This window comes from Mirounga leonina, unplaced genomic scaffold (assembly GCF_011800145.1).
Source record: "Mirounga leonina isolate KUSES-001 unplaced genomic scaffold, KU_Mleo_1.0 Mir_93, whole genome shotgun sequence".
NCBI lineage: Eukaryota > Metazoa > Chordata > Mammalia > Carnivora > Phocidae > Mirounga > Mirounga leonina.
The window spans coordinates 48081632-48153312 of NW_023270854.1; the positions used below are offsets into that span (position 1 = coordinate 48081632).

The following is a 71681-nucleotide window of genomic DNA, read 5'->3' on the forward strand; positions in this document are numbered from 1 at the left end:
CTTGGTGGCACTTTGCAAAGAAGGAACTAGAAAGGAAAACTGTTCTGTTTCTGGGCGTATACCTCATTCAGAGGGAAAGAAACTCTGGACTCTTAATTTAAATGTTTTCAAGGATTAGCCCTACACAGAATGCTTATAATCTCAGATACTGTCACAGAACACTGGGTCCTTTTCACTTATAAAAAGTGTCCCCAATGCAAACTGAAGGTGATAACTCCATGTGTCAACTTCAAATAAACCAAGGTATAAAGCAGCTCCAAAAGAACAATTCATTGAAAGGAAAGCCAAAAGGCAATTTACAAACATCACATGCATTTGTTTTATATGAACATCTCCAGCCACATACAGTATCCAAATGAAACTAAAAGGGAAGGAACTCACTGTACAGAAGACGAAACAATACCCTTTTTATTTTTAAAACTTTGGTGAAAATAGGTTTCCATACGACATCCCATTTAAAAAAAAAAATTAATGTAAACCAACCTGCCTGTGGGTTAGTCACACTATAGACTTCATCGTAGTGTGTGCAGATGCCTACAGTATTTACAAATGTTATCTGTTAGGTAGTAAAGTTTTGTTGCAATTTTTCCAGCACGCATTCCACAGTAAAATAAAGAGGGGATACTGGTGTTCTTGTATAAAAATTCTTTAACAGATGGATAAAGGCAATTTTCCTGAGAGAAGATTTGTTCTTGAAATATTTTTCTTTCACAATTGGAAATATAGAAATGGGATGCGGTTGTAAAAGAAGTATAAGAATGTCTAAGTTAACATTTTCTTCTTTTAAATTATTTAAGTACCATTAAGTTAAAATGTTTACATTCATTATAAAAAATGTTGTTAAATCTTATGCAAATGATTTAACACTGATTGCTGCAACGCAAATTGCACTTTTAAAAAAAAATTATTGTTTACATGGAAGAAAAACATCTTGTTTGCTACCCTGTTTACAAAACCCGACTGACTTCAGATCAGTCACACAATATGCACTTTGAGAAACGTCAGTCACAGTGTACGTTACAGTCATAATGCAGTCTTGCCAACTGAGTCACAGTCCTGACTCAGCCTCCAGAGGTGTGTACCAAATGGTCTTCTCCATGAAAGCAGGTGAAATTCAGGTGTGGAAAAGGTACAAAGAAATTCTGGAACAACCAAAACCGATCAGAAGAAGCACATGATTTGGGGCAATACACATAAAACCTTTAAAAAAAAAAAAAAAAAAATCTCTCTCAATATTCCTTAGCAGGCAAGGCCCTGGTCCTAGTCCCGCTTTCTGGAAGTGGCACGGCGGACATGAGCTCCCCTGGCGGGCCCAGAGGCAGGTTGGCTGGCTGGAAAGGACCGTGGCCGGGGAGGAGGCGACATGCTGTGGGCTGCACTGGCCCTTCCCTGGAAGTTCTCCATCTCCTCTCTGGCTCTTCAGAGATAGGGGCAGGGTGAAGGCAGAGCAGGCCTCTCAGGAAATACATCTCTTTCAAAATAAAGGCACGGAAATCACGCATCAGAGGAATGTTCCATCAGCATACTCGCCCTGTGTGGCCGGCTTGACCAAAATCCCCGCAGGCCGCGCGCCCTCCTGCTCCCTGGCAGCAGGCTCAGGCCAGGGCAAGGGCGCACCAGGAATCCTGTCTCACCGAGGATGTGACTTCGGCCGGCGAGGCCAGGCTGACGCCTATGTACAACCCATCTTGACCTGAGTACTTGAGCTCGCTGTTCTCGGGGTTAGTGCTCTCTCCCGCACCAGACATCACTGAGGCGCCCGCCTGGCGGAAGAGAGGGACAGAGAGGGAAGAGAGAAGGGGAGAGACAGTTACCGATAAATTTGTCAGGCGGCACTCTCCTGCAAGGAAAACACCTGGGGACAAAGGCGGTGGGCAGCGGGGCCAGTGGCCTCACCCTTGAGAGCTCACGGCAGCAACCACCCAGCAAGCTGCTCGGCTGGACAAAGGTAGGAAAGGGCAACTGCCGGAGGCCGTTCGTAAGACCGGCCGAACTCCCAGCTCTGACAGCGAAACCAACCACACCACCCAGGTAAACGGGTCTCAGGATGCCCACACAATCTCATCATTTCCAGAGAAAGCACAGAGCGCCACCACGCCCACCCCCCCCCACACACACACAGCAGAGCCACAACCTGAGCACTTATGCCGAAGTCTAGGATGGAAAGCTACACAGCTCAGCAAGACCTAAGAAATGAAATTTTTGAGCACCGACTTCGGGGAAAATGAACTCATGCGTACACAGGTTTCAATACACCGCGTTTATCTTTATTCTTTGCAAGGAGAACGGGCCATTTTGAGAGCAGGCCACATTATAAAGAAAAGGCTAACATCCAGTATCTGTCATGGTTGTGGCAACATTTGTGGAAGCAGAAGATCACTGTTCTCTTATTTCATTCCTTCCTTCCATCCAAATGAGAAAGGCCAAATAGAAAACACGATATAACTTAGTAGAATCAAACCAAAATAACTAAAATCATGTTTAGACTACAGTTTGAGGAAACAGTTGCCTTTGACTTAAAAAAAATTTAAAAAAAAAAAATCTAGCCATGACCAGTATGATGCCCAGGCTGCTCGGTGTGGCTCTGAGGACGGGTCAGTGACGTGCACGACACCCAGAGACACAGTGGCCGTCCACACACAGTGCCCCCAGAGGTTAAAGAAGCTCCAACATGTCAAAAATAACACGTCTTCCTGGAGCATCTTTTACCAATCTGAGTTCGGGCACACGCCACCTCTGGTATCAGAACTCCACTCGTACATGTGCATCGGCCACAACTCCAACCTGCAGAACATTCCACCGTTCTCTCCAGCAACACGCGGTGCTGACTGCCAGGTACAGGAAACGCAGGGGTGTTTCCCTCAGGATTTATATGTATGTTGTGCTTGGTTAAGAAGTTACAGGATCTAGGGGTGCCTGGGTGGCTCAGCCGGTGAAGCGTCTGCCTTTGGCTCAGGTCATGATCTTGGGGTCCTGGGACTGGGCCCCGCATCAGGCTCCCTGCTCAGCGGGGTGTCTGCTTCTCCCTCTGCCTGCAGCTCCCCCTGCTTGTGCTCTCTGTCTCCCTCTCTGACAACAAAAGCTTTTTAAAAATAATTAAAAGTTTAAAAAAAAAAATCTAGCCATAATTCCATACTTAAATCATGGGTTTTTTCCTTCTAAAAAGCTCAGAGTCTCTTATTTCTTCCTGGGTTTCAGGGTTTCATCCCATAAATTACTGGCTCTTTGCTTTTTGACACGAGTAGAATGTTTTGCGCTTTTCAAAAACATCCCTTTGTCTGTCTAAGTTGATGTGACATCTACTTCAGAGAAACATGGGGCACCAGACACAGGCTGAACTGAACGGAAGGCACGCTGAGCCCCCCTTGGCTCCACACAGGGGCCTGGAATCAATGTGGTCCTGCTCTCTCTGGAACAAAACATCTGCTTTTCTCTCTCATCCTCAAGATAATTGCATGAGGCTGGAAGGAGGGCTCTAGGAGGTCTGACTGTGGGAATTCCTATCTGCCCATCCCAACTTCCCAATCCAGCCCCTCATCACAGGTAACCAATCCTTCTGTTTCCGGGTGAAAATGAGGGTATGTAAAAATCCAGCCACAACAGTACCACCACACTCCAACTTCTTTTTAAATTAACACGAGACTTAAACTGAGGGCTCTGGGTGCATAAAAAAGCAAATTTCATGAAGTCACTGAGATGCCTAAAACTTAAAAACAGATTTTGAAATGGCTGAAATAATCCTGTCAAACACACCAAAGTGATGATTTGGTTACCCATAAATATGGTAATTAACAATAGCCATTAATTCCAGAAACTCCACCGTGAGCAAACTCAACATAGACCCAGATTTATCCCCCAAAGAAATAAACAAAAGGGTGATATTCAATTACAAAAGGACTCATTTGAGAAAGGAGCTACCATACTACTAATAAAAAGAGTGAGTGCAGGGCACCTGGGTGGCTCAGATGGTTAAGTGTCTGCCTTCGGCTCAGGTCATGATCCCGGGGTCCTGGGATTGAGTCCTGCATCGGGCTCCCTGCTAGGTGGGGAGCCTCCCTCTGCCTCTGCCTCTGCCTCTCTCTCTCTCTCTCTCTCTCTCTGACTCTCATGAATAAATAAATAAAACATTTAAAAAAAAAAAAAGAGTGAGTGCAATTATAAATGACGTATGTCACATCCAATCTCATATTGATCTACCTAGTCCCAGAAAAAGCACATGTGCATTTATCAAACTAAATCTGACTTCACCACAGCAAGTGTTAATTTTCTGAAACAAAAAGGGTACCTGAATTGGCCCAGGAAGCAGCCCACCTCACCTGGCCAGACATGCTCAGATAGCAGAGGGGTTGGTCACCACCTCAAGTCAGCAACAGGAAACATTAGCAAAGTGCTTATGAGAGCCAGGCACTGGGACCATGAGCCCCAAAGAGACAGTCACTCCCTGGATGAGCTCCTAGGCCACATACACACGTGGAAGTAACAATGATCAACTGTCTATCATGAATGATAAATGAGTGGCTGAGATATGGAGTGGAGCAATAGGTCAAAAAAGGAATCAAGACGGAAAGGATTCCTGGGGGGATGGGCCGCAAGCAGACTTCCAAGCACTACTCTGGTTCAGCCACCTACTGAGTAAGGTCACCTCTCCAAGCCTCCTCCTGGGTAAACTCGCCTTCACGTCACCCATCAGGTAGGGTTTGATGATTCAGTGCTCGTAAAGGATCAGCACGATGCTTCGCCACGGTAAAGATACTGGTGAGGAAAGGGTTTGCAGCATGGGAGGCATGTAGGACATACCAGAGGCCTTCTGAAACAGAAGGATAAGCAAAGGAGGCAAGGAGACAATGTGGGAGAGGCAAACTAGAAGGCCAGACTGAAAACTCTCTATGCCTCAGGTTCCTCACCTAGAAAAATGCAAATTTTTTAAAAAGATTTTATTTATTTTAGGGAAAGAGAGAAAGAGAACAAACAGGGGGACGGGCAGAGGGAGAAGGACAAGTTGACTCTGCGCTGAGCACAGAGCCCAAAGCAAGGCTTGATCCCAGGACCCCCCCCAAGATCATGACCTGAGCCGAAATCCGGAGCCGACGCTTAACCGACTGAGCCACCCAGGCACCCCTAAAATTCATTAACATACATAAAGGATTTCCAACAGTATCTGACAACAGGAAGGATGATACCAGTATACACCACTATTAGTTATTTTATTATTCTTGTTAAGGAGCATAAACCTAATTTGATCTCCCCAAGTCTGCCCTTCACCAGATGGGTTACAACCCATCACTTAGTGGGAGAAGTGGAACTAAATTCAGAGCTAAGTGAAAACCGTCTACCTCAGCAATGACCTTCTAATTGTTTCTGACAACTCTTCAGAACAAAAACAAAAAAGCAAAACTAAACAAAAAAACCAAGGTGCTTCCTTAGCCCTTCAATAGGTTCATGGGCCTTCTTCAAATAAACTACACTGAAGAAATGCTAGTACCTTGAACATTATTCTTAACCCTTGAGCAGTAACTCCAAAAGCTACCAACTCAACTACCTATTGTCTTCTTTGTTCAGTCAAGAATGTTGTTAAGCTATACGGCCGACCAAGACTCCTGCGCCAAAGGGCAGGCAAACCCCAAGTTACATGAATGACTCACCTCGGCTCATTTGAAATCAAAAGCAACATCTGACTTTCTGAGGAAAAGATGGAATAAGTGCTTATGCCAACGCTGTTAAGAACCTTGTTTGTAATTGGGGATACACTATTTAAACATGAAATACTGCAATGTACAGCTTTTTTGTGTATCAGTCATACCGGAATAAAAAATAAAAATGTTTATGTAATGATACATAATGAGATCATAGTGATGATATCTGATGAGACCGTGATAACCCCAGTCCCCTCATCCACGGGCGGCAGGGCTATATTCTGGTACACTCCGTAGAAGGCAATTAGCAAAGCCCATCAAGAACTTTATACACTACTTAGTTCTGTAATCTCACTTCTGGAAATGTATTTATAAGGAAAGAATTCAAAGGAAGGGAAAGGCTCCACAAGGGAAGACATCCATTTCAGGGTAACTTATAATAGGGGAAACCATGGAAATAATCTAATGCCTAATAATATGGGATGGTTTGGAAAAGCAAGGTACATCCGCTCAATGAAATATTATGCAATTATTAAAAATAGTAAGATCATGTAGCAAAGTGGAAAAAATCCTGTAACGCAACGTTAACTGAAAAACAGCAGGATACAAATTGTCATCATTACAATTTACACACGCAAAAGTATTTTAAGGGAACCCAGTAAGTAGTGTGTGGGGACTATTAGTCATCAGTACCTTCCTTCGAATATTTTAATTGAATGGTGTAGTGCAGTCTAATTTTGGGGAAGGCAGAAAACATTAGCACCAGAAATATCACGCACAAGCACTTGAGGGGTAAGCCAGCCTGGAAAGAGTCATAAAGTAGCATGAAAAAATAGGGAGGAATCCGAGTGGAGGTACTAAGCTAGAGAAGGGAGGACCAGAATGGGCACCCATGCCCCCCGGAAGTCACCTCCATCCATGCTATCTGCCACCGTCTGGAAGCTGGCTGATGTGAAACATGGTTCCACATACGTTAAAACAGCAAACACGCTACAATCGGGTGCATCCGTGTCATCTGAGCTCTTGAAACCGGTATTCTAACTGTGTACGAAATCTAGAACTGGCACAACTCTCCTTAAGAAACCTGGCTTGTCACATCATTGTTTGTCTAAAGTGCCTTTCCCTCTTTGATGATGTTCAAGAGCTACCCTATCAAGAATCAGTACAGTCCAACTTGGGGGGAAAAAAATGAGAGAAAACTTACGACCCTGGACCCAGTACACACACAGAAAATTATAAGCATAAATTTCGATTGACGAATATGTTTTCCCACATCTAGTTAAACCCTTGAAAGGACGTTAGTTCATATGGAAGACATCTAAACACAGCAAAAGCAGGCATTTCACTAACGTAAACCAACCTAACCCCACCAGTGTTCCTGAACAGGCGCTCCGAAGGGAGCGTTTCAGAATGCCCACAGCTGAACCATCCTTCCTCCTCTTGGTGGGCAGCTCACGCAGGCGGAGGTCCTAACTCTTTCTCTGATCAAAGTGCATTATCAGGGTGGGGCAGAAATCTGTTCTGGGTTTCCATTCACAGCTTATCTGCCCTCCACCCTCCCACAGACAACTGAAAATGGAGGCACTTCCTGTTGAAAGAATGTGTTATCAGCTCCAGACTCGGCCGGGGCTTAGCACTGAACTCAGGCCAGGTTAGGTGGGAGACCCAGCTGAGTGACTGGCTGGAAATCTCCCTCTTAAAGGAATAAATGATTTCAGGGACAACCCGGGCTTCTGCGAGGCTGGGACATGGAAAATGTCCACTAGCCTGTGAAGTAGGCACAGTTCATCTTTAGATCACATGAATTTTTTTTTCCCTGTGGAAACAACTTTTGGACATATCTGAAAAGTCAAGGATTCCTTTTTTTTTTTTTTTTTTTTAAAGATTTTACTTATGTATTTGAGAAGCGGAGAGAAAGAGAGAGCACACAAGCAGGCAGAGCGGCAGATAGAGGGAGAGGGAGAAGCAGGCTCCGCTCTGAGCAGGGAGCCAGACGTGGGGCTCGATCCCAGGACCCCGGGATCATGATCTGAGCCAAAGGCAGACGCTTAACTGACTGAGCCACCCAGGCGCCCCCTGAAAAGTGAAGGATTTCTAATTTGATAAACTCCTGGAGTCAGTGCCCAGCAGTGTCTGGCTCACAGTGGGCTCACCAACCCTGTCAGCTCTCTCTCTTTTCCACTGCCTCACAGGCAGGCCCAGAGACAGCTCCTAAGGCACCTCTGGATAGGCAACTCTTCCAAGTGAAAAGAAACCCTTAAGGGACACAGCCATTCCAGAACAGCATAGGTTCTCTAGCTTGTGAACATCAATTTCATCTTTGAGGAAGGAAACCAAAAAGGAGTCAACTGGGATATGTTCAGTCCTCTGTGCTGTAATCTCTCTTAACGGAGCCCTGAGCTGAAGAAACAAAACACAGCAACCCCAGGGTGAGTGTGTGATCATTCCCAGAGCTTAAGACTTTGATGATGGTCACACTGCCTCCTTAGCTCGAATTCAGCCTGCCGGCTTCCATGGCCTCTGATCCGTCCTCCCTACATCTAAGTAAGTTTGTGGTTACGGCTTTTTCTTGTGTGAGGGGAAGCCAATCATCCCTCACTGCCAACGCTCTCTTCTCTGCTTTTGTAACCTCTAGGTTAGGCTCTCGCAGTGCTTTAGAGCGGCCTGCCTAAAAAAAAAAAAAAAAAAAAAGTAACAACTATGTGTAAATTCCAACGAAGGAGGAACACTTTTAGATAAGTGAACGTTCACTCTGAAAAACTATACTCATTTCAGTTTGGAGGAAGACACGAAAGTGCCTCACTAAGAGTTTAGGAAGTGGCACAAGAAGATTCACAAACACACAAGGGTTCTGTCTCCATCAGGACCCGTGAAAGTCGTCAATCACAACAAAATCCTTTATGTCTCCCCTCTAACAGCCCAAATAACGCAAAAGAACATAAGCACCTTTTCTCACAAGAAGGAAGAGTACGATCACTGTAGCCAATGACCTAATTCAGTGTTTAGCAGAATATTTTCGTTATTTTTTTGTAATTTAACAAGCAAATTTAATGCAGAGCTCCCTCGCTATCCCCTTGGGCCCTTCCGCCCCGCCCCTCCTGGGCTTGAGTAGGCCAGGTTCTACCCATAACCCAGGATGCTGCCCTTTTTAAGGAGGGAAGAACAATTCTGCACACACAATCTACCCTGGGCAAAGGAGCAGATTGTTTTATACATCTGCACACATTCAAATAGCAGGTTTGTAACGGTGAAGAAAGGCATAGCCCGAAGTTTAAGTGCCCTTGGACTAATAGTAAAATGCTGATTACAGGGGCTCCTGGGGGGACTCAGTTGGTTAAGTGCCTGTCTTTAGTTCAGATCGTGGTCTCAGGGTCCTGGGATTGAGCTCCACATTGGGCTCCCTGCTCAGTGAGGAGCTTGCTTCTCCCTCTCCCTCTGCTCCTTCCCCCTCCCTCCTGCTCTCGAGCTCTCTCTGCACTCTCTCAAATAAAGAAATAAAATTTTTTTAAAATGCTGATTACAAACATAAATGGTAGCGGGGAGGGTTTGTCCCAAAACTTGAAGTCACTGGCATTCTAAAGAAAAAGTTTATCTTCTAAAATGCATCAAAATGGATGACCCTATTCTAGTCAAAGTCATAAAAGATCCTGGGGAAAGATTTAAAACCTGGTGAATTATCTTTTGTAACAAAACTGGCTTTTCAAATTGGGTGGGTATCTTAATCTCACCATCTCAATCAGAGAAAGCAGACCATGGTCCTAGAACCAAGCAGTATTTACAAGAAAGCATTATGGAAGTACTAAGTGTCACAAGGAATGAAAAACTGTGGCTATCAGAAAAATAAAAATATTTGTAACCTGGTTACTTTGGGGGCGCCTGGGTGGCTCAGTCGGTTAAGCGTCTGCCTTCAGCTCAGGTCACGATCTCGTGATCTCGGGGTCCTGGGATTGAGTCCCGTGTCAGGCTCCCTGCTCAACAGGGCATTTGCTTCTCCCTCTGCCCCTCCCCACCCCACACATGCTCACGCACTCGCTCTCACTCATTCTCTCTCTCTCAAATAAATAAATAAAATCTTAAAAAACAAAAAACAAAAACCCATGGTTACTTTGTTAACACAACAGCTCTACATCTCTTAATTTCCCCCATCAGGAAAGTAAGGATTTATTTCTAATGTCTTGGGATGGAAAAAAAACAATGCCATATAAATAAAGCACATCACTATTAGCTTCCAAGATTATATTTAAATAGTGCTGTTCTCCTTGAGCTTCAAAGAGGTCTGCAGGCATCTCCCACTTACGCTACACAATGCTCTGAAGGACCAGATGGTAGGAATTACTTTCCCCTTTTAGGAGGAGGAGAACAGAGGCTTTATAAAACCTTGGCAGCTGACTGTAGTCACACACAGAGCAGGATCTAGCCCCTGGCTGCCTGAATTTGTTTCCTCCCAGCTGCTAATCTGTGAACCCCCAGAATGAACTTCAGACCATGCCGAGGCTTCACCATGAATCAAACAAACAAGCTTAATCAGAGCTTTAAATTAAAAAGTATGTGTCCTTAGTAAGATAAAAGTAGGATTCCGGAGTGTGTGCCCCAGCTCTGGTGAAACCATGCCACGTTAACAACGAAACCAGCAGCAGCATACGGACCTGGGACTATTTATTCCCAAGACTCCTACAGGACACCGAGATCAATACCTGTTGTCTATTTGTTCAAGTCTTTCTTAAAATCTGAGGTCAACAGAATAATCTGTGCTCAGTCCCACAAATTCCAAGTGCTGGGTCCGGGGCCACAGGTAGCTGAATTACGAATTATCGCATATACCAACACCTATCTTTGGAGATGCTTTTTAAAATTATTATAATTTCAGGAAAAATTAACAGGTAGATCCCAACATGAACAAAGCTAACAGATTGTATTTAATTCATATCCATTAGATCTTCATATTGCTAGTAACTCTTTTGGCAGACACCCATGAAATGCATAATAAATTACTTTTGTTCCAGTAAAGGAATTCATTTTCTTCAAAGATTAATTTAGCAATAACATTCTAAGCCAGCATTTCTTAAATTTGGCCATGGTTTCCCGTAACATTATTTCATGTTTTGTGACAATTTGTATATTCTTACAGAGGCAGGGTGGAAAAAAAAAAAAACTGCAAGGGATCTGTAATCTACAGAGAAACTTTGTGTTCTAAGATGAAGCCTTCTAACCTGAGGCCATGAGAAGGCGCAGGACACCCTGCCCACACTCCTTTACCTAGCATTCTGGCTTTCAGATTGTGATAATGAGTCACTTATTAAATAGACCACAGTCCTGTGATAAATTGGATGGACATATATATTATAAACCATTTAAAGGATGATACAGTTGTGCTGACTCCTAACATATATATAAAGGCATTGGATATTAATGTAGTGCAATGCATCTCTAACTCTTCCTCCTCACTATCCTCCCCGTAACACACAGGTGTGCACATACACACACATATGCACACGCGTTCTGGTGCACACAAGACAAACGGGGGAAGTCTAGAAAAGGCCTTGAGATCAAAATGAAAGTATGCAAACTCCACATGCTTCCATGTTCCCTGCCAGGTTGGCGTGTGACTTTCTCAGCAAAGGCCAATGTGGTCAGACAGGAACGTGAGTTATTAGAAGGAACTGAAAGAAGAAAGGGAGCCTGGCACGTAGGGAGGGTGAAGATAAAATGCCAACAAAATATTTACGTTCATGGCTTGTAGCGAGTGGCAAGTGGGATATTAATAACTGTGATGACTGGTCAACTCCCTGGGAGTGGTAACAGCCCTGGGACGGGGAGGCAGGAGACATCGGTTCCAGTCCCGGCTTCAACACCGGCTGGTTTTGTGACCTTATGGAGTCATTCTGGATCCTGGCTTATAAATGAGGCAATAATAAAACCTAACTGCAGCACTCTAACAGACCCTGGTGGGAGATTAATGACTTTTTAACTCTCTTTTTATTCATTTAGAAAACAGTGTCGTGGACCATAAACTCTGCAGGGAAATGGACACTTGCCTATTAAATGCTTTTTCAATGATTTCATAAAAACTAACTGTATGGCAATTTGAACATTCTGAACAATTCCAACTAACCTGGCACTCACGGTGTATTAAGATTGAAATCACACCATTAGAAGGATGTTAGTACTGCAACCTTGTATTTGCTGTTGTAAGAGAGCCTTTTAATAATCACGTTAGGTACCTCAACCACAGTAAATTTCACTACCTGTTACCTTTTTATTATCCAATTAACATATAGTCTTAGTACTATAACACAGTTTATTTAGAAATACACGAAAATTTGTACAATGTTCCTTATATATTTGGTTACAAGCAAATCACTTCTCTGGCATCATTTTCCCACCTGTTTCCCACCTGCAGGATGATTTTTGATGCTCAAATTACTAATGAAAATTAGTCAGATTTAAGAAAATATTATTTCTCTGAAGATTTCAGTATCATTTATCATGTCTTAATCTAGGATGACATACTAATACTAGTAATATACTATATGTTAGTTAATTGCATTTAAATAAAAAATTAAATTACAAAGTGAAAAAAAAAATCTAGTATACCGTAATGATAAAACACTGACTGCCAGACCTGGGTCCAAATCCTCCCTCTTAATACGTATATAACCTTGGGCCTGTTACTTTGTTCTGAGTCTCACTACTCCCCCTCCCCAAATGGAAATATAACACCATAGGTTGAGTGGTAATTATGAATAAAAGAGAAAGTGTACATAGAACACCTGACACATAAAAAGTACTTGGGAGAAGTAGGTTTCTGCTTTCCTATGTCCAATAGCTTGTAAATGATAAAAGTATGGAAAAGGGAGAGATCTCCTCAAGAGCAAGAGTACAATGATAAAATGCAAGACTAACACTAATGCCCTGCTCTCCCGCAACCTAAAGGCTTCTATACCATATTCAACTTAAAGAGATGAACAGTAATTTTTTTGTCCCCCTCCAGGAGCCTCCTGAGTCAGAACTGCTCTGCAGAGTGAAAAACAACTTATACTGTATATGTGAGTCCTTCATGAATGTACCTTTCAGCTACTTAACTACTGTAGGAATAATTAATAATAGCAGGAATCATTGTTTTGTCATCAACCATAATGCCATAGTAAATCCAGTGTGATCCAATCACTTGGAGAAAGACAGTGGAGTATAAATTTGCTAATACAGAAGTAAGCTATGTGACTATAAAGTGGTGTTTTCCAATGTTCAGCACAGGATGCAAATATTAACACATAAAATCTATAAAAAAAAAACTTTAGATATTAACCTACAAAGTACCTAGCCTTTCTTCAGAAGGCCTTCTGAGCACACCCAGAGACCCTACAAGCACTATGGGGTGCACATTAACTCTTTCAAACCACTTATAGCCCAAGATTTAGCACCACACAGCTCAGAGAAGTATTTCTTCTGACACGGCCGTTGAATAAAGTTATACCAAGGAGGGTCCGCAGTCGGGAAACAGGTCTATCCAGGCATATAGCATCCCAGAGGAATAAATGAGGGAGGAATGAAGACACCTATTTAGTATCAAGAAAATGACCAATCAGCAGGTAAGCCCCCCCACCCCACCCCAAAGGCGCAGAACCAGCCAGCGTCAAATCTGAGATGAGGTCCTTGTCTCAGTCTGAGGACGGACGTCTGCCTCTCTGTGGAAGTTGTCTATTACCAGCGACGAACCACAAAGGTGCGGAAACATTTCCTACCACCATCTCCATTCAGAAGATTCACCAGGCACCACCCCAAACCATCTTGCCCTCAGAAGCCCTGAGGACAGAGGAACAAAAGCCCAGGCCTACATCATACGCCACGATGCCAGTGCATGCCACCAGCTCCAAGGGGGAGTCCTTTCCTTACTAAGTATGAGGGGAAACCCTGCTGGTAAAATGCTGGTAAAATGGAGCATGCTACCGTTTGTTTACATCAGTTATCAAAACACTCTGTGGAGAATGCTTTGTGGGACTCTAGCATAGAAAAAGAAATACATTTGTCACCACAGATGGGGATTAGAGAAGGTCCATTATTTAGAAATGAAGGTACTTTGGGCCCCACTTAAGGCTGCCTTTATATTGATGTGAGCCAGTTTCAAAGGTGTACCTTCCACTCACTACACCCGTCTCAATTCCTGCTTTGGCTCCACACTCTATGCTCCAGCAACACTGGACACTAACGTTAAGTACCATAGATGCCCATGCTCTTCTTCCTGGAGAGCTCCAGCCCAGTGTTTCCTTTGCCCTGCAAAAATCCTACTCCACTAGTTCAAACGCACTCTGAAGCCATTTCCAACTCTGAGGTCCGAATTAACCGCTCCCTCCTTTCGACTCCTACCCCAAGGTGTCCCTCATTTAAGGCACTTCCACATCTGACCAGCAGTGAGCTCTGTCGTCTACACGTGCTCCCCACCCCTACCACCACATTATCAACAATTTGAGGTCAGGTACCTTGTTTTACTCAATTGTAAATAGGGCCTCCCGAAGCACCGTACTTTTTAAATCGAACAATGACCAAAAAGCAAGGTTCTCCATTTATTCCAACGTTATATGTTTAACGATGACTTCAACATTATAGTTGCAATTTTAATACAAACTTAAGTAGCTTTTAATTTTTTAGAAGGGTTATTAGGCAGGCAAATATGTTCAGTGATTTCTTATTCTCAGACATTAAGTCTTACTGCTAATTTCATCCCCAAATTAATCCTTCCTGTCACAAAGGAAATACCCTTTCATTTATAAAATTTGGGAACTGAGCTATGAAACGCATACATAAGCTTATATAGGATATATACATATTATACACTACATACATCTATTACACACACATTTTACATATATGTAAAGAATTCTCCAGTGTTACTAATCTTTAGTTACAAATCACAGGAGGGATAAGAATATTTCTAGATTTATTAAATCTTATTTGGCAAATAAATAATCTTATTTGGGAATTGCTAAAATAGAACATGTTCCCTATTTCCCTCCTAAATAACAAAAACAAACCAGTAAAATGTAATTTAGTCAATACATGGAGTTCAATGAAAGATTTAAGTATTCTTACAATCCACCAGAGAATATAAATGCCAAAGAAAATGTTATCTATTTTAAGTCAACCAAATACGTATTTTTCAGTAAACGTGTATGTGTAAGAAAATTTCAGCATAGAAGACTTTTCTTGGAAAATCTTTTAAGTTCAAAATCTTTTAAGTTCAAAAGGCACAAAAATTGATCAACTGTCTATCAAAATTTAAGTTTAACACATTTCTTAAACACAAGAAATTTGAAAGGAACAAGACAGGGGCTATTTCAATATGAGGCTGCATGGCAGTCAGCCTTCTGGAACACTGCCCTCCGTCCCTGACACACACACACCACACAAGAAAACCTACAACAACAAGAAACTGAGTCTGAGTTGAACAAAAATTAGCAACAAGTACAGAAAGCTAAGACACTGTAGCTTTATAACAAGGGAAGACATGAGGCCTCAGAGCACCACAAAAAATGGTTTCTGTGGCCCCGAGACACTTGTCAAGCCTTTGCTCACAGCAGCAGACGACTACCCTCCCTCTACAATACTCAGCTCCTGCCAGGCTAGCTCAGGAACCTGGTGCCCCCATATGCAGGAGAGGGCAGAACGTCAGGATTTTAAAGGAGCGGGCTGGGAATGCCTACTGATCATCTCCTACACTGCTTTCTCAGGGGGGACTTAAAAGGACAGCAGGTTTGCTGTGGACCGCTCCAACAATCTGACTTCCTTGCTGTTACGATCGTCATTAAGATGGCAAAGCAGCTATTGCCACTTACATCACGTGGCCCCCAGTTCCTGTCTTCCACTGGGAGTGTGCCTGAGATCACCCTGTTTTGTAGCTCGGATGACCCTATGCAAGTGAAGTAACGCTGAACTACTACTTTCCACCACGTCAGCCACAGGCGCCACTGGAGATCAATGGGACGGACCCATCATCAAAGGAGACTTAGCGCTGAGCCAACCAGGATGCTGGCTCTGTGCTGCGCACCAGGCACAACCCTGCGATGCCCATGGAACATTTTCCTCACCTACAGCATTTCCCCAAATCCTGCAGTCATCCAGTCACCACACCTGCTGCCTTCCAACATCATAGAAACTGTGACCAAATGGGAAAATGACACACCTTGTCAGCACAGCCACTTTTCACAAATGCTCCCGCCAGTGCCTCACAGACAGCTCCCCCAGCCAGGGCCCCCTCACGGCCCCTCGGCCGCCGGCCGCACACGCCAAGCCTCAACCCACCCACAGAGGCTCTGAAGGTACTCAGGGACCAGGGGGCGCACATGCTGGAACTCCTCGGTAGTCACCTGGGGACACCGCTTGGGTAGACAACAAGTATTCCTGGACGGGGACAGTTTCCAAAGGCAGCCAGCAGACTGGCTTCTGTCATGTGCGCCTGGTCCCCCACAACAGCCACGTCAAGTCGGGGCTGCTGGAGACATCTGTGATGCACTAACCCGGTGAGAGAACCCTGGGGGAGTGGGTCCCTGTAGGGAGAGGAGGAGGGCGGGCAATCCGCGCCCCCTGCCCTGGGAAGGTGTTGGGAAGCCTTTGAGGCCGCTTGGGCTCTGCAAGCTCACACACACGCACACGCACACACACAGACACCCACCCCCGTCTGGTCAGCAGCTCACACGGCCGGCTCCTGTGGAGGCTGCCTGGGCTACGGAGTGCTGGGGACTCACAGCACAAGACCTCGCATGGAGCTGCTCTCCAACTCCACCAACCTCCCAAATCCTTACTGCTCTGCCGCCTGGCCCCTAGCAGGGAACGGCGCGTTCCACCGAAGGGCAAGGGCCGACTGGTGGTCTCCCGCATGCTGGGTCTCAGGTGAGAGATGCCCAGCCGAGCAGCCAGAGGCCGGCCGGCACAGCTCCCGAGGTCCCTCTTCCTGGCAGGCCAGCGCCAGAGCCAGACCCCGTCACTGACCTTCCACTGTTCCTCCCTCGGAGGACGACCGATCAGACTCGCAAATGCCCCATTTTGAAATTTTACATCACAAAACCATGAAAGCAAAACGAACGCCAAGTCCCCAAAGTCCATGGTTGGGGAAATATCTGTATTTCTGCGCCATTTATCTTTCAAATGTGGCTTTTTCCAGGCTTCAGCTGGCCTTAACAAACAAAAGTGACCCGAAGCTGGCAGCAATTTCCATTTCAACTAGAAAAGACCGACACCCAAGCCAAAAACCTGGCTGCTTCCAGTGCTTTCAAAAACCAGGACCTTGTTCTGCCTCACTTAGCTGCTACCGAAGTGCTGCTGAGGACTTAGGGCATAATAAAGAATATTTTAAATAATCTTTATCTTTCCATTTCCACACAAGTAACTGTTCTATTTACCACTCGAGTCCCTTAAAATTACACCAAGGCTTCTGTACAAAAAAAAAAACAAAGAACATCATCATCTTACACCAGAGTCCACCTTTATAAAGGTTAGAAACGTTCTTTAACATCTGTCAACAAACGAAACAACGGAAAGGCTTTTTGCCTTGTGAAACTCTGAACATACTTCTTGTGTCATTAAAGCAAAAGAAAAAGCCCAAAAGAATTTGGGATGGAGGACCAACAGAAATATCACATTTAATTTTTTTAAAGTTTCATTTTTGCTCGTTTAAGCCATTTGAAATATGATGAAGAAACCAGCTCTGTGGTTCCCAAACCCTGGTTTGAAGACACCTCAAGGGCAACAAGCTTCAATTTCACCTGGAGCGCTAGTTCAAAAACACAACTCTCCAAGCCCCGCCCCCAGAGACTCTGACTCAAAAAATCCAGGGTGGGGCCCAGGAATCCGTAGCATTTCAAAGTACCCCAAACAGAGCAAAGCTAAATGTAAAAAAACAACTACTAAGTAAATAGGGGTTTTAATGATGGTGTTTTGCCTTAAACTAGTCTCCGCATAATCCTAAAAAAATCACCAGGGCCTGCTGTAAAGTCCTGTGGCCCAGATCTCGCCCCAGATCCCATGGGGGTCTAGGATAAGGCCCAGCTGTTCTTCAAGAGCATTCCAGGTAAATTTGGAGAACAAATTTAGGGTAGGAATCACACTTTTAACAGAAACTAACTGGGATCCTTACAAAGCCCTGGCATCCCTATCCTTAGGGGCATGAATTACTCACAAATCTCACAAACCGAACTGCTCCCAGGCTTGTGGCAAGGCTGAAATAAGCCGGGGTACCATGAAGGTACGTTAGAAGGCAAGGGCCCCCAGCAAGAGGCCAGCGGGTAAAGGAAGATCAGTGAATACAGCAGCACAGAACACATTATGATGAGCTTTGCTTTTTTAAATGATTTTTTAAAAGGAAGGAAGGAAGAGAAGGAGAAGGGAAAAAAGATGGAGTCGCTATGATAAGCAAAAGCAATTTAAAGGCCACGGTCACGGAGATATATAAAACCTGAGTTCATAGTTCTGATCTATATCAGAAATACATATATATAGCAGCTCAGACAGAAACCTGGAAATAAAACTACTTCAAGCACTTCAAACCAAAACTTCTTGCTTTTACTTGGGTTAATTTAACCATAAAAAAATGATACAGATCTTAATTAAGAGTTTGTAAAGTACTTAAGTTTGTCATTTTGTTGACATTCAAATGTAATCTCCTCTGAAAACTATTCTTAGGTATCAGCTAACTAAACTGAACTGTTGGTTTAGATTATTGTACTACCAGATAAGATAAAATTTGAGATAATATACTAAAGAGCAACCTCCTAGCTTAGAAAGAGTCTACGCTGCTTTTAACACTTACCCCTGAGGCTGTCGGTTGTGTTGTAGGGGAAGTATTTTTGCTGCAATCATCTGAGTTAGAAGAGGTGGAAGTTGGAGTCATAGGAACAGAATTATTGCTACTACCTGCAACAGTCAAAATTAACCTCATAAATATACACATACTCTACTCTTACAGTTGGCCAATACTTTACAATCAAATAGCATTCTGTTGTATTTACCAGAGCAAGCCTTTGACTTATTTATGTTCTTAGGTTTTCTTTTCCTGGTTTGAATTCCCTCTTTTTTCATAGCAAGCGGTCGAGGCACCTAGAAAAATTTTCATATAGGCCTTAAGTTTAATAAATAAATATTATATTGAAAAAAAACCCAACTTCAACCAAAGAACATCAAGTACTGAAAGCCCTCAAGTTGGCATAAATTTCAGTCCAATTTTTATACATGCTCAATAGATCCCAATCTATACAAAGACTACACTTTCCCCATCAAATGCAGATTCCTTCAGAGAAAATGAGATGACTTGCCAGGGAAAGTTTATTCCTTCAACTTACTGTTTGTTTTAAACAACTTCAATTATAGAGTAAAACCACTGGGTACATATTTTTATTTCAAAGAGATTGTGTATTCTCTTCCTCCTACACATACAACGTTACTTTCCTTTTTAAGACTGATGTGCTTCTAGTATTTCATGCTATCCTTCAAATGAAGGACAGAATGTTGCTAACTACAACTACCAAATATATTATTGCTCCTTTGCATAAATGGACTTGATTGCATTAAAAAATTTTAAAGTTAAGATATAAACTAGTTGTGTGCATTTTCTAGTTGGTTCCATGCTTTTTTTTTCCTTTGAATATACAGGTTTTTTTGTTTTGTTTTTTTTTTAAAGGTTACTAGGTTACTACTACATTAGATTCTAAAATGCACATTTTTCACCTTTTAGTATTTCTAAAATTACTAGAATTTAGTATTTCTAAAATTCTTACCATGGATGTGTGTGACAGTTTAATTGGCAGCATTTTTTGTTTCTTACTGGTATGTAAGGTAATCATTTATCTTATAATAACATCCTCAATTAAATAACGTGCATATAAAACATCAGATTCTTCACTTTCATCCCCTCTCCCTGGCTGATTTTTTTTAACCGACACCATGTACAAATGAGAGACTAAACACTTATACACATGAGCAAAACAGGTGGCGCACCCCATGGAGTTTCATGTAGAGTCCACAAGCATTGCACACAGGTTCACCCTCGGCATTTCTGCGCCACAAAGTGGTGGTTGTGGTGTGACAGTTGGCACAGGACAATCCAAGCCGCCGGGAGGAAGGCTAAAAAGTAGCACAAGAAAAGTTAAGTGTACAGATATAAGTGACTATGTATCTGCTACATACATCAATGTATCCTTTCCTTGTGGTCAACAAGCATGGACCTTTTATTAAAAACAAATGAAAGGTCCCCTGAGAAAAAAATGTAAACTATAATTAGATTGACCTTCCTGAACCAAGACACTGAAGTTTCACATAGGGTGCTCCATCCCACATGTATGTTTGGGTTGCTCCAGCATATTCATGCAGATTATAGAATAACCGGGACTGAGTCACAACGTTGGCCAATAACTGTGCTCACTGTTGTCAGAGGAGATGTAAGAGTCAAGAAACTCAATCACAACCACCCCCCCTCCGGCCCCAGTGGTGTCCTAAGTGGCTTTGGGCAGTCTCTACTTCACCTGGAAGCCAGAGATAATCAGGTATGTGCAGAGAAATAATCCAAAAACTGTAGAAAGGTAGGTAGATAGATAGATAGATAGATAGATAGATGATAGAAACGGATCTTGTAAAATATACAAAATTTTTATAAAGAAATATATTCTGATACATCTCAATTATCGTGGTTCCCTGCCGCCTGAGTTTTTGCATTATTCATTTTACAAAGGATAAGCAAATTTTATGGCACTGTTTTAACGCTGGCATTGTCTTACAGACGGTGATAAGCATATATTTTCTTTACCCTGTTAGTCCAGTACCCAACTTTTGTTCATACAAAGGATTAAATGGTATCAGAAAAGGCACTGTCATTCCGATTTCCATGTTCCTTTTATGCCCATCACATCCTCAGAAGGAATTTCTCTCATCTGAACTATTATGTGTGCGTTATAAAGGAGAGTTTAAGCTAGTACTGTTAAGTTCCTCCCCCAAATGCCAAAATCTAAATTTGTTTTTTCTAATTACCTAGATAGGCAACTAAAAAACAGCACCATGACTTCAGTAAAAAAGCTGTGAGAGAAAATCCAAGGACCAAAATAAATTGGAAGATTTTTCAACAGAATTTGGGAAGTTAGTTACACTGATTAATTTCAGAAAAGAATAGTTTTAAAGAATGTAAAACAAAAATAGGAATTGAGGGTGTACTGAATATTGGAAGAATTTGGGAAGTTAGTTACACCAATTAATTTCAGAAAAGAACAGTTTTAAAGAATGTAAAACAAAAATAGGAATTGAGGGTGTACTGACTGTTCACAGGTTAAAGGACAGATTTATCAAACCCTTTGCTGCCATATTTAAAAGATAAAATTGAATTTTGCATTTACAATTCACATCCTATTCTATTACTGTAGCACTATGCTTTACAGACAAATCGTAAAAACAAAGACAGTGGTAAACCTCTTAGCACTACAACATTTTTAAGTCAATGCTAAGAAAAAATCGATTTCACTTTTGGCTGAAATGAACATGCTTGGCTGACAGGCAAACCATTTGCGGGATTGTTTTTGTTAAAATGATAAAAACATGTAAAACCTTACACATCGGGATTTGTTTCTTTCTTTTTCCTTTTATGGAAAAAATAATTTCCTAGGAGAGCACCCCTTTCTCTTCATAAATGTAAAATCAGTTAACTAGGGGACAAGAAGGTTCATTTTATAAACAGGTCATTTATGACAGTTTCCAGTGGAATTTGAAGCCAACGTGAAGTAACCTTGTTATCAGAATTTGCCATTATAACAAAGAACTTTATGACTGTCAACTGCAAATCATAAGTGAAGCCAGTCTCCATAAACATGAGAAATGAAGGTGAGTGGGTTATAAAAGTTCCTTGTAACAAGTGATCTCAGTTATATTCATCACTGACAAGAATTCAAGCTACACCATAAATCTCTTATTTTGCAATGTATTACAAGTTCAAATTCACAGTGATTGGTTCTGGACTGCTGGCTAAACAAACTTGGGTTCAGCATTCTGAGAACTAAGCTAGATCCATCAAAACCATAAATAAGAAGCCCACAAGAACTAATTGATGAACACGCCCTTCAATTGGTATCATTTATAACCCATTTACAAAGCACAATGGCTGACCTTGGTTGGTCACGGCCAAGACACCTGCCACACACAAGGAAAACCAACAGATTAAGAGATGTTAAAAACTCTTTTCTGGTAAGTGCACAAAACAAATGGCACTATCTAAATATGGATGTTTCTAGATCAAATTCAGAATGCAACTAGAACCTAATCAGCTACTCTTCTACCAGTTTTCCCCTCAATCTCAAGAAAAGGTTACCGTGCTGAACTCAGCTAGAACTCAGCTCAAGGTACCTTTCAAAAAAAAAAAAAAAAAAAAGTTTCACTGTTCAGACATGAAAACAACAAACTTCTCGGAATATTTTCTGGCCACTACTTTTTCTTTTCTTAATATGATACATAAGAAATGAAAACCATAGGGAGCCATATACTCAAGTGAAGGGGATGCCCTTTAAAGACAATTTTAAGCTGGAAGTTGTAACAAGTTTAAGGCACATACATTAAATTAGCCTCAGCCACTTTATTTTAAATGCATTAAAAACAAAACAACCATAAAACTAATTGCTTCTCTTTAAGGTGTCAGACTTCCATTGTGATGCAATATCACCCTAATCTATTTAACACAAACAACATGTGTAGCATTTGTTCCTGCTAATTAAGAGTATAACAATTAAATAGATTACTTGGATACTTAAGATGTCTGGCATCTCACTGTAAAATATTTTACTTTAAAAGGTTAAATTAAGAGTATGAGTGCTTGGTTAAACAAATGTTAACCCTACAGTGGGGCCTGTGAACACTTTCATTTATTTTCTCTAATCACTACAGCAGTAAATGCCCCCTCCTAAAACCACACCTAACTCTAAGATTTATTCCTGAAGAAAATGAGAATTCCCATAATTTAAAACACAGTAAAAAAGGCGTTTGGATCCCAACCTGAGAAGCACATAAGACTGCTTTTTTTTCCCCCCTCAAGTTCTATGTAGTGTTCTGAACAGCTAGATTTTCAAAATAACAAAGGGTAGAGTAAATTTTCATCAAACTCAAAGACAATCCAAAAGACGGATGGAATTTGGGGCTAAAATCTGTCTCACTCCCAGGAGAAGAGGTAGAAGGGACCCAAAGGCATAAGGAACAGAATCAAAGGAACCCTGAATGAGGCTGTGGGGAGAAAGGGAGTGTGGGTTTGTGACTGTCATATTTTATAGGGAAGGGAGGGAGGTTTTTCAAGAATAAAATCCAAACCAGAGCAAACAGTACATAGTGAAGTGAAAAAGATCTCCCTCCTTCATGTGATCTGGGTGGGTATACCCAGTTTTTTTAGCCGGAGGTTACCGTCATTACTAATTTCTTGTGTCCTTCCAGAATTTTTCTAGTGCATTTACAAGTACGTCTAGAGATAGGTCAACACAGACTTTTGTATATTTAAAAGATGGTATAGCTCCCTACACCTTCTTCCTCCCCCATTTATAGACATCATGCCCTGGGCGTAAAGGTGGGGAAAGGCTGTCTTCGTTCCCCAAAGGCTGGTTTCTTCGGGACAACCGCCACTCGGGCGCTCGCGGGTGTGAAGGGGACAGCTGGGTCCCCGCTCTCGGGCAGACCCCGGCGGCCCCCGGCCGGGCCGCGCCGCACCTGTTGCCGCGGGGGCGCCCGGGGCGAGCGGCAGCGCCGGGGCCACAGCAGAAGCGCCGCTCGGGGCCCGGCCGCAGGGGAGGGCGGCGCTCGCACTCACCACGCGCTTCTGCGGCTTGATGAGGGGCCGGCTGAGGCCGTTCATCTTGCTGTAGAGGCCGCAGGCGTTGCACAAGTAGTGGCCGGTGCCGTCCCGCCGCCAGAGCGGCGTCTGGATGGAGCCGCAGTTCACGCACTCACGGCTCTCGGGCAGGTCCTCCAGCAGGTCTGCGGCGAGAGCGGGGACAAGAGGCCCGGTGAGGCGGCGCCGCTCGCGCCCCTCCCCGGGCTCCCGGGAAGACCTCCGGCACCCCTGGCCCCAGTGCTGGCGACGTGCTGCCCGCCTCCCCGCCCGCGCCCTTCCCCACGATCTTTCTGCTGCTCAGCAGCCAAGCCAGGAGCCGCCCGTTGTCGCTATCGATCTGCTGAGCGTTTGTCCAATACTTCTGCAGCCCCGGGCGCGCCCAGTAAAACCCCAGGAAAGCAGCAGGAGATGGTGCTGGAGGCCGAGCCCGAATCATCTGCCTTCAGTCTCCAAGGACCTCGGAGCTGAGATGAGCTGTGGGGAAGTCGGTTTGGGTCCCCTGACCCCTCCTTTCCGGCTGTTCCCAAGCGTTTCAAAACTGAAATCCATCATAATTACAGTGTGCCACTTGCCAAGCCGAGCAAACCCTACAATATCAACACTGATCACTGACCCCTGCACCAAACCTGCAGATATCCTGGGACACAGTCAGGCTACCTTATTACTTTTATCCCAAGTAATTATTTTTTAAAGAATTTACCGTATCTGTCACCCTTTTCTGCAATTAAAAAAAAAATGGACAAGTGAAATTAGAAATACTGTTCTTGGGCAAGTGCTAGAAAGTGACTCAGGTCTCCCCAGGGGAAAAAAAGCACCAACATTAACAAGCACAGAGATAAATATTAAGTTTTCTTTTCATGCTACAAGGATCAAACGCTAAAATATTTTGAGTTCCACATGGGTCTAACTGCTTCTATCTGCAAAATTTCTACGAACAGTTGATATTTTATTGATTCAGAACATTACTAAAACCGTCTCGGTGCGCAATAAAACTGTTTCATATTTTCATACCCTAAACTTCAATTTATGCAATCTACCTAAATTGTGTTTGTGTCACTTTGCTATTTGGTTAGTTTTTGGTGTTTACAACTAGCCTAAATCTGTTAATAAGGAAAAAATCTTGAGTAACTGGTTGTAACATTTATTACTTCCGCTTAAATTTGTTAAATATGAATGAATAAATACTGTCTAAAATGAGATAGGTACTAATTGAGTACTTTTAAAATAGACTTCGTAAAAATTAAAAATATCTTTCTGTTTAGGGTTATTTACAGAGGATTTAAATGTCCAAATTTGGCTTGCTTTAAGAAGCATTTCTGAATTTTTGAAGTAAATAAACATTACATTTTAAAGCTTTATTTGAAGATGTGTGCTAGCAAACCTTTCTATTCTTTCTCATTCCCGGGCACTTTACAGCTTTTTTCTACCATCAGCTACTTGTTGTAAAGATATTTAAATGTGTCTTTGGCGTGAATACTCTTTAATTCCATTAATACTATTTACCCTACAAAACAGGTCTCCTTCCTCTCCTTCCTCCTCAAGAATTAAGTTTAAAGGAAACTAGCATCCTACATAACTGGAGTTCAAAGTTGTCACAGGGATACCGCAACTTACAACACATCACAAAGATTTATTCTTCTCCACCCTAAAAGCCACTATTGACTACGGTAATCAGTAAAATGCTCAGGACTTCAAGGACACTGAAGTTAAACAAGGTATTTGTCTTAGTTGTTGACTTTAAAATGTTACCTATCAGAGACCCTCTCGATAGAGGAGTGGGGCATTCCCTGGAGAACACAGCCCTACGCCTGGCCTCCTTCCCCCAGGCGGGAAACAATAAAGACTCCCTAGAGAAGACAGTGTGAACTCTCCAGGTAAATCTCTTTAGTCATCTAAAAACCCAAAGACAAAACTTAAAGACCACTTTGGATAAATAAAATTTAGTAAGTTTGCTTATGTCTAATTAAATCAAATTTCCAGCTCTCATTTTCTCCCTACCACTTACCCAGCATTTACAATCCTACAACGGACTAACGTAAGAAAAACTTACAATTAGGAAACCTAATTGTGCTGGACCTTTGTTCATCAGTTTCCCCCTACTCATCATCGCCTCCTAACACGACTGCTTTGGGTCCCCTGTGGAAAATAAAAAGCTCTGGGGAGAAGGGCACGGCCAGCAAATGCCGTCCCAGGACCCGAAGAATGGAACACAGTTCAGCAGGAGCTTAGGAGGGCGCTGGGCTCAGGGACTGAAGCACTGTGAAGACTCACCCCAGGACTCCCTCCCACCCACCCACCACCAGAATCGGAGAGGTGTATGGAGCAGGTTCCCAGAGGCCTCCACACTGTGTACGTTGAAAAAGCTCAGTGCTCGGGTTTTAGCCCTGCTGTTTGCCCAAAGCAATTAAAGAGTGCCTTCAAAAATGGTTGCTGTTTTTTTTTTAAACAATCAAAGTGGAGAAGGAGGGAATCTAGCTAGGAAGCTGGGAGGAGAGGGGTTGGAGGTCAAGGTTTCTCTACCCCGAGAACACCTGTGAGGACAACCAAAATTAGGTCTTTCGCCTCCCCCACCCCCAGACCGGCTGATTCTCAGTAGCTTCCCGCCTCTTAAAAGACTCTTTATGCAAAAGCTGGGTGTTCCCAAGCCCCTTCCCATTTTGGTTTTTTTTTTTTTTTTAACATACTCTGGATCTACAGATGATTTTCCTAACTTTGCAATGTCCCATCTAGAAGGTGAAAAGTTGGTGAAGAATAAGCTAGGTTTAAAATGAAACTGCTAGGTTTAAAATACAACGGCACCCTCCTGCCTCTGGAAAGATTTTTTATACAAAACAAGTTGCTTTAAACATCGGAAGACTCTGATGATGTCTTTTGGGACTACTCTCTCAGTCCTGTGAAATGCCAGAAGACTGGAGGAGAGGGATCTGGAGACCACACTAAGGTGTGTCCTGGAACAGGTGAAGCTGCAGGATCTCGCTCCAATGGGAGCTGCCCCCTACTCAACTCACAGGCCCTTTCAGATTCCCTGCTGGATTCCTGACTGACAAAAGCCTCACCCTAACCCTTCCCATTCTTTGGCGATTCCTCATCTCTCGGTCTCTCAGCTCCAGCCAGGGAACCAGCTATGGGTCCCCATGCTGCACAACGGGGTGACAGTGCTCTGCTCTCAATTACTCAACAGGGTCCTCCACACCCACTGTACACAATGCTGAAGATGGTCTCCAGGGCCAACTTCGCAGAGGGAAGAAGAGGGAATTCTGAGACCAGAATCTTAGGAGGTAGAGCTACCAAAAGCCTGTTGTCCCCCTCCCAATGTTACCAGGAGGGCTGTTCAAGTCAGATCCTTCCCTTTCGGGCCACTGGCATTTCCAGTGTGTCTTTTGAACACAAGGCTGGCAATTCATCACTTCATCCTACTAGTTAGGGCCCCTGAAAGATCTGTTGTCCCAAAACGGAGCACTGAGGCTGGGAAGAGCCTGGACCTGGAGTGTGAAGACACCAGGTAGGATAATTTAGGCTGACCCATGTCTCTTTGCCACCTCTGACTCTCACACCTCCCCTCAAACAAACAGCCCCCGCCCCCCCAAAAAAAGGTTTTGTCTTAGGAGTCTGTCAGATTATCAAACGGGTTAAATACAAAATTAAGAGAGACCCACAAAAGCACGTAGGACCAAGAATGCTGCAGCAGCCGAAAAAAGAAGCCCCAGACACAATAGTTCATAACCTCCTTTGCTTGAGCAGAAAACATTTTTCAGAATGGGGTGTTTCCAGATATTTTGACAATTCTGTTTTCCCAGTTCACTCCACATTGCCCCCAAATACTGCAAGGAAAGTATGGGTGGCATGGAAAACTTGAAAAAACTGGTGGGTTGAACTCTGGAGCAAGAACTGATGGGAGACCTCCAGGATCCCTGGGTCCCAGCCTGGCAGGGACCAGCAGCAGCTCAGCTCCAGACACCTCGGCCCAGTTGATGTCAAGCAAAAGGGCCCCTCCACCAGCTTTCCCTCCGCACGAGGCTGGCCAGTCCAGATACCCGCCTTAGCTCCCTTTCCACCGTGGAGCTCTTAACTACTCTCCAGGAGAAAAACACAATTCCTCCCCTCTGGAGAGCTGAACTGGGTGAGACTGTATTTGAGAAGAGGGTGAATCAAGTGCCCAGCATTCTAACTTACCCCCCTACCCCAACAGAGTCTCATTCTTCCACTTAGGCAAATTAGGCTCGGTGACAGGTCCTTCCCAAGAACTTTTGCTCCGATTTACCCACCCCATTCACTGTTCACGTCCCTTGAGCTTCTTCCAAGGCACTGAGACCTATACGCGCCCTAAGCCTGGAAAGGAACTGAAAACAATCCGCAAAATAAAGCACCTCAACACTGCCAGACTCTGGGTGGCCCTGCCAGAGTTCTGCAAATCCTCCCTGGGGCCGGGCCGACCTCTAGGCACCCAGACACAAAAACCCTAGGAACAAGGCCCAAGTCAACTAGCTGTTCCACACCCCCGTACACCCCAGCGCCTCAGGCCCCCACTCCCACGCGGCGGCGCACCCCTTACCTGCGCTGGGGCCCCGGGGCACCGGGAGCGGGGCTCCGGCGCGGCTCTGCAGGCTGTGCAGCACTGGGGTCTCAAAGGGTCCTGCGGGCCAGGCGGGAGTCAGCGGTGCACCCACGTAGGGGGAGTAGGGGTTCGGGTGGTGGTGATGGTGATGGTGGTACGTCCCGTTCAGCGGCCGCGCGGCCGACAGCGAGCTGTACTGGTGCTCGCGGCCGCCCATGGCCGCCAGGCTGCCGCCTCCGCCGCCGCTCACGCCGCCCGCTCCCCCGCCACCAGCTGCGGCGTAGCCCCCGGGGTCCCGCGCCGCGCCGTTGGCCATGGGTGGGCTGGGCGAGTAGGGGAAGCGCGCGGAGACGTGCGCAGCGGCCGAGCCGGCGCTCCCGGGCCCCGCGGCCCCGCCGCCGGCCGCACCGCCTCCACTGCCGTACGGGGGGCTGTCGGCCGAGGCTTGAGGCCAGCCGGGGTGCGCGCCTGCACCGCCCGCGTGGTTGGCGGGCCCGCTGCCCGCCCCCTGCAGGTACGGCAGGCCCGGCAGCATGGAGCCCACGCGGGTGGTGGGCACGTAAACCGGGGAGCTGGCCGCGGCGGCGGCGGCGGCGGCGGCGGCTGCAGAGTGCACAAAACCGCCGGGCGCGCCGTCGTAAGCGGCCGGCCCCTGGCTGGAGAGGGCGGCGAGGGTCTGGTACATCTCCTCGGGCTGCTCGGGTGCGAAGGGGCTCAGCTTGGCGCCGCGGCTGGACCACAGCAGCTTGCTGGCGGTCGCGGCCTGGTCGAGGTCAGTGAAGAGCAGTAGGTCCTCCCAGCTCGACAGGGCGCTCCCGGGGCCAGCGACCCCGGGCGCCGAAGGTCCGTGGGGAGCCCCAAAGGGATGCGAGGCGTACGGGGTGAGCAGCAGCGAGCGGGCCGGGGGTCCCGCCGCCGCCTCCGTGTCGAGCTGCGGCGTCCTGCAGTTGCTGGCGCCGCCGGGGCCACGCTCCCCACCCCGGGAGCAGCAGGAGGAGGAGGAGGAGGAGATGGGGGAAGGCGGCGTGGAGGGCTCCCGCGCTGGAAAGGCTCCGGAGTCGCTGGCGTCCGCAGCCGCGGCCCCGAAGCGCTTCGGCAGGCACCAGCCGCCGTCAGTCAAGGCCATCCACGGTCCGGCGCCTCTCCAAGCTAACTTCTAGCTCCTGAGGCGGGGTGAGGGGAGGCAGGGACGGGAGGAGAAAATCAAGAAGGGTTAACAAAAGCGCAGGCCGCACAAAATCTCACTCCCACTTTTCTAGCTAATGGGATTCCTCTAAAATCCCATTTCTGCCCCAGGCGCGGGAGTTGGGGAAGGAGAAGGGAACGGAGCCTGGGTAGCTGCCGCAGGGTCCTCCCAGGACCGGGATATCCGCCCTCCCTCGCCTGCACCGCCCGGATCCCCTCGCCTTCCCGCCCACCCCCTCCGCAGCATCCTCCATCTGCGCGCGCCAGGTCCCAGGGGTGACGGTGAGACTGGCCAAGGTTTTCCTTCCGCCCCCAAAGTGGCTCCCTCTCGGCCGACACACAAAAGAATTTTTTTAAGCAGCTGTGCTTGTCGGCGCTGCCTTCTCCCGCCTCCCTACGGGTGCCCCCGCCCGGAATGCCTCGGTGTGAGGTCTGCCCGCGCGAAAATCATTAGCTTAAGGAAGGCAACCTGTCCCCGAAAACGAAACCGCCGCGTTCTCCCACACTGGCTTTCCCAGAGCTTCCCGGACTGCGCTTGACCGGACGGAACGCGAGCTCCAGAGAAGTGCAACTCAGCGCCCAGGGAAGGTGGGGCGCCGAGGCGGAGACCAGTCTCTGACCTTCCGGGCCCGGGCACTGCTGGGTGCCCGCGGGGCCGCAGTCTCACGCCCAACCCTCCTCCCCGTGGCGCTGCACACCTTCGACAAGGCTCGTGGCTGCAGCCACCAGCGCGTGCGCTCACGCCGGCTGGGCCACCCCCGCCCACCCCGAGATCTTCTGCAGCCGCGGAAAGGCCGGACCGTTCCGGAGTCGGACGTAGCGGGGTGGAGCGGAGCGCAGAGAAAAGGAGGAGGGGGAAATGCGGGGGGCGGGGGGGGCGTGAGACCGCCCTGGGGCCGAGGCCACCCCAAAGGGGAGAGCAGGAAGAAAGACGGGGAGATTCGGAAGGAGTGGGGTAGGAAGGCGAAATGCAGCCGGACGGGCCTCCTCCGAGCTGCTTTTCCAAATCGCTTCGGCTCCTCGGAGATAACCATACTAAAATTAATACCCACACACAGACCCGGGCTAGATAGCAAGAAAGAAGTCTCTCTGCTCGCCTGACTGCCGGCTCCCGCCCCTTTGCGCCAGATAATTCGGAGATAAGGCTGCGCGCAGATAAGCGCTTCAGGGAGAGGAAGAAACAGCAGAAGTTGGTCCGCGGTGTCCCGGGAACCTGGGAGCCGCTACAGCCAGCCGCGACAGGAGGAGGGAGACACCCTCAGAGCCGACGGGGCCCTCAGAGGGCCGGATGGCCCGGGGCGGAGGGGCTCGCGACGGGGTGGGGGGTTGAGGGAAGGAAAGAAGGGAGCCCGAGCAAGCGAGAAAGCAGCCGAACCTCGGGTGCGCGCTGCGCATGGAGAACGGCCGCGGCGGAGACTGCTCTCGAGCGCGGAGAGAGGTTGTGGGCGCCGGCAGGCGAGCGCGAGTCCGGGGTCTGCGCGGCGCTGCTGGTGAATAAAAAGGAGAGAGGAGGCGCCTCTTACTGCTCTGCCGGAAAACTGCAGCCTGCGCTCCTGATTGGATTCACCGAGCCCTAAACAAACAGCGCTCGCCGAAGGGTGCCAGGCTGTGGGTCGGAACTGCGCTGTGCGAGCAGCTGGGCGCTGGAGGTGAAGAGGAGGAGGAGGAGGAGGAGGAGGGAGCGAGGGGAGGAGAGAAAGAGGGTGGGGAGGGGACCGCGGGCGGCGGGGGGAGGGGAGCGCGCCACCCCAGCAGACAATGAGCGCCGCGCAGCCTGCGGGTGTGGGCCGAGCTGCGAGTACCTTCCTGGGAGGGGGCCAGTCCATCGAGGGGGCGCCGAGCCCTGGGACGCCCGAGGAGGGGCGGAGGTGGAGGAACGCTTGACCTGGCTGACGACCCACACCCATCCGGCGGCGCAGCACTTTCCTCCGCCCCCAGTTACACACGCACTCACGGGGGCGGGGGGGGGGGGGGCTGGCACGAGAGGAGTTGGCTGTGTACAGCCCTGCGCAGCCACCGCAGCGGGAAGGACGCGGCAGCTATCGGGTCAACGTGCCCCCAGAATGAGGGGGAAAGTGCTTTGCTCCACGGGCCTTCCCCGCTCCTTCATCCACGTTAGAAGAGCGTTAGGCTCTGCCTTTGTATGTGAACTACCTTAAATTTTCCCCGACCTCTAATCGAGACCCTGGGGCTCGGGTCCTGGTGACCGTCGGGGATCGAGGCTCCAAAGATACGGAAAAGAAGGAACTCAGGTGCCCAGCTCCCTATCTCTGCCCTGCTTTTTAGAAACAGACTAAATCCCTAGGAGGTTTCGGGGAGTTCACGTCGACACTCACCAGCTAACCTTTGGGAACTTTTAATTCGGGGTCGTGGTATACGTAAAGGCTAGTCCCCGAAGGTGCGCGTAATGAAAAGTGTTTCCACCCCAGTTGCGCCCCGAGATGCTTTCCAAGTTTTGGTGTCCCGTTTGCTCTGAGCTTATCCTGGAGAACTTCAGGTAAGTCTCGGATAAGTCGTTGGAAAGGGGGGAGGGGGTTCACCTTCACTGGACCCAGCGGGAAATACCGCTTCCCCACCCCCACCCTCACATACACACCCCTTCTTCGCTCCCTCCAAATGGTTATCACAACTGTGTACAAACTGATACGGTCCTGAGCCGGCAAAGGGACTGGAAATGAACGTCGCGAGGTTATCAGCGCGGATCTGTCAGCAGCGAGGCGCGCGGCCGCAGGTTCGTCCGCCGCAGCAGCGGTGATCTATGTCTCGCTCCCTTTCACTCACAAAAAGATTTCTTCCGACAGACGTGACCCCAGAAGGCCGCGGAGAGAGAATTTTAACTAGGGCAGGAGGAGTTGCTTTGTGAGGATGGATTTTACAATCCCCCCCCCCCCAGGTAAATCGAAGTAAATGATTTTCTAAAGGTCAGTCTCCCTGAAAGCATTTGGGCTCTTTTGTGTGTGTGTGTTTTTCCAGTTGGGGAAGGGAGAGGAGCCTAAGCAGAGTTGAGAGATTGTGAGACCTCATCGTTAAAAGTATGTTTCCTCTCAATATAATTGTGAATGTGAGCCTGTGTATCCTAGGGGGAGAAGGGGACAGGGCCTGGCAGTGAGGGGAAGAGCACTGAATCGAAGAAGTTGGCGAGAATTCTTTTTTTTTTTTTTCCATTCTTCGTTGTAAATTGCTGCTAAACGCTTCTGAATTTTAAATTGCTACTACGACGGTCCATAAACCGTTCTTATCCAATTTAGTCATTTTTATTATATTCCTCTTTGCTTCCCCCAATCACTGTGGCGGCTCCCAGTTTCAATGTGGCCACAGTTCGGGAGGAGTGAAGGTAGAAAACTCTGGAACAGAGAGATTGGCGACCGGAGCAGGATTCAGGGCTTTAAAGTTTAACCTAGGTTCGATCGAACGGTACTAGCAGAAGAGATGACCCGGCGTCTGCCTCCCACTTAACTCTGACCACAGCTTCCAAAGCCTTTCTCTTTTGGGTTTTGCGTGAGTTCCGACCAAATTTTGAGTTTTTCAGAAGCTCATTTGTAAGCAGATACAGAAACGTTGTGGACGTTTGCCTTTCTTTTGAGTCCAACTGTTTTTGAAATGCTTTTTCAGTTGTAGTCTTAAAAGCAGTTTTTTTTTTTAATTCATATCTCAGTGAGGTGATTTCCAATGGAGATGAGTTTTTTTTTTAATTCTCTGGCTAAGTTAGATTCCAAGCTGCGAACGGCCTCCAAGCCTTGAGCCCTTGCGGAGACCTAGCCCCGAACCTGGTTCCTGTTGTGTGTGTTTCTTTATATTAGCAAGTATGAAGGTGTCTGTGTGAATTTCCTTGGACAATAGCTAAAGCCCTAGGGACCTGCTTTTCCCGCAGCTCCAGAGCAGCTGCGAGAGGGTGCGCTGGCCCTGGCACCGCTGGAAAAAGAGATGAGCAGCGGGGCAGACACTGACCACAGCGTGCGGCTTTTAAGGGCTCGAGAAGGGACCCGGCATTTTACCATCCAGATTCCCAATCTCTCTTTAACACAGCCTAAAACAAGAGTGGGAGGTTGTAATTTGCTCCTTTGCACGGTCACAATTTTTTTAGATTGGTTTTCCAACTAAAGGAGGGAATGGATAGTACAATGTTTTTCTTTTCAGTTAACTTAAAAACAAAACTGTTTAACCCGCAGAGTTTCTTCAGACAGAAAGGCAAGGAAGCCTGACCCATCCAGTTTATCATTTTCCCAATGCACTGGATTTGGCCCTAGGGAAAACTTCCACTCCCAGGGGGGAGCGGCACATTTTCAAAGCCACCCCCTAGGGGTTCCCAGGTCCCGCGCTCTGAGTTTCCTTTGAGCACCCCAGCTAGTCCGGGAAGGTGGGGAGAATAGGGGACACGGAGGGAAGTGTACCCTAAACTAGGGAGGAACCCAAGAACTGGAGAAGTCCCCCATGGTTCCCCAGTAAATAGGCTCTTAAAAGTTCTATTTTCTTCGTGTTTTTTTTTTTTTTTTCCTTTTCCTTCTGCCTGTCTCCTTTGGGGGGGTGGGTGCTAATCTTAAACGAAATTATTTCTCTCCCGACTATTTAGACGAAAGGAGTGGCCCCTCCGGAGTGAGCCTTCGTCCTTGAGCCGCCCTCCTCGTCCTCAAAGAGGTGCTGGCTCTGGGGCGCGACCTGTCCCCAGGGCTGATTTATTTGGGGCGCGCCACACTACTATTCGCGATTCGAATCCAGCCAGAATAGAGCAGCCAATTGGGCAGGGGGCGGAGGCTTTGTTGCCAAATGCGAAGGGATGTTTGGGGACCCAGTCGCTCTCTGCTTCCAGGGGAGCTGCGAGACCCGGGCGAGGACCCGCATAACGACACGCCTTTACCCCTGCAAACGTAATCTCCTTACGTTGTCAGTTCCCAAAGCTCCCGGCTGCTCCAGCGACGTTTCAGAAAGAATACAATTTCTGACTTAAAGTTTTAAATTGAGAGTTTTTACAAAGCCAGATCTCTAGGGCCTTCTCGCCTATACCGGATTTCTTCCTGTCCCTGGGAAGCTTTTGCCGAAGGACAAGGGTCACCCCGGTGCCCCCACCCCAGCCATCCTCCCGGCCCAATAAGCGGGTCGGGGCGGCCTGTCCCCCGACTCACCGGCTGCCAACCCAATGCAGTCGCGTCCAGAGAGCCCGGACGGTGTTTGGGGTGGGGGAGGGAGGGTTGTTTTGTTCTATTTTTTTAGTTCTCGAAAGCCCAAAAATACTGGTTAGCAATGTCAGGTGGTGGCGGCGGAAGCGCGAAAACTGCGCAGCCTAGAAAACTGGGCCGCCCCCCGCTCCTGCCCCCGGCCCGGCTCCCCGCCCCCTCTTCCCGCCGCCGGTCACTTCGGGTAAGGAACTCGCTGCGCCAACGGCGGGCCCGGGCGGTCAGCATCGAGTCCCGGCGCCCGGCGGCTGCAGGCCGGGCCCGGCCGCCCCGGCCCGCAGCCCCGGGCTGCCCCCCGCGCGCCGCCGGCGGCCGCCAGCGCGGCGCGGAGGTGGGCTTGCTGCGGGGGCGCGCGAGAGGTCACCGCGGTGGCATTCCTCCCCGCGCGCTGTTTACGTGACTTAATGTACTTCATACGCCGCGGGTAAGTTAGGGCCGCGATAAGGGGGCGGCCGGAGGAGGGTCGCTGTAAAAGCCGCACGCTGGGCGCCTTCTAGCCCTCCCCTCATCCATTAACCTTTTTACTTTCTTCTTCCCTCTCTCTCTTAAAGCTTGTTATCTAGGCCACCCATGACCGACGAAAGATCTTCCCTCCCGGCTTCTCCCAAGGCCGCTTTAAACCAAATAAATTTAGCTATTAAGGGCCAATGTCTGACAAAAGATCGAAAGGTGTCTATCTGTGATCGCTTAAAGAAGCGAAGGAGAAGCTGGTGGCTCTCTGATCCCGATAAAGGCATTCCACACGGCGCCGGCCTCCCTCCCCGCGGCCTGGTTGCGTCCTGACACCCTGAGATCTCCGCTTCGCTGGCCAGATCCCCACCGGCCGAGCGAGACCTGCGTCCGTTGCCCTGGGAATGTGGAGGTCCCCAGGCGACCCGGCCTGGGCGTGCCGGTCCCCGGGGTCCTGGGAGCCGCGGAACTCCAGGCCGGACGGGGCTGGAGTCCCAAAACCGACCCCCCGCACTTGGCAGAAAAACTAAACCGAGCTCATTAGGGCCTCAATTACTATCCCTTTTATATTATTTTTTGATGCTGAATAATTAAACTCGAGTCAATCCAGCCCTACCTTCCCACCCTCACTCCCTGCGGGTTTGCCGAGGGTCCTCGTTACTCCACATCGCTAGTCGTCGGGAACAGACCTTCTTTTGAACCCGGGTCAGAACCTGGTGGGTGGAACAAGGCAGCTAAATTAGACTGAGGCTAACGGCGAGGGTGTGGACTCCGAGAATAAGAGCGTGCAGGTGGGAGGCATTCAGTCATTCAGGCATCCCCAGGTTGGGTTTGGTTATAAAGTGTGGTATTTATTATCATTATTAATTACTACTGGCATCACTACACAAAGCCTAGGGCTGCCAGCTGGGCCGAGGCCCTGCCCCTGGGGGGATCCCTTCCCTTTCACTAAAGGTGAATGGGAATGTCCACTTTCCTGATCCAGGACTGGGAAGTGGTCTTGGGAGTCAGGTGCTATGTTTTGGGGGTTTCTGCACTGAGTCATTTCTTTTCCCCTTAGGTAGCATTCCCCCATACTGTAAACACACACCTAAGCCTTTTCTACCTCTTTGCAGTATGGGTGGATAAGAACCTCAGAGTGTCAGAGACTGCTGGCTTCCCTGCAGTAGGGATTCTTCCTGTATCTTTGCCGACCCCTTATGCGCTGTGGTGAAGCTGCAGACAGGACTCTGAATTCCAGAGGCCAACCAACATCTTCAGTTTCTGTCACCTCTTGCTGGGCCCCGGAAGTGAAATCTGCCTCTCTTTTCTCATTGCCCCACTCCAAATAAGGTGAACTCCAAAACCATTCACCTTATCTAATCCTCCCCCCCCACCCACCCAACCCTCCCGGGATAGGAAAACTCAGAGCATCAGAAGGAAAATTTCTGCTCCCAGGGGAAAGAGATACAGAAATTTCCAGCACACTAGACAGACAGGACCCGGGCTTTCCCTGGAGTTCGCCGGTATCACTAGGTGTGCAGACAATGCCAATTCTAGGGTCAGAGTCCAGATGCCACTGCCCCAGAGCTGTCTCAGCTCAGAGACCTTTCTGTTTTTCTTTTCTTGGGGGTGGGGGGTAGGGGGGTTGGGTGTTGCTAAGGGGAAGCAGAAAAGGAGGTGATAAGCTTTTGGAGATTTGCTAAGTAAGTAACGCTCCTTCTTAAGTCAATTAAAGGGGGGGAAGTGCCCCCAAAACAAAAAATTACTGCATTTGCCAGCCAGAACTATGACCTCTGCACTCAGTTATGTTGCAAATATGCAGAGAATCAGGACCAAGAGTTGTCTACCCATATGCAGCCCTCCAGTTTCCTGCACTTACCCAACAGCACTGCGTATATACTGCACAAAGAAGAACTGCACAAATAAGGGTTAGCAACTAGTTTTGAAGTGTTTACAGTCTAGAAGTTTGGCACTTCTGTAGAGCCGGTTAGGCAAAGTACCACAGACAGCTTCAAAGATGGAGGGAGATGCTTGATCCTTTCTCTGGAAAAGTACCCAGGCTCATATTGTCCCCTAGGCTTCACAGTGAGTTTGTAAAAAAGGGAGTCACTCTGGCTCACAGACTGAGGGAATTGCCTGGGTTTGAATCCTGACTCCACCATTTTCTGTGTGACAAATTGCCTAATCACTCTGTGCCTCAGTATTCTCATCTGTAACAAGGGGATGATAAAAGTACCTGCCTTACAGGATTGTCAAGGGGATTAAAAGATTACCAGTATCTACACTGTAATAGACTCACATGTACTACGCCAGATTTCAATTTCTTGTGTGACCTAACTGTTCCCCGGAGCTAATTAATTTACAGAAAAGAACTTCTTTGAGCACCCATTCTACTTTTAAGTCCTGCCATTGATTAAAGGTCTCAGGCTTTCTCTACATACCAGCGGTGAGGATTTTATTTATTGCATTATAATAGGAAGGGGTGGGGTGAGACAAACATAGATCCTTTACTTGCTTTTGGTTCCTTTGAAGAAACATTCCCCATCATTCCCCCTTGCAAATGCCAGCAGCAGACTCCAAATGTCTTCTACAGGACAGAGATAGTAATCTTGAGGCTCATCCCCTGAGAAAAGTATCCCAGTCCTAGCAGCACCCCTCCCTGGGAACTTCTTTCTGGCAACAGATAGGAGTGAGTTAACAGATGGGGCCATGAAGGAGGGCAACCCGTGGGCTGGCATTAGATAAAAGGGTGGGTGGGGGCTAATTAAATGGACCTGGTCATCTGACTATACTCCTCCCATGCTTTGTACCTTTCAGTTTGGTATCACTGTATATGCAGGAGACTTACTCTACTTTAGTCCCATTTTGTTAAGGAATAGAAAAATAAAGATCACTTAGAAGCTATGGAACACATTACTGATAGAGTAAAATCTAGGCTGTTCCAGCCATTTTTCAACTGATTTTCTTTCTGGGTTGTTGGTTTTGGGGTTTCATTTGTTTTTTCCATGTAGCACCCCATCTTCTAAAACAAGATCTCAACTTCAATAATGAAAACGTAAAGAAAGAAATCCATGGGACAAAACAAAGAATACCATTCTCTAGATAAAATGACAGGGAAAGAGATTTGTTTTTCAGAAGGCACAGTCTGGAGGGAACATAAAAGTCGTCTCCTGCCTGCAGGTTTTCAGCGGGGCTTGTGCCCAGAGCCTGTTTTTCTCTTGTCTCTGACAGTCCTGATCTTCTCTGCGTTTGATTTACTGAGTGCTGTCATTTCTCTGCTCTTTACTTTCACAATCACACATTCAAACCTGATAAAGTTCAAGACCCTGAATACTTGCAGCTTTCCCAGATTTACAGCCCCCCCTGCTCCCCACCTCGGCCAGCAGCCCTGAGCCTGATTGAATCCTCATGGACAGATGCCTTGGGGGATCAGCAGAGAGCCAGCCTGTCCGAGAGGGCTGAGTCCATGGGAATGATAGTGCCCATGCCAGCTCTGTTAGCCAAAGCAACCCTCAGTCTCTTCCTTCCCCTAGAAAAGGATTGGCAATATCCTCTCAGTTTAATTGAGTTTCAACTTCCAGTTTGTAACCTGCCCATGGGCAGGTACAGGAACTATAACTTGCAAAATTTAAAATTGGTGAGAGTTGAGTGCAAAATCATGATCGGCTTGCATTAGTGCCTGATTTGCCCGGATCTCCTAAACAGCTGTGTGAACAAGGGCAAGCCACTTAACCTCTTAGTGCCTCAGTTGCTCCATCCATAAAATGGTAGAAATATTACTTTCTACAAACATTAATCACAAACTAATGACTTGAGCTGTCCTCCCTGCATGTAGCTCTGTCCGGACCCCAGGAAAGACTGCCAGCACATGTCTGATCTGGCTCTTTGGATTCTGTCAGGTTAAATACAAACCTACAAGTAAATCTAAATACTGTACCAATGGGCTAAACAAAAGGAATGATTCATCTCCAAAGACTGAACAGTTAACTCAAGCTCAAGTCTGCAAACCACTGAAATGTCTTCGAATAGAAGATGCTATCTAAATAACCTATTCTTGGGGCATCTGGGTGGCTCAGTCGTTAAGTGTCTGCCTTCGGCTCAGGTCATGATCCCAGGGTCCTGGGATCGAGCTCCGCATTGGGCTCCCTGCTCCACGGGAAGCCTGCTTCTCCCTCTCTCACTCCCCCTGCTTGTGTTTCCTCTCTCACTGTCTCTCTCTGTCAAATAAACAAAATCTTAAGAAAATAAATAACCTATTCTTTGTCTATAAATATATAATAAGTCAACCTAAGTCACAGGACATTGATGAAAAGCAACCACTGATGATGAATATTCTTATTTACAATCTGGTTAACTACATAGGGACTTCACATTTACTAAATTATTTTTACATGACTTAATATTTTCATTTTTCTTGAACTCTCAGAATTTTAGGCAGTAATGGTTTATGTAGGTCTTTAAGAAAAATCACTGTTCCAAATCCATGAACTGCAAGAAGTGTGATTTTTTTCCCTTTTATTAATTTTTTTTCCTAAAGATTTTTTATTTATTTATTTGACAGAGAGAGACAGAGCGAGAGAGGGAACACAAGCAGGGGCAGTGGGAGAGCGAGAAGCAGGCTTCCCGCGGAGCAGGAAGCCCCATGTGGGGCTCGATTCCAGGACCCTGAGATCATGACCTGAGCCAAAGGCAGACACTTAACAACTGAGCCACCCAGGCGCCCTTCTAAAAATTCATTTTCTAAAGAAAGCTGAACTGTCGTAATATCTAAAGGGAAAATTGTACTCACCTGTTAGGGAAGCAAGCAGAATTGTTCCCTACCTTCTTCAGAAGGTTCTTTTTTATTCTCCCAACCTAGCCAGTCAGGAGACACCCATTAGAATATATTATAATGTTGCTTTTTCTGGACCATAATACTCACCTCTACAGAGGTGAATAAAAATAGCAGCTTGACTTAATGGATATCAAATAACTTTTTCTGGCTACTCCTAAACCAGATTACTGCTCTGTTTATAATACCACAAATTAAAGGCATGCAATTATCCAACTAAAACAGTGTGAATATTACACCATTTTTAAAGACTGACTACCACATAGCCAGTGCCCAGCAGACTCCAGCCAAAAACCACAGTGTGGGTCCGCAAATAAAGCTGTCAACCTTTGCATTTCGAAGGCATCTTTTTGTAAAGAGCTCAGCATGCTCTGGGCCAAAGTGAACCGGCTTTGGTTAAGTAGGACGGAGCCTACCCAGTGGCTGAGCAGGTGGGCCCAAGGCAGAATATCCAAGGAAGAATATATCCATGCTTTAGCACTGTGGCTGGACTAAGCACCCATGTGGAGGTTGGGAACATGAATCTCTGGGTTCAAATCCCAGCTCTTCAGCTTGCTCTCTGGTTGTGTTCTTAAGAAGTTTTTAAGATCTCTACTTCTCATTTTTCTTATCTGTGTAAAGGGAGCGGTAATGACAGTAGCCCCAAAGAAATGTGAGTTGATTAAGTTGATTTTTATAAAATGCTTAGAAGAGTGCCTGGCTCAACATGCAGATTTGAATTGTTTGATAAATAAGTAAAAACGCAGATTTCTACTTCAGGCCACCTCTTAAGGGGAAGGGAGATGAGGGGGAAGAGAGAAGGTATCAAGGGCTCAAAAAGTTAGGTAGGAAGGTGATCAAAGGCATAAAGAAAACTAAAGATGGGGGGAAAGGCATTTCCTACTGGGGATTATTTAAGATCATAAACTCACCCTTTCTGTCTATATAGCACCTTCCAATGTGCTGTCTTCCCCACAGTGACAAATGTGCCAACAATTTGATCTGTGAATGGAGTCTTAGGATTTTTTTTTTTTTAAGATTTTATGTATGTATTTATTTGAGAGAGAAAGAGCGTGCACAAGAGGTGGGTAGGGGCAGAGGGAGAGGGACAAGCCAACTCCGCACTGAGTGTGGAGCCCCACACAGAGCTCGATCCCACAACCCTGAGATCATGACCTGAGTCAAAATCAACAGTGGGACGCTCAACCAGCTGAGCCACCCAGGCGGCCCTGGAGTCCTAGGCTTTTGCCCACCATAGCATGTTTACATCAGAGGCAAAACTGAAGGTTGCCAAGGCACTGGAACTCTCTCAGGGTGCTAATATTTTAATGTCTAACAAGTGTAAAAGAGTCTTCTTTCTGGCAAGTCAACAACCTTTCTCACTTGAGCAAGGACTGCACGATAGCTAAAACTTGGCCCCAGGTTTCCACACCTATTTTGTCCTCATGAGCACCCCAGACTGTGTCCACAGTCACAACTGGAGCGATTCTAATGATTGTGAAACCCATCCCCAAACCAGCAAAGACCATCACAATGTGTCCCTACCACACAGCGGCCCCCTTCTTCCTCCACCCACCCAACCGCACTCCCACGATCATGGCTGCCGCCTTTACACCCAGGCAGTGTTGTGATCATTGTGACACACAGTGAGTCACAGGTGGCTCATCTTTACTGCATCTCTCTGCTCCTCTAGTCTGTGAGACCGGAAGGGCACAGATCACGTCTAGTTCATTGTTGTCTCCCCATGAACACACACAGGGTCTAGCACAAAGCACTCACTAAATACTTGCTGAATAAACGGTTGCGTGTGATAGTATTGAAAATTTCAGATGCAATGCTCCAAACTCAAAGCATAAAATCCAGCATTATCAACACTACATCATTCCACACTAAAAACAATGATCTCTTTATATGACTTCCTAAAATTCAATTTTTTTCTTCTAAGTAGAATCCTCAACCAGAATGTTTGAACATCAACTTTTGCAGGGGATTTTATATTGAATAGAGCTGATTATCAAGTGATATCTATATGAGTCCTTTTCTGATCCAATAATCCTGATACAAACAAATCATGACTGTAGCTTGTGGAAATTTGCTACTCTTTAAAAGAATCTATTATGGGGCTATTATTGCAGCTGAGGCTTTGCCTCAGTTTTTATGGACTGGATATTTCACAATATTCTACTACCACCCAACTTGAGACTACTGTCCACATTTTCCCCCCTAATTCAGCCACTTAAGAATATTGTCTGTCCTCAGAATTCTGTATTAGCCATTAATTTATCAAGCCAATTGGAAAGAGCACTTTAAAAGAATTCATGGCTAATTGTTCCAATCAGGAAGAATTTATTAAACACCAACGGCATCTCCAGCACCATGAGCATGAAGCAGAGATCTTTTGTTTCCATCATGCCAATATTAAAGGAACAGATTTCAGTCTTGAGAGCAATGCCTTTTGCCATTAGGTATAACATAAAGGAACAGATTTATGACTGGCACACACCAAAAATAAAATAGGATAAGTTCACACCAAAAAGGGGAAAAGAATAACAAGAGTCACTTCTGAAGGACTCATTCAAATACAATGTCAAGTTCCTTTCATTTTTGCTGAACTCAGTTTAAGAATACTGTCATTTATGTTTACCTCTGTGTTGTTTGTGGTAGTCAAAATTTCTCTTCATTGAAGGGATGTGCCTAGTGATAGCCCTAGTGCGCTATTTGAAGAAAAACAGCCATCATTCCACACCAAGGGTCTTCCCTTCCCAGAAGCCCCCAAATAATGGGAAATAGGGCAAGACCTGCTAAAGAAATTAAGGTCAAAGACATTTCTCCCACAACACCACAAAAGACGGAGCATCTAACAAGAGTACTATAGATAAAGATCCTGCCCTAATTTTTTAAGGAATTGTCACTATAAAATATCCTACCTAATTAGCTGCACCCCAAATAGATTCATTGTGCAGTGTCAGACCCACATCAATTCAACTGTGCTTCTTTTGTTCCACAACACCAAAAACAAACATCAGTATCACATTTTCTCTTACTCGCTTCATCTCTCCACTGATACAGGGACTATGGGCTGGAGATAAGAACGAAGCAAACGAAGAACTATCTCTCACTTCCTCCCTCCATGCACCAACTCAGGGGCTCACTTGAAGAGGCATTATTTCTGACATAACCTAAGTACACCATTCAGGGGAGAGAAGCAACATATAAAATCAGCCATTCTCTTGCCTACAGAGCAACTGCCAGGCTACAGAATAGGGGTCCTGGTGAGACTTCTTTGTAGGAGATCAGACAATGGGGAACCAAAGGGCAGAGAATGGGAATAAGGTGGAAAAAACGAGCTAATGCAATCCACACCCTCTGAGACTCAAAGAGAATAAGATCTATTGACTTCCTGTGAATGAAGATATACAGGGAAAACCCAAGGCAACAGTTTGAAATAGGCCAAATCATCTTTGGTCTCTCATAACTAGTGCTGTGGAACCAATAGGGGCTTCATCAGGCTACCCCACAGTCAGTCTTTTGTCTTCTTCCCTCTCCCACCAACCCACCCCCAAGCAGGTGGCCATGGGGCTGATCTAAGCTAGTGTGGTACTGGAAGTCATTGGGCTAATAACCAGCTCATCCAAGGTAACATACTATTGTTTTTGTGGGGACTTGTATGGTAGAGTTTCTTCAAACAGTGATTGGTAGAGTTTCCAAATTCTTGGTGGTCTTGTGAAGATTTGGGGGAAGTGTCTCTTAGTAACATTTATTTTCTACAACGTAGGCCATCACCTGCCACACCTAGAGGTAAGGTCGTTTTCACCTAATCACAATTCTGTGCTTACTTTTGGTCACTTGTTTTTCAATCTATTATTACTTAAGTGTTGAAGGAAAAGTATTTTGAACCATTGCATTTTTGGATTGAAACCATCTCAAGATGGCAAATATCTCCACTCTTAGAAAAAGTCTCTGCTTTGACAAATCCATGGGTAGAGAAGGAGGAAATTACTATTTGCTCTTGCTTAGAAATGTGAGACTGTTTAGAGCTCTCAGGTTTCCAAAAACAGACAAGTCAAAAAATGAGTTTGCTGTGGGCAATAAGGTATTCTGTGTATAAATATTTAGGGGCAAGATGTGAGCAGTATGCTAGAATTTCAAAAATGGCTAAAATAATGATGGCAAATCTTCAACTGCTGTGAAAACAAGATACAGCTTGCTGAATGGGAAATGTACAATCTTCAAATGCCATATTACTCAAGAATGCTGCCCTATTACAGGGTTTCGCTTTTACTTACTTAAAAAGAACTGGTAACAAAGAATCATAGAATGTTAAAGCTAGAAGATACCTCAAATTTCATCTAATGTGACCTCCTGGTGAGAAACCTGAGATCCAGAGGGTCCCTAAAAGTTCACTTGTAAGTCGCTTATTTGGGACTTGGAGCAGATATTGTCATAGAAGTAATGTAATAAGTGATGATTAGAGCCCAAATACTGTCCTTTCCCCTCTTGTTATACAGTATTATATATGCCTAAACAGTATGACTTTCTAACATTGTTCACTGCAAGTGCATACTGTTTAATCTACGTTCTAGGTTAATGTGAGTGATTGACAACCATTCATAACATCATGTCAGAAGGAAGACAGAGTTGGGGCACCTGGCTGGCTCAGTCGGTAAAGAGTGCGACTCTTGATCTCAAGGTTGTAAGTTTGAGCCTCACAGAGATTACTTAAAAATACAATCCTTAAAAAAAAGAAGGGGGACAATGTCTCTAAAGATATCCCTTATGATGCCTAGATACAAGACACCTGCACCCCTCTGTAAAGAGTTAGAATGTTTTTGGTTCCAAGACACAGAAAATCTTCTCTAACTGAACTGAACAATGAGGACATTCGTGTATTTATGTAACTGGAAGTTCAGAGTGGGGCAAGCTTCAGAGTAATTTTAACCCAGGAGCTCCCACTCCATTTCTCTGCCACTCACTTGTGTGTGCCTCTCCCATTTGTTGACTTCATCTTTAGGTCATTTCTGTCAGGTGGCAAAAGGACTGCAATGGTTCCTATACTTCCTGGAACAAGAAGGAGAAAGAGAGCACCCCAGTCATAGGATTTCAAGCAGGAGTCCTGAGATTCACCTTGATGGGACCCTGTAAGCCATATATCCACACCTAAACCAGTGCCTTTAGCTTGGAAGTGGAATGGGCTGATTGGATTGAGCCAACTAAGAGTTAAGTTGAGATTATTTCACCTCAGAGTACATGGGTAATGATGTAAACTAAAATGAAAACATGGTCCATTGAGTTGGGTAAAGAGGAGAAAAGGGCAGAATACCAACAATATCCACTAAACCATCTTTCCCCATTGACCCCAGCCCCAGCCACGGAGAGATGTATTATGTGGCATGGTGGAGCTAGGAAAGCTGGATGAACAGGCACAGGCATGCAAGTGTGGGCATCAGAGGATGGAAATGGAAATGTTCTACTTCTGTTCACTTCATCCTAGAATACAATTTACCTCCATCCTTTAGGAGCCCCAGACCATCGATCCCCAGTTTCTGTCCCAAATCCCAGCTACTTAGACCTTCACTCCAGCTTAGAACTTTCGGATCTACCACCACCACTAGAAAGGAGAATGTCAATAGAAAAACATATCTTGGGTCACCGGATGGCTCAGTCGGTTGTCTGCCTTCGGCTCAGGACATGATCTCAGGGTCCTGGGATCGAGCCCTGAGTTAGGCTCCCTGCTCAGTGAGAAGCCTGCTTCTCCCTCTCCCTCTTCGCCTCCACCCCCCTCGTGCTCTTGCTCGCTATCTCTCTCTCTCAAATAAATAAATAAAATCTTTAAAAAAATGAAAACATATCTTGCATCGCTTAGTAGTGGTTATGTGTCTTTCATCTTCCTCTCCATTCCACTTCCTTGTTGAAGGGAAACATAAGGGCCCTAGAAATATGACTTATTCTTTGTCTCCTGACAAAATAGCTTTGGTACCCATTGACTTCCCAGGATGCTTTGGGACAAAACACTGGTGGCTTTATTCCACTTTTGATGGTCTGTCTTTAGCCAGTCATGCACTAAGATTACAAGGTCAACCATGAGACTATCTAAAGAAAGGTACAAAGAATGGGGTCAATACTGCTTTCCCAACTACCTCACATTAATAAAAGCACATTTCCCCAAACTCTCTACAGAGTATCCTCTTTTTGACTAATGGTGGTTACAGTGTTTATTCATGAGCCACCAAACTGTAAAATGTAATAAATAGGCTTGTGATTGGAAAATAAGCTGGAATTCATGACAATCAGCGAAAACACAACATAAAATTAAAAAAGGGTCAATTACTCAGGCAAAATTGTCCCACTTAAAGATTGATTTCAGTCTCACGCCCACTGTACTCCAAAAATCCCACTTTCTAAAATGGCGGTTTCCCACTGCATGACTGGCTCAGAGCCCAGAGCTCTATCTCTAGAGCTTTCCACAGAGTTCCAAGTAATTGCAGCCTTTGCTTGACTGGAAGCCTGGAAATAAAATTGCCCTTCCAAGGGTTAAATTTTAAATAGTTAAGTTCTTTTATTGCAATAATACTTTACATGTTTGTAATGGCTCACAGTCATTTTAAATGCTGACACCTGGTCAACCAGTCTCTGAGGTGGACTAAGCAATTGCAGAAAAAGACAAGCACGAGAATGGAACTTTTTTTATGATAATAGCAAATAATGTTTGACTTTTATTATATGTTATTTTCCAATATATTCTTTTGGCTTTTATTACATATTATTTTTGAAAATCAAGTTTTTGCTTCAGGATGAAACATCTATTCCTCAGAAGCAAATGTTCATTTTTTTTTAATTTTTTAAATTTTATTTATTTACTGAATGTTAATTTTTTTTTTAAAGTACTCTCTCCTTTTCACTGGTTTCTAGCCCAAATATTTTCTCCTTTTCACTGGCATGATTTTACCTTCTGTAAAGAGAAAATAGTTTTTAATTTGGGGCATAAATAAAGTGTCAACAATCAGTATAATGGTATTAGTTGTTTTGTGTTATTAATCACTCAATTTGGGGTATTAGTGCTCCTAAAAGCTTTTTTTTTTTTTTTTTTTTTAAGGGCTAATGCTCTCTCTTCAATTTAGGTTGAGGTTTCCAGGCATGTTTTCCAAATTATCCACTCCCCTGTGATTTACCCTACCCTTCACAGGGGCCCAGAATTAAGTCTGCAGGAAAAAACTAGCTCATTCTCATCACACTGGAAGCTGTTTAAAAGGAAAGGAGTAGTTTCAAAACCCTTGTTTCTCAGCTGTCAGCATTTAAAATCTATGGAGCACTAGCAAGTGGGCCTAAATGGATATAATCTTTTTGGAAAGCAGCTTGATAATCAGCTTTACTAGTCGGGAGAGTTTATTGTATAACATTACAACATTATCTCCAATGGTGGCAAATTGTAAAGAATTTATATGACCCACAACACGGAAATGATTAAATATGGCACATCCGCACAATGGATCATTTTATTGCCATTAAAAACATGTTTTTGAAGAATATTTAATAAATGGGAAAATGCTCATCTTTATGCCATAATCAGCTTTATGGCTGGTAAGATAAGGAAGAGCTCTATTTTCTCTTTTGAGTGTGTGTGTGAGTTTCTCTATTTTACAACTTTCTATAATGACCGTGTATTGTTTTTTGAAATTAGGAAAAAAATCCCAGGAATTCAGGAAGGCCCAGCCGGGCCCTCACCCTGGATGTGAAGTCTGGCTGTCAGTGGGTCTGTGGATCAGTCAGCAAATATTTATCCAGTGCCTACTTTGTACCAGGCACAGGGACAAACACTGGGACACAAATGACTTAAAAATAAAACAAAACACCACCAACCAGGAGGGGTGCTTGCTCTGAGACACTGGGTTCACAGTGAGTCTTGATTGTGTGAACAAATGCAAATGCTTGCTGTCCCATTGGTAAACTCTAACTACTGGTACCCTAAAGAAAAGAAACTAGTTGAACAGACATATTAGTACATTTTTAAAATCTGAGATACCAATCACCAGAAAGTCCACCTAATCTAAAATTTCTTTCTCATACATGCTATTTTTAGGAAAAAGGAAAATAACAAGAAAATAAAGTAACATAGAAGATAATTTAAAAAAAAAATAGCTTGGGGTGCCTGGGTGACTCAGTTGTTAAGCGTCTGCCTTTGGCTCAGGTCATGATCCCAGGGTCCTGGGATCGAGCCCAGCATCGGACTCCCTGCTCAGTGGGAAGCCTGCTTCTCCCTCTCCCACTCCCCCTGCTTGTGTTCCCTCTCTCTCTGTGTCTCTCTCTTTCAAATAAATAAATAAAATCTTTAAAAAAAAATTAGCTTATCTCCTACCTCCTGTTTTAATGGCACCATGCAGTAAGGGTTTCTTTTCACACTAACATACGATACTGTCTGATTTCAACGAATACTTGCCCTTCATCTTTGTGCTTGGATTCTTTGAAAGGTGGTGATCCTGCTTCATAGGATAATGTTCATTTAACCAGAACCTCTTAACCATTCTGGATAAATGGTAGATTCCATATTTAGAATTTAAGGTCATCATCAAGAATTCAGCTTGAGATGAAAACAGTCAATGAAATTTATGTCTGTAAGAAGCTTATGTTTAAGTAACTATCATTGTTGTTATTTGCAAATAATAGACTGGATTATAATGGTGAGCAGTACAAAGTAGCCAAAAGCGTGACAGTCTTATTGATAATAAGTTTGTTCAAAAGCAACGTCTTTTCTTGAAGACATATCATGTTATCCCTACACAAGTAGAAGGATATACGTTTTAGACCAGCCCCAGATAGGAACGAAAAACCTCCAGGAACTGGAAACGAATTCTAGTTGTGCTGCTATCTGATCCAGGCAGTGGATCTACCTCTTTGGGTTTCATTTTTCTCATCTGGAGAATGGAAGTGGCAATTGCTACCTCCTTTATTACTTCACAGTAATGATTGAAGGGTAAATGATATATGAAGAAGCGTGTGTGAGTCCTTGGCAAAAGGAGCTATAATTAGCTGAGGAAGACCCAGAAAATCAGGAGTCAATGCAGGTAGATGAAGATGCTCTGTCCTCTCCATGCCTTTGGCAGCTCCCTCACGTTCTGATGACAGGAACAACACAGGATGAGCCCTAGGTAAATATGCGCTTCTTTTGCTTTAAAAAAAGGATGATCGAGGGCTGTGTGGGTTAAGGAACTCTATAAAACCTGTCCAAGGAAATTACAACTAATAACAATAGAAAGAATAGTGAAAATAGAAAATCATGTGGAAAACACAGTAATAATTGGTTCAGAGAAGTATCAACAAAGGCTAAAATTTGTCAGTGAAAGTATAATGAAAAACAGGATTTTTACAGTCTCAGACTAGGTCCCCACAATACCTGCTAAAAGGAAAATAGTAACTTTACAGTGAAGGAATTGGACAGACACCACCTTAACCAGGTGATTAAAGTTAACATTACTTGTAATGGGACAGATCTACATCATGTGCTTCCCCATAGAGATGCTCTGAGAAGGACACAACATCAGTATGGCGGTATTGAAAAATCCATGAGGAAACACAAGACAACCCCCAGCTGAGGGTCATTCTGTAAAATAATTGGCCAGTACTTTTCAAAAATATCAAGGTGTGAAAAACAGAGAAAGACTGAGGAGTATTCTAGATTAATGGAGACTAAGGAGACATGACAGCTCATACAACCTGTGATTCCTCATTGGATCTGGAATCAGAAAGAGAACACGGTGCAACAATTGGTGAGATCTGAATTGGGTCTGCAGATTTGATAAGAGTATTGTATCAAAAGTACTTTCCAATTTTTATTATTATACTGTGGTTAGGGAAAATGTTAACTTTGGGGGAATCTGGATGAAGGGTGTCTAGAAATTCTTTTTTTTTTTTTTAAAGATTTTATTTATTTATTTGAGAGAGAAAATGAGAGACAGCACGAGAGGGAAGAGGGTCAGAGGGAGAAGCAGACCCCCCCCCCCCCCCCCCGCCGAGCAGGGAGCCCGATGTGGGACTCAATCCTGGGACTCCAGGATCATGACCTGAGCCGAAGGCAGTCGCTTAACCAACTGAGCCACCCAGGTGCCCTGTCTAGAAATTCTTGATAGTTATTTTCCATTTTGAAAATTTTGGAGGTACATCTGGGGAAAAAAATGTCCAACATAGTCAACTAGATAGAAATTTATTAAAATTATTTTTATGAAGTGATAGGAAATAAACAGAAATCTGACTTACTTATTGTAATGTGTCAGGATATCTCAAAAGGCCCCTTCTTAAGAGTAATTAGAGATGAAGAAGATAATTTGAGAAGTGGTTTTCATTTCCCTTTGTCAAACATAGAATCATAATCTCTCAGTGCTGGAAGGAAACTTAAAGAGAATAAGGAAGAAACCAGCCACAACCTTACCATCCAACAACAGGGAATCATTCATTATGCTTCATGCACTCCCCAGACTTATGCAACCATTCATAGTTATCTTTATAGGAAACCATGTAGCAAAATAGGAACATGCTTAGACTATAATTTTATTCCTTTAAAAATCAGGATGCAAATTATATGTATACCTACTATATCCAACTACCTATAGTATACATACATGAAGAAAGACAAAGGAAATATATGGTGAATTTGGTTAAGATAGTGGAATTGTGGGAGTGCCTGGCTGGCTCAGTCGGTAGAGCATGTGACTCTTAATGTTGGGGTTGTGAGTTCGAGCCCCACATTGGATGTAGAGATTGCTTTAAAAAAAAGATAGTGGAATCGTGGGGAGATTTTTTTCTTTTTCTATTTTACAGTATGATATTTTAAATTTCAAATGTTCTTATAGAGGAAAAAGTGAAAGTTCTCTTAATTCTGAGCCAAAATTTATCCTTCTATATAATAAATCTTAAATCTGCTTCCACACAACTGCCTTGCCTACCCCACTCAAACATGGGTACTAAGGACCTCACACACGATGATGTAGCCCAACCACTGGGCCACTCTCTCTGTGGAAGCAGCCTTCCTGGGTTCTTACCACCTTGTATTTGATGTAAGATCTTTTATGTTTGGGAGATGAGTTTTGGGAAAGTCTGTGAGAACAGCTTTAACTTCACAGAGTTTGCCCAAAATTCACTAGACATTGTCTCCGTTCCCCTTTTTCATTTTCATTCCTCCTCTGGGGCTGATGTTCCACTCCCCTGCTGGTTGTTACCCTAACATACTGCCTGGTCCTCACCAGTGCCCCCCCTCTCCTGGGGGCTGAACTCTATTTCCACTGGATGAGTTTGCTCAGGCCACTATAACAAAACACCACAGACAGTGGCTACAGGGGGTTATTAACCTGACTAGAGGGTTATCCCTATTGGCAAGTGGAGTGTATCTGTCCATCATAAAGAATCTGTTTGCCTTATCATATGAATTTCAACATTACGTATGTCAATGGGAAAAAAGGGAAGTACTACTCGATTATCTATAGTCCTATTGTACATTTTTAAATAGTTGTAAATAGTACTTTTGTACACGTTTAAATAATTATAAAAACATTTCAGGGGCGCCTGGGTGGCTCAGTCGTTAAGCGTCTGCCTTCGGCTCAGGTCGTGATCCTAGGGTCCTGGGATCGAGCCCCACATCGGGCTCCCTGCTCCACAGGAAGCCTGCTTCTCCCTCTCCCACTCCCCCTGCTTGTGTTCCCTCTCTCACTGTCTCTCCCTCTGTCAAATAAATAAATAAAATCTTTTTTAAAAAATTAAAAAATAAAAAATAAAAAAACATTTCAATTTTTTTGTTACCCACTTACACAACAAAATTTTTTTCCTTGTTAGAGATTATTGAGAGTTTCAAGAGGTCATTTTAAAAAAGTTTTTGTCAGGGGCACCTGGGTGGCACAGTTCGTTAAATGTCCAGCTCTTGGTTTCAGCTCAGGTTGTGATTCAGGGTCATGAGATCAAGCCCCACGTCAGCCTCCATGTTCAGCACAGAGTCTGCTTGAGATTCTCTCTCCTTCTCCCTCTGCCCCTCACACTTGTGCTCTCTCTCTCTAAAATAAATAAATATTTTTTAAAAATAAAAAGTTTTGTGAGGAACCACGTGTAACTATTTCGAGCATAAAAACAGATATAAAAATGTTATGTTTGTGAAATCAGGGTCAGATTTCCCATTTAAATTTGAAAGAATTTTATCTGGATGTTTTATACAAATGTGAAATTTAATTTTTTCCCCATTACCTTCTGGCCAAATGGTATATAGTAATGTTCTGATCCTCTCCTTCTAAATATTCATCTGTATGCTCTTCAGTGGGCTCCTAGCTGGTTCCTCTACAACACACATGAATCCCCTTCCCCGCTTTGTAGGCATGCTTCTTTTGAATAGGGCATAGGTTTGATTTCATCACTCGGTGTAAGTCTTGAGTCCCATCCACAAGGTTTCAGCGAGATCATCATGTTTACACCTGGTGTTATAATCCCGAGTTGACTTTGCTTGTTACCTACGCCATGTGTGTTTGGACACGGACATCTAAGGCACCAACTATTATTTCTGGCCTCCTTCCCAACTGTTTTCTCATGTGAATCACCAAACACCTCCCGCTCCCTTATTCTTTCTATGTCATGCCTACTGCTCTTCGGAATAACTGGATTCACAGGTTTACCTAGGTGCTTTCCTCCCTTCCCTTATTTATTCTCTTTTCAAGCTCCATGGATAAATTCTTATTTATCCAGTAAACTCCTGGGGTAATTATTATTCCCCAGTTTTGTGAAAGGCCCATCATCCCAAATCAGAAGTCCATAATTTTCATAGCATAAGTATCCAGAATCAAGATCTATAAATCCAAATACAGTAAAACAAAGCCATCTTCATGGCCTGTCACTCATGTCTCAGACCTTCTCCCTTTCAAACTCACAAATGTCAGCAAGATACAAAGAAAATGATGAACTGGGATCCCAAGTCACTCATTTCCACGGGGGGCAGCGTGGTCATTTCTCAAAATCCTGGGTATTATCTTCCAGCAACCAATCTCTTCCACTCACTTCAGCCAATCCAATGTCCTGTCAGTTCTTCCTCCCTAAATGCCATTTGGATCGGCCCCATTTCTATCTCTACTGCATTGCCTTAATTGAAACCCTCGTTATATTCTGTTTGAAACATTGCAGTGATCTCTTTTACAGGTTAGTCTCCCCACTGCCATCAGAATTGTTGCTAGATGTTGGCACGCCTGAGTGGCTCAGTCGGTTAAGCGTCTGACTCTTGATTTTGGCTCAGGTCATGATCTTAGGGTGGTGAGATCAAGCCCCCTGTGGCTCTGTGCTCAGCGGGGAGTCTGTTTGGGATTCTCTCGCCCCCTGTCTTTGCCCCTACCCACCTCCCCCTCTCTCAAATGAATAAATAAATAAAATCTTTTTTTTTTTAAGAATTATTGCTGGATGCTTCTCAAAAATTGTCTGTAGCTCTCATTACTACAAAGCAAAATTCATCACCTTTGACAATATGGCCCCAACTTTCTTTTCTGGCCTCATTCTATTCTTGGTGCCAATAATCTTATGCAATTCCCTGAATGCATCATGTACATCCATGCTTTGGGGTCTTTTCTGATTTTTTAATTACTTAGCTATCACCCCATCTTTCAAAGCTCATTCAGAGACCTTTCTCTGGTTCTCCTCCTTCGCCACACCTGCCGAGGCTAATCTGTCTTTCCGCTAGTTCCTCTTTGAGCTTCCCTGCTATATTTCTGTCGCCTGGCAGATAAGGATTACATCAGACTTTTTTCTCCATCTCTCCCAGTGCTTGACCCAGAATCTGGCACATAATAAGTGCTCGAATTCTTAAATGTCCAAGAATCTGTGAGCTGGTTGGTCTTATATTGGTTGCCTGAATTTAGCCATAGTGGAAGTATTTACACCATGGAGAACCCTATGATAGGAACCTTCTTTCTGAGAGAGAGAGAGAACTGCTTCTTAAACATTTGCCAGCACACCACTGATTATGCAAGTGATACATGGGTGCAATAAAAATCAGCGGTACCCTTTGACAGCCCCCCCCCCCACAACCCCAGTCTCCTTCCCATGACACGCCACTCCGGCGTGTATCTGCCAGACCGCCATTCGCATCATGTAGGTGTTATGTGCTGTAGTATTTGCCACATTGAAGCCCGCCCGTTCATCGTCTCCCAGGCTGCTTCTACCGTCACTAGAGTGACTCCCCTGACTTCCTTCAGCCCCAGCTGCAGCATTTCTAACTCTTGTGTGCCTCATGTTAGTAAGGTTCTAAGTTGCTTGGAGTTATCATGCCTGTATTTTCTACAGAACAGCCCCTCATTAAGATGAATAAGTTCTAGGGGTGCCTGGGTGGCTTAGTCGACTAAGCATCTGACCGTTGATTTCGGCTCAGGTCATGATCTCGGGGTGCTGAGATCAAGCCCCGAGTCGGGCTCTGCGCTGAGCTTTGAGTCGGCTTGAGATTCTCTCTCTCACCCTCTGTCCCTGCTCCCCCTCCGTCCCTAAAGGAAAAAAAAAAAAGGTGAATAAGTTCTGGGGGTGGAATGTACCTCACAGTGACTGTAGTTAACAATACTGTGTCACATACTTGAAAGTTGCTAAGAGAGTATCTATTTTTTTTTAAAGAATACAAATAAAAGTTTATTATACAAAATTGTGGCCTTCATATTTCATAGTTCACTAAGGCTAAACAAAGCCTAGGTTTTTGTTTTTGTTTTTTTAAAGATTTTATTTATTTATTTGAGAGAGAATGAGAGACAGACAGCACGAGAGGGAAGAGGATCAGAGGGAGAAGCAGACCCCTTGCTGAGCAGAGAGCCCGATGCGGGACTCGATCCCGGGACTCCAGGATCATGACCTGAGCCGAAGGCAGTCGCTTAACCAACTGAGCCACCCAGGCGCCCCAAAGCCTAGGTATTTTTTAAAATCATTCACAAAAATCTCACTTCCACTCTCCCTCATCCCAACTATTAAAAAATGGCCTGACCAAATGTTATCAAAACAAACACTATAAATAACACCAAGTGCTTTAAAGACAACTCTCCCATATGTTACTTCTTAGCATAGGTGATCTTCATGGCATGGGACGGTGTGATTTTAAATCCCTGTAAAGCATCCCTGGCAGCTCCAGCCTGTCCATCATTTTCAAATTCAACAAAAGCAATGTCATGCCTCCCAGGTACCAAACGTACTTCCTTGAAGCCAGGAAACTGATTAAACAGCATGGACAACATCATCTCATTAGTCTCTTCTGGTAAATTATTGAGGAATAAAATATAGTTTGGAGGGTAATCAGGGACCTGAGGATTTGGTGTTGAATTTCCTTGAGTATTTGCTCCATTTGGTGTTCCCTGACCAGGCTTTTTGTTTGCACTGGTCGCAGTCTGTTCTGCAGTTTTTGCTTTTTTCTTTTCCTTCTTCTTTTCTTTGTCAGCAAAAGTGCCGCGCATTTTAGATATTATATCAGAATCTGTTTTTGCATACTGGATTCGCATTGGTTTACCATAAAATGGAAATCCTTGTAACTGTCTCAAGGCATTTGTGGATGAGCCCAGTTCCTTAAAAATAACAAAGGCTTGCCCCCTCATCTTCACAGTCTTTAAAGCTACAATATCTACAACGTGGCCAAACTGAGAAAACAGGGCATACAGGGATCTCTTCAACTCTTCTTTTTTAATTTTGTCATTCATATTGTTGATGTAAATTGTATGATTTGGTCTGATATCCATGTTTGGAGTTAACCTGTTCAAACTGCCTGAGGCCTACGCTGGTCCCCCCCTAAGAGAGTATCTTAAATGTTGTCACCACATACACACACAAATGGCAGTTATATAAGGTGATGGTGTTAGCTAACTTTATTGCGATCATCATTTTGCAATATATACGTGTATCAAATCATCATGCTGTACATCTTAAATTTACGGAATGTTATATATCAATCACATCTCAATAAAAGTAGAAAAAATCAAAATCAAATTAAAAGAACTGGCCCTTAAAAGTATCAACTGCTTAATTCCTTGACCCAAAACCTACCAGTGCTATCTGAATATGCCATTAGATATGAAAGTGTGCAAATAATAGTTAGGATGATTGGAGTTTTTCTTTGTTTTTTTAAAATAATTTATTTTTTTATTTGACAGAGAGAATGAGAGCACAAGCAGGGGGAGCAGTAGAGGGAGAGGGAGAAGCAGACTTCCCGCTGAGCAGGGACCCCGACGCCGGGCTCTATCCCAGGACTCCAGGATCATGACCTGAGCCAAAGGCAGAAGCTTAATGACTGAGCCAACCAGGTACCTCTTCTTTGTTTTTTGTATAAAGGGCAACTTCGATTTTCTCAGGGTATTGCAGTGCCACAGTCAGGGGATAAAAGACAAAGAAACAATGCAATGTTTTTCTCTGTTAGTATGTCCTTAGGTAAGTAAGGCTTCCATCTCTCCCTGCTCCTCTCTGGCAGCCTGGAGCCACACAGTATAGGAGAGAATTTTCATGCTCTCAGAAAGCAGAGATTCTGGGGCACCTGGGTGGCTCAGTAGGTTAAAAGCGTCTGCTTTTGCCTCGGGTCGTGGGGTCGTGATCTCGAGGGTCCTGGGATGAAAAAGAAGAGGTAGTATCTAATGAGTCTGATGCAGCTGAATTTCTTTATGACACCCTTCCCCTCTGCCAGAAACAGAAAGAGTAGGGGTTCTTCCAGAAACCCCCACCCCACTTTCTATCACAGTCCCCCTCAAAGTGAGACCACCCCACCATCCTATCTGAAAGACACTAAGAAAAATCGGTAGTGTATTTCAGCAAGTTAAGCAAGCAAGGCCAGGTCTTTCCACAATAACATGATACAATTTGAATATCCACAGCGAGGTGACTGAGGTCATAGCTCATTGTCCTGATGAGCTGTTTTCTTAAGTGTTGAATGAAAAAGTTAAAGCAAACGTGGCCATGCATGGAAGGAGTTAGTCCTCTTAATTGCTATTTGACAAAGGCAATTAAATCTTCCCCAGGGATGAGAATTTGCAGATATGGCCACCCTGCACCTGCAATGACTTCAGAGCCATACGGAAAAACTGGGAGATGGTGTTCTCCATAGAAGGACAAATGAGTCCTGCATCCTTTTAAAAGTCCTCCTGACATTTCAGGTGTCTTCCTTAGCTTCTTTTCAAGTAAGTAAAGAGGGTTCATTCCCTGTCATTTAAAACTTAGTTGTGGGCGCCTGGGTGGCTCAGTTGGTTAAGCGACTGCCTTCGGCTCAGGTCATGATCCTGGAGTCCCGGGATCGGGTCCCGCATCGGGCTCCCTGCTCGGCGGGGAGTCTGCTTCTCCTTCTGACCCTCCTCCCTCTCATGCTCTCTGTCTCTCATTCTCTCTCTCTCAAATAAATAAATAAAATCTTAAAAAAAAAAAAAAAAAACTTAGTTGTAACAATTTAGGGTAATTATACTACAAGGCCCACTTCTGACGGGTTCCAGGAAATGGGAAGCAAATTATTGCTAGAGGACAGAGGCCCCAAGAGCTCACGAAGGCCAGGGGCCCCAAACATGCGCATTACCGATACCAGGGCTCATATAGCAACAGAGGCCGCCCCCACCCCCCCACCCCCCGGGAAACTCAATGCCCTTGAGGCACCAATGTGCTCTTCATGTAGGATCCCTGACAGCCACCAGCCCTGAAGCCACTTTTTCTTTCCCAAATGAGCCTAAGCAATCACCTCACTAATTTCAAAAAACACTTTGGCTTAAAGCTTTAGTGTGGCCAGCTTCAGTATCTTCCAGAAGCAGCTGTACATTGTAGACGCATCTTGTGCTGGCTCCCGGGCTTCTCTCTGCACAGATTCTGCAGAAGAGGTGAAAGATAGCGTGGTGTTCATTGCACTATTCTTTCAACTTTTATGTAGCCTTGAAGAAAAAAGGTTAAGGGAAGAAGGTGAATTGAGAAGAGGTCACTACATTTCTGACTCACAGTATGTAGGATATTAAGTCTAATTAATTTAATCCTTCCCAAAGCACAGCAGTCCCACCAGGATCTAAAATCCCTTTGAAAGGTTTAAAGGTGATTCTGCCTGCATGAGTGTGCACTGGACTGGGCAGGAGCCGCCAGGTGGGGACAGGACTCCTGGGGTAAAATATCCCAGCTTCTGCCAGGGGAGGGGATCCCTCAGGAGCCTCGAGTCTGCCCAAGGAAAGCTTGAATAAGGACATTGTAAATTGGGGCACCTGGGTGGCTCAGTCTTTAAGTGTCTGCCTTGAGCTCAGGTCATGGTCCCAGGGTCCTGGGATCGAGCCCCACATCGGGCTGCCTGCTCAGCAGGAGGCCTGCTTCTTCCTCTCCCACTCCCCCTGCTTGTGTTCCCTCTCTCGCTGTGTCTCTCTCTGTCAAATAAATAAATAAAATCTTTTTTAAAAAAGGACATTGTAAATGGACCGAAAATCTGAGATGCAGAGCCCCACGCCCCCCACCCCTAGGAGCAGTAGTGCTAGACATTGCTCACAGGTGCGGCAAATCCCACCCCTGGGAAGGGGCCCCCAGGGATATCAGCACCTCACCTGGTTCGGGGCCCCACCGGTCTCCGCCACAGGGATCACTTTCTCAGCAGACCCCTCTGCTACCAGGCTGCACCTGCTAATCTGAGTGAGTCCAGACATTCACCCCACTGTAGCCACAGCTTTGATCTTGCCATCCCACCCCAATACCCCTGAACCCCTACTTTGGAGCCTGGGAGCCCTTGAAGTGTTTGTCACTTGAGAAAATGAGAATTCACAGCGTACCTTTGCTCACAGTTTAGAAATCTTCAACACTCAAACTCCACTTTCACTTAATGTCGGATGGTGACCTTGTCCCAGCAACCCGGCCCCACAGCAGCCCCCAAGTCCTTCCTCAGGCAGTTCCCTCGTGCAGATAGTGAACCCTAACACAGATCATTTCTGGTGAACGGTATCTCATTCCACGCATGAGAAAACTGAGATGTAGAGAGGCTAATAAGCGGTAGAACCAGAATTTGGAACTGGTCTCTGTTTCCAAAAACGGCCCTTCATACTTTATGTGAAAGGGTTTTTTCCTAAGTAATTTCATTTGAAATGGAATGAGTAACTCGTGTTCCAAAACAGTGTTGAAAAGCAGGCGAAATTTAGCCTCCTAAAAGGGTGGTATTTCTGGTCCCTTGAAAAGATACGTGTTCTAGTCCTTTCCTTGAAATGGCAATACCGTCCCACAAGGGTGAGGCCGGCGACGCTGCCCCCAGAAACTCCAGTCCTGCCACGTGCTACCTGGGCTGGGCAGGGCTGGGCTCTTCCCAGCAGTTCTGCACCAGAGGCTCTGGAAGGCGCCGATGACGGAACTGAGAACTAGATCATCCCCGCCCCCCTTCAGCTCTGACATTTCCTCTGTGTCCTCACTGAAGTCATTAAGCTTTTCTATTCCTTAGCTCCCAACTTACAAAATGGCCTTAACTTATACTTGTGTTCATATATTTTGCTAAGCATCTGGAGGAGGGTTAAAAGCTGGTTATAAACATGAAAGTATTTTAAGACTAAACATAACTGTATAGATCTTTGTGTATATAGACATTATTAGAGAAATTGCTTCATTTATGCTAAGCTATCTTAATGCAAATCGTAAACTCATCGTTTTCTGGTGCGAAGCCAGTCACCCAGATGGACGTCTAACAGTGCGTGTGTGTGGTTCTGGAAATGCAGGGGCTTGTTTCCCTTACTGTACTTCTCATATTATATAACCCTTTTAAATTTATTTTAATTCTAAAGTCAAAAATGAAAAAATATGTCTCCTAAGTACTTACTAAGTGACAAGTGCTGTGCTAGGGCTACAGAGATGAATAAGGCAAGATTTCGTTCTCAGAATACAGACTAGCAGGGGAGTCAGACATGTAAACCATCTATGACTAACTAGGAAAGAATGTAAATGGCTTTTATTAAAAATACAAAAAACTTACAAATTGATGACAGTTGTATCATACAAGTAGACACCTTTTCCATCTCCTGAAGGAAGCTGCCATTGCTCAGAATATTTGGGAGGATTCCAGTGTGAGAACTGTATTCAGATTCAAAGGTTCCCTTTCTGAGTATTTTCAATGGCTGAAAATATTCATCCTTTAAGGATAAATTTGATTTAAAACATTTTTAAAGATTTTTAAAAGATTTTATTTATTTATTTGACAGAGAGAGACACAGCGAGAGAGGGAACACAAGCAGGGGCAGTGGGAGAGGGAGAAGCAGGCTTTCTGCTGAGCAGGGAGCCTGATATGGGGCTCAATCCCAGGACCCTGAGATCATGACCTGAGCTCAAGGCAGACACTTAACGACTGAGCCACCCAGGCACCCCTGAAGATTTTATTTTTAAATAACTTCTATACCCAATGTGGGGTTCAAACTCACAACCCCCCAGATCAAGAGTCATATGCTCCACTGACTGAGCCAGCCAGGTGCCCCTAAAACATTGTTTAAAGAGCCTGGAACATCCTGTCATATCAGAAAGAAAAAAAAGCTATTGAGGAATATTAGGATCACGTCAAAAAGACATGAGAGCCCATTTGATGGGACCCCTACTGGCCAAAGATGTGTCCATTTGTACATCACAAAGGGTAACTGCACTGGAATGAAACACATCAAATCCATTTAAGTCCTTGAAATCGAGATATTAACAAACAAAACTCATGGTTCACCTGTGGAAAATAGCAGGGAACAAAGTCATTATTTTGAAAACTAGTAAACAAAGCATTTAATCTACCTTTCCTATATAAACCGTATCTCAGGGTAATGAAATAGTTGAGGGAGAAGATTCTCTTTATTAAAATATTCAAACTAACAAATGAAGAAGAAATAGCAGAATCTATCACAATTTTTGCAAGTCCTAATGAATTCATTGTCCAGGCAGTGACCATCAATGGCTACAAACAGCATAAAAAGAGACAACCAGACATTATGTACCTCGTAAGGGAAGTACATATATGACCTATGAAGTAATCTTGATTTAAAAAAAAAAAAAGGAATCTGCATTTTATCAAGTGTCAAGTGTTGACTATCAATTTGTAGGAAAAATAGAGGATACATGAATGTGGTTTTAAAAATACCACGGGAATGTAATCAGTACAAACCAGGCTGTAGGAACCCTATGGGACTAAAAACCACTCTCTTTAACATCATGCACAACAATAAACCTACGGTGGGAAATAAATTAAACAGAAAACCCTAAATTAAAAGAGTTATCTGAGACATATCAATCAATCATAATGTATGAACTTATTTAGATCTGAATTTAAGGGAAAAAACCACTCACACATTTATGACAATGGGAAAATGTGAATGTTGACTGAGTAATGAAATTAATGAATTATCTTTTTAGATATGATTATGTTGTGCTTATGTTTTTAAAAAAGAGTTCTTTCAGGATGCATACTGAAGATATTTACAAATAACTTTTATTTTTAAGACACAACTGGCAACAAAAAGGTTTGACATGATTCTTCAAACGTCTGGTCAACATAAGCATTTTTATGCTGGACAACATTATTTGGGTTAAAGACAGTCTTATGTGGCTGGTAAATCTGTTTTGCAGATAAATGCAAAAGAGAAATTCAGCAAATGCAGTATTTGCAGAATAAGTTGTTGTTTTTTTTTAATTTTTGCAAGAGAGCCTGAGAGCATGAGTTGGAGGAGGGGCAGAGGGAGAAGCAGACTACCAGCTGAGCAGGGAGCCTGATGTGGGACTCAATCCAGGACCCTGGGATCACAACCTTAGCTGAAGGCAGACACTTAACTGACTGAGCCACCCAGGTGCCCCCAGAATATGTTTTGATTTTTGCAAAAGAGATGCATTTTTACAAATAAAATTAGCAAAGATTAAAAGAAACAAAAAAATAGCATCAGTGAAATTTTAATGAAGTAAGTATAATCACATGTTGCTGGAGTGTGTACTGGAGCAGCCCTTTATTTTTTTTAATTTTTTATTTAAATTCAATTTAATTAACATATAGTGTATTATCAGTTTCAGAGGTAGAATTTAGAAATTCATCAGTTGCATATTGCTCATTCCATCAAGTGCCCTCCTTAATGCCCATCATCTAGTTACCCCATCCCCCACCACCTCCCCTCCAGGAACCCTCAGTTTGTTCTCTATACTTTAAGAGTCTCTTAATTTGTCTCCCTCCCTGTTTCCATCTTATTTTATTTTTCCTTTCCTTTCCCTATGTTCATCAATTTTATTTATTAAATTCCATATGAGTGAAATCATATATTTGTCCTTCTCTAAATGACTTATTTCGCTTAGCATAATACCCTCTAGTTCCATCCACGTCATTGCAAATGGAAAGATTTCATTCTTTTTGAATGGCTGAGTAATATTCCATTGAATATATATGTATATAGGTACATATACACATATATACAACAGATATATGTCACATCTTCATTATCCATTGAATATATATATATATATATACCACATCTTCTTTATCCATTCATCTGTTGTTGGACATCTGGGCTTTTCCCATATTTTGGCTATTGTGGACATTGCTGCTATAAACATTGGGGTGCAGGTGCCCCTTCAGATCACTATGGTTTTTGTTGTTGTTGTTGTTGTTTTTAAAGATTTTATTTATTTATTTATTTGAGAGAGAGAGAGAAACAGCATGAGAGGGGAGAGGGTCAGAGGGAGAAGCAGGCTCCCCGCTGAGCCAGGAGCCCGATGTGGGACTCGATCCCAGGACTCTGGGACCATGACCTGAGCCGAAGGCAGTTGCTTAACCAACTGAGCCACCCAGGCGCCCTAGATCACTATGTTTGTATCCTTTGGATAAATACCTAGTAGAGCAATTGCTGGGTCATAGGGTATTTTTACCTTTTTGAGGAACTCCATACTGTTTTCCAGAGTGTCTGCACCAGTTTGCATTCCCACCAACAGTGTAAGTGGGTTCTCCTTTCTCTGCATCCTCACCAACATCTGTTGTTTCCTGACTTCTTAATTTCAGCCATTCTGAGATAGGTGTGAGGAGGTATCTCATTGTGGTTTTGATTTGGATTTCCGTGATGCCAAGTGATGTTGAGCATTTTTTCATGTGTCTGTTGGCCAGTTGTATGTCTTCTTTGGAGAAATGTCTGTTCATGTCTTCTGCCCATTTCTTGTCTGGATTTTGTGTTTTTTGGTAAGTTTAATAAGTTCTTTACAGATTTTGGATACTACCCCTTTATCTAACAAGACATTTGCAGATATCTTTTCCCATTCCATAGGTTGCCTTTTAGTTTTGTCAACTAAACGTTGCTTTGGAGCAGCCCTTTAAAAGAGCAATATAATAATATACATTAAGAGTTAAAAATCTCTATGCTCTCTAACCCAGTAATTCCACATCTGCAAATAATTTGAGCTATAGAAAAAAATCATGCCCCAAGATATTCACTGTAGCATTTTTAATAATATCCCTAAATTTAAAATTACCCAGTCCTACAGGAGGAAAAGGGTTAACAATTTTTTTTAAAGATTTTATTTATTTATTTGACAGAGAGAGAGAGAGCGAGAGCAGGAACTCAAGCAGGGGGAGTGGGAGAGGGAGAAGCAGGCTTCCCGCCAAGCAGGGAGCCTGATGCAGGGCTCAATCCCAGGACCCTGGGATCATGACCTGAGCCAAAGGCAGACGTTCAACAACTGAGCCACCCAGGTGCCCCAAGGGTTAACAAATTTTGATCTAACAATAGACATCAGAGATTATATTTATGATGAATCTTTAGTAACACTAAATATCCTTTTTTTAAGTAAAAAAAGTTAGATATAATATTTTTACAAGATTTAAAACTATGTTGATTTACTTATAATGTTTAATTTTAATTTTGTTTCACATGTTTACAATAATAAACTATATAAAAGAATATAGTAATTTTGAAATGTTGCTTTTTTTTTCCAACTCATTTTAGGGGAAAAAAATTAGACTCTTCACAAACATCTTGAAAACAGTGTCCTTTTCTTTGCTAAATGACATTTTATAAAGTGGATCTTTCTTGACATTTATACACACAGAAGAGTATAAAACCATAGATTTATTGCTCAATAGATTTTCTCTAAGTGAGCACAGACATGTACACACCACCCAGAACAAGAAATCAAACATTGCCAGCTTCCCAAAATCCCCCTTAGGTCCCCTCTCAGTCACCACAACACAGAAAATAACCAAACTTGAATCATCATAAATAAGTTTTGCCTAACTTTGGAGTATATAAGTGGGACCATAAATATGTACAGTTGACCCTTGAACAACATAACTGTGTGGGTCCACTTATATGCAGATTTTTTTCAATAAATGTAGTACAGTGCTGTAAATGCATTTTATTTTCCTTATGATTTTATTAACATTTTATTTTCCCTAGCTTACTTTATTGTAAGAATAGAGTGTATAATGCATAGAACATACACAAGGTATGTTAATCGACTGTCAACAGTAGGCTATTAGTAATTACGTTTTTGGGGACCCAAAAGTTACAGGTGGATTTTCCACTGCATTTGGGGTCAGGGCCCCTAACCCCTGTTTGTTCAAGGGTCAACTGTACTTCTGTGTGTCTTTTCTTTGGCTTAATTTATGTTTGTGAGATTTATCTATATTGCTACATTTAGCAATAATTCTGATTGCTCTGTAGTATTATTCTCTTACACAAATAAAGCATTTTTATCTATTCTACTATTGATGGACATTTTGCCCCTTCTAGTTTGGGGCTATTACAAATGGTGCTACAGTGAGCATGACTTCTGTTGCACAAATGTACACACTTCTATTAGGTACATACCTAGGAGAGGAATTGATGGTTGCAGGGTGTATGTGTGTTCATTTTTAGTAAATTCTGACTAAAAGTTTTCCAAAGTGTTGTGCCAGTTTACACTGTCATGAGAAGTGCATGAGAGTTCCAGTTGCTCTACCTCCTCACCAACATTTGATACTATCAGTTACTTTAATCTTTGTCATCCAGGAGGTATGTAGTGATTTGTTATTGTGGTTTTAATTTGCATTCTCCTTATGATTAGTGAGTTTGTACACTTTTTCATATGTTTCTGAGCCATTCAAATATCTTTTCTTTTCTTTTTTTAAGCAATCTCTACACCGAGAGTGGGGCTCAAACTCATGACCCCAAGATCGAGTTGCATGCTCCACTGGCTGAGCCAGTCAGGGGCCCCTTCAATATCTTTTTTAGCAATGTACCCATTCAAGTCTTTTGCCCATTTTTCTATTAGGTTGTTTTGTTCTTATTACTTTGTAGGAACTTTTTAATAATCTGGATATGAGGTTTTTGTCACTTTATTGCAAACATCTTTTCCCAGGAATGTCTGCATATTGCCTTTTCACTCTCTATATTATGTTTATGTTGAGTTTTTTAAAAAATCATTACAGGGCGCCTGGGTGGCTCAGTCGGTTAAGTGACTGCCTTCGGCTCAGGTCATGATCCCAGGGTCCTGGGATCGAGTCCCACATCAGGCTCCCTGCTCTGCGGGGAGCCTGCTTCTCCCTCTCCCACTCCCCCTGCTTGTGTTCCCTCTCTCGCTGTGTTTCTCTCTGTCAAATAAATAAATAAAATCTTTAAAAAATAAAAATATAAATAAATAAATAAATAAATAAAAATCATTACATGGAAAAAAGAGCATAAATAACCTCAAAGTACCTTTTTTAATTTTTTCATTGGTTGAAAAATATGTGACATTTTCTTTCTTATTTTTCCTTCTTAATATTTTCCTAAATTTTTATTTCTCATTATAAAACAATAAAATTTATTTTTTACAGAGTAATTGTATTAGAGTTCAATGATGAAATCATTAAATACTAATGATGATGATAAAGCAGGGGGAAAGAAATCCAGGAAACAAATGTGATTTTTCTCATTTGAAATGAAGGTGGAGTTTCTATTCTTATTATGAGAAAACTGAATTAAAATGGAGGATTCCTAAAATTCCATTAGAAAGTCTCCAAAAGGTAATACTGTGAATGGAAGAGAGTGCCTTGTAGGCTGGTTGACACCTGTCTGAGAGGAATTGTGTGCTCCTCATCTTCCTCCACTTGACCAAAGGACAGGCACAGACTGGATCATCACTCTCCTGACATGACATGACATGACAGTTGAGCACATCAGCAAGTCCATGAGTTACCGTTTGTTTCTTGGCACCAGAAGGACCGAAAGCAAGTGGCAGTCTGGTGGGTGAGAGCCCTCCTGGTCAAATTTGAAACACCTGTCAGGACCCTGGATCAAACTATTATCTTTATCTATCAGAGCTTTCAGTCTAACGTTGGGACCATGAATTTAAAGCATATAGATGCAAGTCTATTTTCAGTATTCTTTCCTGAAAGTGAAATTGATTAGAAGATCCGATTATTGAGGAGGAAACCAGTGGGAATAAAAACTATTTGGATGTTTGGTGAGCCACACTGTTCCATCGGGAGGGATTTTTACTAACATTGACCTTCCCCATTTGTGCTTGGACACAAGGCACAGCTTCTTTCCTTTGCCGTCCCTATAGGGTATTTTTATGTCTTCTTTTGAATGGATTTGTTTTATGGGGACACGATTATTTCCTACATTACTTCATAACTCTGGGAACATATCCTTGACCCGGAAAATCCTTTTTTTTTAAAAAAAAAAAAAAAGGACATGAAGCCTTTTGGAAACTGCAGGTCCCTGCTAAGAAATATAGTAATTCTGTTTTGTTCTATCCTGCCCCCCATCCACCAAATACTCAAAAGACATTCACAGATCTCCTTTTTAATATTTCCATGTAAATCTATCAAGTTTCCAACTATAAAACAGACAGCATGAGACAATTTTCCTCAGACAATGCATGGAGACCTTAAGTTTACCTTCCCCATGCCTCTATGGTCGCAGTAATACATTTCTTAAAACTTTCATGTTTAAAAACAGATGAATGGATAAAGAAGAAGTGGTATAGATATACAATGGAATATTATGCAGCCATCAAAAGGAATGAGATCTTGCCATTTGCAACAATGTAGGTGGAACTGGAGGGTATTATGCTGAGCAAAATAAGTCAATCAGAGAAAGACATGTATCATATGACCTCACTGATATATGAGGAATTCTTAATCTCAGGAAACAAACTGAGGGTTGCTGGAGTGGTGGGTGTGGGAGGGATGGGTGGCTGGGTGATAGACATTGGGGAGGGTATGTGCTATGGTGAGTGCTGTGAATTGTGTAAGACTGTTGAATCACAGACCTATACCTCTGAAACAAATAATGCAATATATGTTAAGAAAAAAAAAAAGAAGATAGCAGGAGGGGAAGAATGAAGGGGGGGAAATCGGAGGGGAAGACGAACCATGAGAGACTATGGACTCTGAGAAACAAACTGAGGGTTCTAGAAGGGAGGGGGGCGGGGGGATGGGTTAGCCTGGTGATGGGTATTAAAGAGGGCATGTATTGAATGGAGCCATGGGTTTTATACACAAACAATGGATCATGGAACACTACATCAAAAACTAATGATGTAATGTATGGTGATTAACATAACATAATAAAAAAAAGGAAAAAAGGTTAAAGCAAAGTTCAATTTTGTCCCCCACATATGTGAACTGCTCTTTGAAAATGTTTGTTTATGAACTTGGAAAGTGTTCGAGAAGGATGCAGGGACCAGGCAGCTCAAAGGGGCCTGGGGCCTGCCTGGCACAGTTAACAGCATGAACACCCTCCCGGGACTGCTATACCCATGTTTCAGGGCTACACAACCTGCCCCCGTACCTGGATCATGCCCGGCTCCCCAACCTGAGCCTGGGAGCTGCTGGTCATGCTCCCCTCTTGTGTTCCCAGTGCAATGAGCAGCTCCCCCACCCCTTTCCTCTAGTCTCCCATCCAGCCTGACCAAACCCTTCTTTCCTACCTAAATACTCACAAAGCACCAGCACAGACTTCGGAAGCTGGAAGTCACATGACCGTGGTGCCTTTGCAACCTTTTTATATTCCTTACTAATGTCCACTCTGAAGTTTGTGTTTGTTTTTATTTATTTTTATTTTGTTTTATCTTTGGCAATATTTCTACAACAGTGACAAGATCAAACCTTGTCACTGACCTGGCTCAGCCAGGCCCTAGAGGACAGGGTGTGAGAGTGTCCTCTGTGTGACTTGAATTAAGATTCTCCTAAGTGTCCTACACTTTCTAAGTGACATCCATGCTGGCAGCAGTTAAGCGAAGTGGTTTGTCTCTCTGGTTTTCCTTTCCAACGTTACCACCAAGACATCTGTCAAGCTACATATAGTTACTTAGAGGGACGACAACAGAGGCGTTTTGAGTGAAAAACACACACTAGAGTCCCAAACCCATCGGAGAGTTTCCCCATATATTCCATCTGGGCTCTACCTTCCCAGGCTGCTCAGAAAAGCAGAGAAGTAAGGGTCTAAATTCCTGTTTCCTTTTATGGACTAACCGCGAAAGAAACAACCTGCAGCATCAACAACAAAAATTGCTTGAGCCTCTAGTTCTCTCAAAACCTAATTTCCCCTCCCCTTTTTTCTCATGTCTTACTCTACAGAAGCACAAGCCAAACCCACTGAAAGATCTGCCATCAAGAACAAGTAAGTCCCTAGCTCCCCCTTTCTTCTGATTCTCCAGTCGTCCATACTTGGAGATTCTTTCTCAGCCAGGATGCTGGACTCCTCATCACCAGGAGATGGACGCTCTTCTTCGAACACTCCAGAGTCTGGGGTTTGTTTTTTGTTGTTGTTTTTGTTGTTGCTAAGTGCAGAGTGACATTCAGACAATTCTACTTCTGTCACTAAGATGCCTCCCACAGGAGAAAAGGAGCTGTTTTCCTGCTCTTGACTTTCCTTTCCATTGAAGGTTCTGGAAGCAGGTGTGTGGATTGGGAGAAGAGATGGTTTAGAAATGCTAGGACCGCAGATTTCTCCGAGCATCCTACATCGGCTTATGTGTCATCCGGCATGAAAGGTGCCAAGTTCGGCTTCCTAAGCCCTCCATCTTCCTTACTCAGTGAGTGATAAAGCCGGTGGGTGGATGAGATGAGATATGTTTCTATTTGGGTCAACTCCAATAAGTCAATTAAGAGCAAGCAAGGTGCTGGAGGTTGGTTTCCAAGAGAAACAGTCTGTTAGAATCATCTTTTTCTCTGTTTTCAATTCATCGAAGAAACCATAAAATCCCTGAGATTTTGAGCTCTCCAGATGATTCTAACAGGCAGCCAGAGTTGAGAACCCCTGGTCTATCCCTCCCAAATAGAAATCCGTCTGTTTATCAATAAGGCTTTTAAAGAAAGTGCTTTAAGCCACTATTAAGGCACTATCTGGAACTCACTCTGGACTCCGGAGCCAGTGTTAGAGAAGTAACTGTCCCTGGCGGGGTCCTGGGCACCCAGCTCCCTGCTTCCCATGAATAGTTCCTACAGATGAACTCTGCCGCAAGTGAACTATAGGCTAAAAGGTAGGAAAGCTGTCTCAGAAAGCCAGAGAGGTGTGGACGAGCACAGGGGCATTTGCCTCCTGCCCCTGATCCCCTAGACCAGGGTGCCGATTTTTATGGGACGATTCTGTGTATGTAAGTTGTAAGTCTTTTATAAGGAAACTATTCCTTGGAACCCTATAATTTCCCTTTCCAGGATGCCTCATGGGTAGGGCTTCAAATGCAGAAGGAGAGGGCGCCTGGGTGGCTCAGTCGGTTAAGCGACTGCCTTCGGCTCGGGTCGTGGTCCCGGAGTCCCGGGATCGAGTCCCGCATCGGGCTCCCTGCTCGGCAGGGAGTCTGCTTCTCCCTCTGACCCTCCCCCCTCTCATGCTCTCTCTATCTCATTCTCTCTCTCAAATAAATAAATAAAATCTTTAAAAAAAAATGCAGAAGGAGAAACCTCAGGATTTCACTCTTGTTATTTTGCCACTCCAAGTGACATATATATCCCCCTCTCCCCCCCCCACTGCAAGCTTAATGACAAAAGCTAACTCTGAGATCTCTAAACCTCAAGGAAGCCACCAGGTACGGCTTATCTGTTAAGGAAATGAGCCACCACGTCACACAAAGCCACATGCCCTCTTGGTGCTTCTGTGGTGGAAGCACGTTCCCCGGCCTCAGACTAGATCCCTAAAGTGCTCTGGCCTGATGACCCAGGGGTGATGCCAGTCACCCCCAGGCACAGGGCACATCCAACATGGCCATAGCAGGTAGGAAACTGCAGGAATCTGGTCTCCTCACTGCTGGGTTCAGCTGTCACACCTGCTATCTTTATTGTTTAGATATATTCATGGTTTTCTTTCATTCACTCACATAAATCAAGGAGGCCCAAATGTTCCAGATAACTCTAGATAAAGTAAGTGTGACCGCAGCCATACAAGGTAAGCCACGGCACAGTGTAGGAAATGCTCCCCAGAGAGTAGGCCTGCATCTCAGACACAGGGAGAACTCCCCAGCTGCCTGCACACCTATAATGCTAACCTTCAGTTTAACACCAGTGCGGGGGCCTTTAATCCTCAGTGGAAATAGAAACGATTAAAAATATACACCTGAAGAGAAATCAGTTTGATTTACACAATCCCAGATGTGTATTTAAAAGTATAACAGAAGAGCCAACTGTATTTGTTTATTAAAAAATACGCCAAGGGGCACCTGGCTGGCTTAGGCGGTAGAGCATGCGACCCTTGATCTCGGAGTGGTGAGTTCAAGCCCCACATTGGGCATGAAGCCAAAACTCTACTTTTGTAAAAATGCACTTTTTTTTTTTAAATGATGACACTACACTGACCTCTACCTCTGAAACCAATAATACATTATATGTTAATTAATTGAACTTAAATTTTTTTAAAAAGGAAAAAAAATGATGACACTAAGGTTTCTTTAAATTTATTTTTATTTTTTAAAAGATTTTATTTATTTTTGAGAGAGATAGGGAGAGAAAGCATGAGGGCTGGGGGTGCCTGGGGGAGAAGGAGAAGCAGACTCCCCACTGAGCAGGGAGCCTGATGTGGGGCTCGATCCCAGGACCCTGTGATCATGACTTGAACCAAAGGCAGACACTTAACTGACTGAGCTACCTGGGCACCCCTAAAATGCACTTCTAATATGACCAAATATTAAAATGAACAACAAACTGAAGGCTCAGGTCCCTTGGATGGACACGTCAAATGCAAGTGGGTGTAGTCACAACACCGTATATTGTTTTCTTTCCCCTCCCTGGGCGGGGCCCATCTCACTGTCTATTACATAATTTCAGGCATACACAATGTGGTTCAGTCAGCATTTATTGAGAACCTACATAGGCAGTACTTTTATGTCTTGCGAACAGTTTAAGGCATATACAGTTTAGCCCCATTTGAGGACATGGAGGGCCAGAGAAATGCCTGTGTCCCCATGTCCCCACACATGCCTCACCCAGCCCGTGCGTGTATTGTTCTCTGCCTGATTAGCAGGTGACACGGAGGAGGACAACAGCCTCAGAGGGGGCAGGCCTGCGTTCAAATCCTGCTCCTCAGCAGCATGCTCATACAATCATTTAACCCCCACCCTGAGTCTTGGACCCCGCATCTGTGAAATGGAGATGCAAAAGCCTGAGTTTCCACTTGTGATGAGGCTTAAATTAGATCATTTAGAGTGCTTGACATATAAGTGCTAATAGTAAGTGTTCAAGAAATACACATTCCTTACTTCCATCCTCTACTTCATTCTTTTATCCTCATTATCTTTTGGATTTTTTATCCAATGGGTAAATACCTTTTTGATGTGCTAAGAGGTCTTCATAAAACTAATGAAATAAGGAAACCAAGTTTTGGCTTATTGTGAAAGGAGCTATTAGAAAAATTACTTGAAAGCGAGAGTTCTGGCTATATTTTCACCTGCACAACAATGACCACACTTACCCATGGAGGGGCATAACACTAACCCTGGAGAGTCTCCCCGTTCTATTGCTTCTCGGCCTTTTGGCTAAGATCAAGTGGAGAGTCTCCCCGTTCTATACGGTCTGGGTGACTTTGCTGTTCCCCTTGTCTTAGAGGTATGGATTCTGCACAGGAGGAGACCAGCAGCTTCTGACTCAGAAGGGGATTTCTGCTGTCCAGTTGCTAAGGATGCCTTGATCCAGGTGGGAACTTTCAAGTGCCCATGG

The 71681-nt window shown here is 44.3% G+C and overlaps 2 protein-coding genes and 1 long non-coding RNA gene across 6 annotated transcripts; 1 reads left to right on the top strand and 2 right to left on the bottom strand.

Moving 5' to 3' along the window:
* Nucleotides 1-383: 383 nt before the first annotated feature.
* Nucleotides 384-30684, bottom strand: GATA6 (GATA binding protein 6). 4 transcript variants are annotated; one of them, XM_034995713.1, is made up of 7 exons: nucleotides 30582-30684; nucleotides 28019-29184; nucleotides 23443-23609; nucleotides 19617-19742; nucleotides 18632-18719; nucleotides 18433-18536; nucleotides 384-1763 (listed from the first exon to the last, which is right to left on the bottom strand). In XM_034995713.1, exons 2-7 carry the CDS (start codon nucleotides 29145-29147, stop codon nucleotides 1596-1598), a joined length of 1782 nt encoding a protein of 593 aa, XP_034851604.1. In that variant the 5' UTR covers nucleotides 29148-29184; nucleotides 30582-30684; the 3' UTR covers nucleotides 384-1595. The 4 variants fall into 4 exon arrangements, with proteins under 4 accessions (XP_034851604.1, XP_034851607.1, XP_034851606.1 ...); XM_034995716.1 differs by lacking the exon at nucleotides 30582-30684 and adding an exon at nucleotides 29905-29984; XM_034995715.1 differs by lacking the exon at nucleotides 30582-30684 and adding an exon at nucleotides 29676-29877.
* A 3976-nt stretch (nucleotides 30685-34660) lies between these two features.
* LOC118004581 lies at nucleotides 34661-35041 on the top strand. The gene is made up of 2 exons (XR_004677626.1): nucleotides 34661-34801; nucleotides 34929-35041. It is a non-coding gene; the product is annotated as an uncharacterized LOC118004581 (long non-coding RNA).
* Nucleotides 35042-54517: 19476 nt separating this feature from the next.
* LOC118004383 (U2 small nuclear ribonucleoprotein B''-like) lies at nucleotides 54518-55368 on the bottom strand. Its single transcript, XM_034995673.1, has one exon. The coding sequence runs from the start codon at nucleotides 55330-55332 to the stop codon at nucleotides 54655-54657; it is 678 nt and encodes a 225-aa protein (XP_034851564.1). The 5' UTR covers nucleotides 55333-55368; the 3' UTR covers nucleotides 54518-54654.
* Between the last annotated feature and the right edge of the window lie 16313 nt (nucleotides 55369-71681).

Bases quoted from the DNA above. Each gene is read 5' to 3' on its own strand.
- GATA6 (XM_034995713.1), bottom strand. From the start codon at position 29,147: ATGGCCTTGACTGACGGCGGCTGGTGCCTGCCGAAGCGCTTCGGGGCC. The intron at 19,743-23,442 runs GTGAGTGCGAGC...GCTACTTTTTAG, and splicing joins TCAAGCCGCAGAAGCGCGTG to CCTTCCTCCCGGCGGCTTGG. The intron at 18,537-18,631 runs GTAAATACAACA...TGACTGTTGCAG, and splicing joins TAAGTCAAAGGCTTGCTCTG to GTAGTAGCAATAATTCTGTT.
- LOC118004383 (XM_034995673.1), bottom strand. From the start codon at position 55,332: ATGGATATCAGACCAAATCATACAATTTACATCAACAATATGAATGAC.